This window comes from Colobus angolensis, unplaced genomic scaffold (assembly GCF_000951035.1).
Source record: "Colobus angolensis palliatus isolate OR3802 unplaced genomic scaffold, Cang.pa_1.0 Scaffold229, whole genome shotgun sequence".
NCBI lineage: Eukaryota > Metazoa > Chordata > Mammalia > Primates > Cercopithecidae > Colobus > Colobus angolensis.
This window is the reverse complement of record NW_012115477.1, coordinates 2,881,647-2,937,919: the sequence shown is the minus strand read 5'-3', so window position 1 is coordinate 2,937,919 and position 56,273 is coordinate 2,881,647. Positions and strand designations below refer to the sequence as shown.

General features: G+C 37.2%; 1 protein-coding gene and 2 long non-coding RNA genes across 4 annotated transcripts in view; 1 reads left to right on the top strand and 2 right to left on the bottom strand.

Moving 5' to 3' along the window:
• ITGB8 (integrin, beta 8) overlaps positions 1 to 2,442 on the bottom strand; it is an 85,406-nt gene extending 82,964 nt beyond the window's left edge. Inside the window, exons 1-2 of one of the 2 annotated variants that reach the window (XM_011944165.1) lie at positions 1,586 to 2,442; positions 1,121 to 1,167 (exon numbers count right to left, since the gene is read on the bottom strand). Coding sequence is in view for 1 of the 2 variants with exons in the window: in XM_011944164.1 (XP_011799554.1) it covers positions 1,211 to 1,337 (127 nt within the window). In the remaining variant the exon portion in view is untranslated. Of the gene's footprint in view, positions 1 to 1,120; positions 1,168 to 1,210 lie in introns of both variants that reach the window. The other variant, XM_011944164.1, reaches the window with a different exon arrangement.
• On the top strand, positions 1,382 to 4,845 carry LOC105513319. Its single transcript, XR_001001993.1, has 4 exons — positions 1,382 to 1,494; positions 3,364 to 3,456; positions 3,629 to 3,775; positions 4,287 to 4,845. It is a non-coding gene; the product is annotated as an uncharacterized LOC105513319 (long non-coding RNA).
• A 16,527-nt stretch (positions 4,846 to 21,372) lies between these two features.
• Positions 21,373 to 39,541, bottom strand: LOC105513317. The gene is made up of 5 exons (XR_001001992.1): positions 39,503 to 39,541; positions 37,855 to 37,970; positions 32,599 to 32,644; positions 27,701 to 27,932; positions 21,373 to 22,048 (listed from the first exon to the last, which is right to left on the bottom strand). It is a non-coding gene; the product is annotated as an uncharacterized LOC105513317 (long non-coding RNA).
• Positions 39,542 to 56,273: the final 16,732 nt, after the last annotated feature.

Genomic DNA, 56,273 nt, shown 5'->3' with positions numbered 1-56,273 from the left:
CACACACAGAGAGAGAGCCTACTTATAAGGTTATGATTTGACTGTCTTAATTAGCTTCAGGCAAAAACTTGGCACATCAAAGTATAGGAGTAAATTTTAACCTACAAAACAATTACAACTATTAATTAAACTCTCCTTGAGCCTGAGAGGTCAGAGAAAGGCTCTAATATAATTTAAGGACTTGGTGACCAAACAGAGAAAAAGTGAAATTGAAAAAAAAAAAAAGAAAGTATGACAACAGTCACTGCATTGGCAAAAGTAAATGTTGGGTCTATATTAAAAACCATTTAGAACTCATTCTAAACTCATGATTCGTCCTATTACTTAGTTGTATAATTTTCCAACAATCCAATCCGGTATACCACCTTACATTTGATTTTGTCTCATAAATCAAAAGTCCTAAAACACCTTCTCATGTACTGTTTGACTTGAACTTCCCTTTGTGATTTAGAGAAGGCAGGTATTATTAACCTCGTTTTACAGATGAGGACAATGAATTTCATACAGAGTTAACCTCTCCACATCAAGGTAGCTCTGACATAAATGGTTTGCCTGGATAGAAAGCTGTCAATCCTGGTCCAGAGTTCTTTCTGCTTCTCTGTATCAGAGATGGATCTCAGTGAGGGATCAATTAGATAGTATTTTGTTTTAAGCTGAAAGGATGGTGACTTAAAGCATGAATATCCCTCCAGTGTGGGTAATTCATTCAGATTTAGCACTAATGATAGTAGAAACTCCTATGCTGTCCTTTTCTGGACTCAAAAATTGAAGACTGCTCCCATTATAACCAACTTATCTACAGCCTCGAGTTAAAGGCAAGTTAGTCATTAGTGGACCCAAATGTTAGAAAGATGGGGAGAATATTCTGTACAGACGATGCCCTTAAGAATGGACCAGGGCCCCTAAATGACTTCTGTAAACAGGACACCCTGTCTTCCAAAATTCCTTTCTGTTAGGGCTTCCTCAACACCTAGGAGTAACACACAGTGCCTCCTCTGATAATTAGTCCTTGCTGTCGCTCCAGGGCAGAAATGCTTGACACCTGGCCTAGAGGCCATCTGTGCTGGAGGACGCTGCCACGCACCCGCCCTCTTGAAGTTCTCTGATGACCGCAACTTACCTGGCCGGGATGCTCTGGCCGGGCAGCTCTTCGTGCCAGCCCAAGACCTTTGAGGAAAAGAAGAAAACAAAACAAAACAAAACAACTTACCACCTTGGCCCAGTCCAAGAACAAGTGAAAGCACCCAGGCTGCCCAGAGGAACGAGGCGGGACCTCGCCGGTCGTTTTGCAGGCAGACAAATGCAGCGGTAAAAAAAGCCAGGGCCGAGCCACACATAATGCAAAACAGCCCGCCCCGCGCCCGCCGCCTGGCTGCTTTCCGGACGCGCGCTCGCGCCTCCCGGGCGCACCTCGGGGCCCGCGGGACGAGTGTCGCTAGGACGTTTTCCGCAGGCCTTGCAGGCTGACCCCGCGGCTCGGAGCAAGCGGTGCAGGTAAGCGGGCCTGGGCACCGCTCGGCATCTCAGGGCCCCTGCGGCCCTCCCGGCTCGGCACGGCGGGTCCCGCGGTCTCCGCGAGAAGCACCTCCTTCGACGGCCAAGGGCCCCGGCGGCGATTGGAGAGAGGGCTCTGCAAGGGTTCCGCAGCCTGCTCCGGGACAAAGAAAAGAGCTTTTGTTTCTCTCCAGCCGGTGGGGCTTCTGCTGCATAAATCAGCTTAGTGAAGAGCCAAACACAATCAAACCCAAACAAAGCCCGAAGCTGGGGGGGAAACCACCCTAATGTACATTCACTGGGTGATGCTGGATCTGTGGGAGGGGACGCCGGCGAGGTCGAGGGGAAAAAAGTCGATGGCGCATCAATCAGCGCAGTTTCTTCCACAGGTGGGCAGGGAGGTCAACTTCACTAGTTGCAGCTTTGCAGCCTTGCCTGCGGAGCAGCGGGCAAAGACAAGTCGGCAGCGTCCTGGCTGGCGAGGGAGGAAGCTCGGGATGCCAGCAACAGGGGGAGGCGACTCTGGGAGCTCCCTAGAAGCACCCGCCGACTCCCGCAGGCACAGAGAGAGGCATTGCCGCTCCCTGCCTGGCGGGTAGTGGGGCCCGCGGCTGCGAGGGCAGAAGGGGAGGTTCCGCCGGGTGCCGGAGCCCGGCTACGCGGGGCGGGGGCTGCGTGCCCTTGTCCTTTCGGCCCCAGTGCGCGGCTCAGGCGTCCCGCAGTCCAGAGCCCGAGTTGCTGGCACGCTCTGGGGTGCACACGGCGAGGATGCGAGAGAGGCGAGGGCGGCGATGGGCGGGAGAGGGGTGGTCCTGCTCTGGCCCCCCGGGGGGCTCCAGACCTGCGGGTAGCCGGGTACACTCAGGGCAGAGAGTTGCTAGGAAACCTCCCCACGCTACCGGAGCGCCTAGGCTCGGCTGCCCGCAGGCGCGGCTGCAGCCCGGGCAGGAGCAGCAGTAACAGCTCGGAGCAGCGTGGGCGGGACATTGGTGAGGCATGAAGTCACCACGGCCCACACTCGCTCTTTGTTTTGCTCACTCCAGCTCTTTTTTTCCCCCCTTGGCTCTGATAGTTGCCATTCCCATCGTTCACAAGAACTCCTGAAGCGTAGCCGCGCAACAGGAATGGCACGCCTCGTTCCCTTCTCCCTCCTCCCCTGAATCCTTGCACCCCAACGCTCGCGGGGGTGGTGGGAGACTCGCTCAGCGCCAGCAGCAGCTGCGAGCAAACCCCAATCTCTCACCCCCGCGCTGCTCGCCGCTTTGTTCGGAGATACTCACTGCCCCGCAGCTGCTGCATACAAAGTGGAGTCAAGGGACCTCCCCTGCCCCCAACGCCCTCTACTCAGCACTTTGCTTGCAGTTAGGAGCTCGTCCTCTGCCCCACCACAAGGCTGCGCCGGTCTCCCTAGCCTTTGGAGAGTTGGACCAGTCTGCAGGGGTTGTTCCCGGAGCGACCAGCCGAGATTTCTCGCTGCTCCTTCCCTACTCAAAACCTCAATCCTGGGCTGGACAGCCCTGTTTTTCCCCAGCGTCTGGTGGTGGCTCTGGGCTTTTGCAAGTTACAGTGGGTCTTTTGATCGTAAGCGTCACCTTCCCAGTAAACGGAACAAAGAAGTTACAGACAGCAGCTAAGTGGGGAGAGGGGAGCTAAGGAGAGAAGGTGGGAGGCGTTTCTGCCTGCTTGCAGCTCAGAAATTTAGGTGCAAGTAGGGTGCGGGTGTTATGCTGGGCAACTGTCCGGGAAGCAGCGCGCCTCCTCGGGTCCTGTCATTACCACGCTAAGTCGAGGGAAGGAACTCAGCCCCCCGCATTGGAAACAAGACAGTGTTTCCAGTTCAACATGGTGATGGTTCTCTTTTCCCTCTAGGGGCAGGAGTGATTCCCAGTCCAGAGGTTTGACCTCTCATTTTAATACAACACCCGTCTCTTACAGGCAACAGACCAGTCCAGCCAGGTCAAGGTGAAATATGCGGGAGTTTCCCCCCTTCTTATTTAATAGTTTCCGTCTCCTTATTTGTAGTTAAAAAAAAAAAAAAGGTAGGAGGCGTGCTCTCTCTCTCTTTCTTTCTGTTGACTGAGTGAATGGAAAGTACCTGGTTCATAAACCACAACATCGAAACTCCCCCTTTCAGGTGTGGACTGCACAGCGAGGTGCACAGAATTAGTTAAGCAAACCAGGAACCCAGCTAGAAAACTAAACGCGCCCTAGATCTACAAAGCAGGTCCCTTCAAGAGACCAAAGCCGTGATCCCAACCTTAGCAACATAATTCTACTACAGGTGATGTACTCTAAATAAATAGAAATAAATCCGGTTCCGCCTTAATTTTTCTTTTCTTTTCTTAGTTCCAAGTTCGAACAGTTATAGTTTTGTTTTTTGGTTGTCCTAAAGGAAAGACGTAAACATTAGTTAGGAAGGGTGTGAGGACTTGAAAATTTGAACACAAAGGTATCATAGTCAATATCTGATTAGTGACTGTTCCATTGGGCAGCCTGTGTATTTTCCAGGAGTTATGACACAGCCCTACTTAATGCAGCCACCCTTGAGACGTGCAGTGCTCCAGTCCAGTTAAAAAAAAAATTAAATCCCTCATTCCCGTAAGGGCATTGTCAGTACACTTTAAAGTGTCTATCACATCACCATTCCATGATATTCTAAAATACAACTCGTGATGCTGGGTTGTAAGTGGCAGTTACAGTAACAAATAACATAAATGTATGCAAACAAGAAACGATGCAACTTTATGAAATTGATGAGGTATGCACTAATTTTTGTAACTCTATATTTTTAGGTGTTGATATATTATATATACCAATCCAGAAAAACCATGTAGCAAGAGGAATAAAATGAAGTTCAGAAATCTGTTTCGGGAAATTTTGAAGCCCATTAGAAAGAAAGATTTCTACATTTTGTTACGTGAAATTCAAGCAAATATATGTCAGGTGCCAGTGCTATGGAGTTGTTGAAGAATAAGCACAATACCATTTATTACCACTTCTCAGTTGTAAAGAAGCTGTAACTCTGGTTGTTGAAATAAAATAAAATGAAATATCCTAGATGTGAGACTGACTCCTGCCAGTTATTTACAAACAAGTTATCTGCACATTTTGGGCTGTAAACAGAAAAATAAATTCTCCTGAAAGACTGTAAATCATCTTTGGGGTTTTCTTAAAGTAAATACAACTAGTGACCCAGGAACAAAAAGTTTGCTTGTTTCCAATAAATGTCACTGATCACCATAACTCATCCTTTTTCCTATAAGGAAATGTACAGCACATTTTAAAGAAATGCAGTATTGTTATCTTCGTCGTATTACCTGAAGAATTCTAATAAAGGAAAATTGTTTCAGAAGATGGTGACCTAATTAATTTCTGTTTTTCTATCATGTTTGGCTATCTTGCTTTGAAATTTCTGACAGCTAATTTTTCATCACTTGTGGTAATGAGAGGAAATGAAATTCACAGATAGTCTAAAAATAACATTTTAGTTATTCATTCCAGGCTTCCTATCATTAGAGTCTTTGAGCTGAGTTACTAAAAAGTCATAAAATGAGATGACTTAAATTTCTTCCCTACTCTTTTAACCTTAATTTCTCACAAAGTCAGTTTATGGTAAGAATGAATAAGCTATAGATAGGTAGCAGGAGTGACGGAGACATTCAGACTATTTTTTAAGAAAGGATCTTGCTATCTCACTATGTTGCCCAAACTGGCGTTGAACTCCTGGTTCAAGCTTGAACTCAAGCTATCCTCCCACCTCAACCTTGTGTGTAGCTGGGATTATAGGTGTAAGACACCACATACAGCTGTGGCTATTAACATGTTAACTAGATTTGCCCAAATTATTGATCTCACAGTGGCACGTACAGACACGTTAGAAATTTAGTGTGTTTAAAATTTTTGAAGTTGGGATCAGGGCCATTCAGTATGTTTTGGATATTCACAAATTATCTATGAGCTTTCCTGAGACATCTCAGAAGATGATTAATGGTCAGACCAGTGAGATATATTATTGTGACTATGACCTCTAGCTTCTTCTAATGATAAAGTACGTAAGTTACTTGAAGATATTTTTCACTGAATTGTTAATAAGACAGTGTTTCTCATACTGTAGACTGAAGACTGCATACAACACAATCCCCCATAGAGTAATTCTGAGTTCTAATTCCTTGTCTCTATTCCAGGAGATTCTGAATTAGTAGATCTTGTATGGTGCTCGGCAATCTGTATTATACCAAGGCCCTCAAATGGTTTTTATATGCTCTGAAGTTTAAGAACCTCCTACTTTAATGGGTTAATGCAGAGACTTCTTAAAGTCCTCATGAGTGTTTAATAACAAAGATCAGTGTCAGGTGCAAATTCAAAGAAAAATGAACTGCTGGAGCCAATGTCTTTTGCCAAGATAGTTTATGGATGACTCAATCAGTGAGATATTAATGTTTTCTGAAACAAGACTGCCATGATTAAGCTTGGAAAATGCTGAATTAAAGTCAAATTAAATCCTTTACTAGAGGAATTTCCAGAAACTCAATAGACCAGCGTGCCATTAGGTTCTCCAAAGGAAGAACCCTTTATTCAGAGAACATCTCACAGATTAATCTTCCTTGAAGCATGCTGCAGAGCTAGCCCCATTTTACAAATGTGGAAACTGAGACAAACATTGGCAAAGAAACCAATCTCACTTTTTCTTTCTTTCTTTCTTTTTTTTTTTCCAACCTCACTTTTTCAAGAGAATTCGTGAGCAGGCAGAAATCAGCGCTCTGATACTTCTCAATCATCTCATATTGTGATGACTTTTAGTTTCAAGTAAAGAGTCAGATTGTGGCTGTTCTAAGTAAAAAAGGAAATTATTGGCCAGGTGTGGTGGCTCACACCTGTAATCCCAGCACTTTGGGAGGCCGAGGCAGGAGAGTCACCTGAGGTCAGGAGTTCGAGACCAGCCTGGCCAACATGGCAAAACCCGTCTCTACTAAAAATGTAAAAATTAGCCTGGCATGGTGGTGTACGCCTGTAGTCTCAGCTATGTGGGAGGCTGAGGCATGAGAATTGCTTAAACCTCAGAGGTGGAGGTTGCGATGACCTGAAATTACACCACTGTACACCAGCCTGAGTGACAAAGTGATACTCTGTCTCAAAAAAAAAAAAAAAAAGAAAAGGAAATTATTGAAAGAAAATTGGGAGCTAACAGAATCAGCAGGAAGCTGGGAGACTAAGACTAACCAAGGCCAGAAAACATGGAGGCATAAGCAGTAGCAGGAAGTGTCTAACTCTTAAGAACAACTTTGAATCCTCTCTTTGCTTTGGATCACTTGCTCAAGATTCAAAATCCTTGTTGGGAATATCTGATTTTCAGAATTTTCATCACATGTTAGTACACCGGCTTTCTGGGTGTGGGAAAAGGAGAGGAGGGCTCCTGTCTTTGGCTTTCTTGGTAGAAAATATGGGCACTTTTGAATGAAACATTTTATCCGTGCATAGTCTAATCATATGCACAGAGCCTGTGTATGGTGTTATCCTTTTATAGCATGCAGTATACTAATGCTTGTTTAGCCTTTATCTCATCATTAGAAAGATGATGTTTGCCCTGGCTCACTACTTCATTGCACAAAACTGGAAGTCTGTGTGCTAGAAGTGGTAGGGAATGAACAAAATTCCCAGGTGCTGTCTTAACTGTGCACCAACCAGATGGGAAGTGAGGTATAAATACCCCAGCTCCCTGTTTCTTGTATGAAGTCACTTTAGGCCTTGTGTTCTACACTGTTTTTGAACTAGTTTTTAATTTTCAATCTGTCATGGATTGGTACTTAAATAACATAAAGTAAAATGAATTATTGGAAAAAATGGGTATCACTAAAATGTCAAATTTCTATAAAAGTTTCTTAGTACTTTTAATTTTTATATCTTCTTTGTCCTGGGCCAGTCTCAAACAGTAGAAGATGTACTAATGCCACACATTACATTAGGAATAATATTTAGCACCATTTTCCAAAGCTCCCCTGTATGACCAAGCTATACTTGGTCACAGTGATATTTGCATTCAAATAGATCCTTCATTGGTTGTCTTTCCTTCCTTCATTTCCCTGTGACCCCCCAATATTTCCTGGTGTCAGAGTCTTCTTCTGGAGAAAACTAAATTAAGACAAGCAATAAATGTGACTGGAAACTAACCGCTGATGTGCCACATGTATGAATTTAAATTCTTTTCTTGTCTAGCTATAAGACAACCACAGTGCAAAAAGCACATGGGCTTTGGAGTCTTAAGAAGTAAGTTTGAATCTGCTACCCAGTAGCTGTAGAATCATAGGTAACTTATTTAATTTTCTGCAGTCTCAACTCATTTATGTGATGACTATATTAAAACTATCAAAATTACAAATTAAAATGAAGTATCACTACACTCCTATTAGAACAGCCAAAATCCAAAACACTGGTAATACCAAATGCTGATAAGGACATAGGGCACTTGGAATCATCATCACTGCTGGTGGGAATGCCACTTTGGAAGACAGTTTGGCAGTTTCTCACAAAACTAAATGATCCAGCAATTGTGCTCCTTGGTATTTACCCAAAGGAGTTGAAAACTATGTCTGCAAAACCTTCACATAAATATTGTGCCAATTTTATTCATAATTTCCCAAACTTGGAAGTAACCAAGATGTCCTCAGTAGGTAAGTAGACAAATAAATTGTGGTACATCCAGACAATAGAATATTACTCAGGATTAAAAATAAATGAATTATCAAGCCATGGGATGACTTGAAGGAAGCTTAAATGCATATTACTAAGTGAAGGATGCCAACCAAAAAGTCTAAATGCAGTTTGATTCCAACCCTGAGACATTTTGGAAAAGGCAATCTGATGGAGACAGTAAAAAGATAGTGTTTGCCTGGGACTGTGAGAAGGAGAGATGAATAGGTGGAGCATAGAAGATTTCTAGGGCAATGAAACTACTCTGTATGGTACTGCAGTGGTGGAATCATGCCATTATGCATTTGTCAAAACCCATGTAATGTACAATACTGAGTGAACCTTAATGTATACTATGGACTCTGGGTGATAATCGTATGTCAATGTTGATTGATCGATTATAACAGATGTGGGATGTTGATAGTGGCTAAGCCCATGTGGGGGCAGGGAGTATATTGGAACTCTGTACTTACCCCTTAATTTTGCTGTGAACTTGAAAGTGCTCTAAAAATTAAAGTCTATAAAATGCAAACACATGCTACACAAAACTACCCAGTAAAATAATTGTAAAAAATCAAAAGAAGTCATGAGCGAAACATATTAGAATTCATCATATATTATCCCAAGGATTTTTGCAATGGTAATTAGGACTATTTTAATTTCATAATGTAAACAACATTGAAAATACATGAATACTTATTTCAAGACTTGCATATTGTCATAAAAATAACATCAAATATCTTTGGTTTTGCTGAATACATAACTTTTCCTTTTCTGGTAACTATACTATTCTTTACCCACATGAATAGATGTAGTGAGCATGTCTTTTTATAGAAGTCTGTAATCCTAGTATTCTTTATGACAATCTAGTTTTATGTCTCCTTAATCAAACAAAATTGTTCCACAATCTTTTTAGTCTGAAGTCATCTCTGTACAGTTTGATATACAACCGTATGAAAGCTTCACTTACTTGTATGTGCCAGAGACACATATATTTAATACTGCCTTTTATTTAAAATTTAACATGTTTACCCTAATATGTAGCTAGGGGGGTAAATGAATATGCAATAAGTATTAAGTATTACTTTATTGCTCAGATTTCTAAATGGACAGCAGTATAAAGGACCAGCAGCTGGTTCTCTCAAATAGAGGTATCAGCAGACATTATAAAGACAACATTTCACCATTGACATAGTTCATCTGTTGAGCCACCGTGGAATGTGGACTGATTTGCACATCATTACACAGCTAAAGGCCTTTCTGAACTTCAATAACTCAGAGGGAACCCATGACTAAAATTCTCCCTTTCAGCATTTTCTCATGATCACATAGCCTCTGGAGAGTGAAGTCACTACAAAATTTAAATTATTCTAATCAAATTCACATGGAGTTTTTATACTTGGAATACTGCCATTCTCAGCCCCCTTCTCCAATTTCAAAATTACTTCATGTTTCACCTTGAAGAATGTGACCTTTTAACATAATGAGGAAATTCTTTGCATGTTAGGCACAGGATATTCAATTTAAACATTCATCTAACAAATATGTAAATATTTATTGAACATTTACTATGTGTAAAGTGATAGGCCCTATGGAAAACACAAGCATCAACAGAACCCAATCCCTTTTTTGAAAGATACTATAATCTGATTTAGAAATAATATGTAATAATAAAAAAGATGACTAATTTGGTAAATTGTTAAAAGTAAGATAGCTCAGAAATAGAATCCAATATTAAAAGCAATTTAATATAATATAAAACTTGCTTCAAAAATCAATGAAGATGGGATAAATAATAAATGAAGTTGGGACAATTATTAGCTACTTGGACAAAAACTTAAATCTAGAAACTTACTTTATATCAAAATACATTCATCATAAACTAAAGAACTTAGTGTAAAACTAGGAGACAATATAGGTCAGTACTTTCTGGCATTGGCAATGAAAGTTCTTTCTACATGTAAAAATAATTTATCCAATTTAAAGAAAACAAATGGACACATTTGATGATACTTTTTTTAAATCTTAGGTATTTATAAATATTGCAGAAATGGCTGAAAACACATACCATAGAATATGATCATACAAATGTATAAGAAAACATTTAGTCTACAATAGATAAATGTGTAAAGAGGATAGAGAATACAGATGTTTAAAGACATGGAAAAAGTTCAGCTTTACTGGTTATCAAAGAAATACTAATTTAAGAAATGAGATACTATTGTTACCCATCAAATGCTCAAAGACTTTAAAAAAATGACAGTATGTAGTGCTAGCTAGGTTAAAACAGGAACTCATTGATGGTGAAATTGCAAATTGGCTCTAACATTTTTTGCAATCAGTTGGCACTATGTAATAAAATCTTGAAAATATTTGAAATACTAATCCCATATCTGGGAATTCAGTCCTGTAAAGGTTCAGAAATATAAGAAATGTATTTATAAAGATCTGCTCTTCAGTATGATGTACAATTGCAACAAAAAAAAAATGAAAACAGTATTTTTGGCCATTTGAACCCTTTTCAAGCTAAAGTAGCAGGGAAGTTTACCAAGATTTTAAGTGTATCCCAGGTATCACTGTTCCCTCTTACAGATGTATGCTAGACAACCCCTGTCTTTCATTAGTTTACAAATTATATTAATCCCGTCTTAGTCAAGCATCTAAATCTGTTCTATTCTCTTTACCCTCTTTACTCCTTAGTAAAACTTCTTAATTCAGGCTTTTTAAATTTTTTTCTGGGAACTCTTAGCCTCCTTTCTCCACAGTGGTAGGAGAGTTTTCCTTTGGAGACACAAATATGAATTGTTTGTCCTCTTCTTAAACCCTTCTATGGTTCATTTAATGCCACTCTCCAACCTTTCTCCTAGGCCATGAAGAGACCTTTAACATCAGCTATGAAACTTTGGACACTCTGGCCCCAAATCACATTGCCAGTACCCTTTTCTGTGAAATCCTCTGCCCTTTCTCAACTCTGTTTACCCTAGGCTCTTCAGAAGAGAATCCTGGTTTTCTACAAGTACTTTCACTTGCTTTTTCATAGGTGTCATTCTCAGCCAGACATGTTTTTTTCCCCACTTTTTTTTTTTTTTTTTCTCATTTGTCCTACTTGATTGTCAAGCATCATTTCTATTGCCATTTCTGCAAGGTCTTTTCAAATTCTTCTGGGCATGATTTACAATGTCTTTCCTTTTAAGTCATTAAACATTTTCTCATTTAAAAAGTAATATGTTTTAATTATAGAAAACTTATTACATTTTCATGATGAATCTTATTTGCTTTATTTTTATGTACCTGATAAATCATACTAAATTTATCTTTTTTTGTTGTACTTTTTATGATTATCTTTCTATGTTACGTATTATTCCATAGTGGCTGTGGTGCCTAGTATACTTAAATATGCTGTGTGATTGCGCCAGATTCTTGGCAGTGAAATATATTTGGTGTACTTAAATTGGGCAATTTGAGGAGAATTTTCTAATGGGATAGGGTGTTAGTGACAGCACAGTATCCCTGAGTTAGAAACAGTGTGCATGGGTGCAGGGCGCAGAACAGAATGCATCACTATCCCTAGGCTTCAAAAGACAAGAGAAGCATATATTACTGAACCTAAGGGAGATTGAGTTATGTGAAGAGGGCCATGTGAAAGGCTGTTTTACCGTTTTACCTTTGTTCAAGAATTGTGGCCAGCCTGAGGCTATCTGTGGAAAGGGGACAGGGAAAATAACTACTCCTACTTCATTCTTCTTCTCATCTTCAATTTCTATCAAGACATACCATTAGTAAAGTTCATTCCAAAGCCAGAAGTTAGTGGAGCCACAGTCAGAGTGTTAGGAAGGATAGCCTCTCATGACGGAGGACAATTGGAGAGAGAAGCTGGTGGGGTAAACAGAAGACAACTGGCAAACATCAGTGTTGGAGTGTGTTCTGTTTATAGTTTTTGGCCATTTTATTAATAAACATATTTGCATGCCTCTTTATCCAAATTTTTTAATATTTAGGATTCTTTTCTTAGGAAAAGTTCCTAAGGTAAAATTACTGGGTCAAAGGTTAGATACATTCTCAAGACTCCTAACACTTACTGCCAAACAGCTTTGCTTTTCCAAAAGATTGTACAAATTCATCCTCCAACCAGAAAACTATGAAAGTACTTTTTCATTATATTTTAAACCCTGGGGAATGTAACCCTCAGGAAAAACTTTCTGACAACGAGTAAGAAGGAAAGGGTGGGTGTGGTTGGTTTGGTTGGGAGGATAGTTGCTAGTCTGTAGGTAGAAGAAGACAGGGCCAGCCAAAAGACCCAAAGAAATAAGAACTAAAGGACTTGATGAGATGCTTTGTCCAGTTAAGATCGCAATGCTGGGGATGGATTGTGTACTTTGAAATGGCTTTCTAAGTCAGGCTTCCAGCAGGAAACAGAAAGCAGACAAACTGAGTAGTTGAGGTCTGTAGGGAAGGTTTTAAGAAAAGGAACAACCGGTGGTGTACTCCTCTGAGACTTATAATAGGGGAACCTTAGCATCCCTGGCTTGGAGGAACAGTAAAGGACAATATTTCAAGGGACACATACATACACTCGCACATGGGGAATGGGGGGCTGTGTAAGGAGGACCTCCAAGTGGGAAGAAGGGATTAAATCAATGGACCAGCAGGGGGAAAGCAAGGGCAAATAAATGCCCTGACTTTCATTTCTCTCCACCCTCCAAACTCCTGCCAGTGCTCCCAGATGGGCCAAACTCAATGGAAGTTAGAGGTAAAGTAGTCCTTTAATGCAATCTCTACCAGCCAGCTTCCTGGGGGCACAGAGTGGATAGAGAAGGAAACTGGAGGGACAAATGGAAAATATCCAACAGATTTAAGTTTAAAGGGTATCGGATGGCCAAGGGAAAAGAGATTGGCTTTATTAAGGTAGCCATAATCTATCTTGGGAAGGTTAGCAAAAGAAATACAAAAATTGCTACTTAGTCTAAATTTTACATATTTGATTAATCACTAAGTGTTTGTATTTTTGCTAACTAAGGTCTCTTTGCTTCCATATATACTCCTAATTTTTCACTTGGACTCTTTGGATCTTCTTGATTGACTGGAAAACGCAAGTCCCAGAATCAAATATAAAGAATGAAAGTGAAGGAAGAGAAACAAAGTCCACTGCATAGTTCTAAAACCCTGTCGTGGAGACTAGCAAACTGGCAGCCAATGGACCGAATGTGACCAGTAGATCTTTATTTGGCCCTCATAGCATCATTCCACAGAGTGGTTTAAAAATTGATACATACTGGCTGGGCGCGGTGGCTCACGCCTGTAATTCCAGCACTTTGGGAGGCCAAGGTGGGTAGATCACGAGGTCAGGAGATCAAGACCATCCTGGCTAACACGGTGAAACCCTGTCTCTACTAAAAATACAAAAAAATTAGCAGGGCCTGGTGGCGGGCTCCTGTAGTCCCAGCTACTCAGGAGGCTAAGGCAGGAGAATGGCGTGAACTTGGGAGGTGGAGCTTGCAGTGAGCCGAGATTGCACCACTGCACTCCAGCCTGGGCGACAGAGTGAGACTCCGTCTCAAAAAAAAAAAAAAAAAAAATTAAAAGATTTTGTGTAAAACTTAAAAATCAGGATGTTTCATAAAATCCTACTTTCAGCATCTCTTAATCAGGATATTGGGCACAACTGGGTCTGCATTTCTTCAAGGCAATGAGCTGGAGCTGTTTATCTTCCACCCACTTAAGAAGGGGTCCGAGCTCTCCAGTTTGCTACAACCCTTACCACTCTGTTGTCTCCTTAAGAGTCAGTTACCGTTTTTCTTTTTTTTTTTTTTTTGAACATGTTCCTGCTTTTCATGTACCCAGGCTGAGTTCACTGATGTATGTTGCGTGCCCAAGTCCTACAGGCATTTAAGTTTGTGATCCCTGCACAGTGGCTCATGGACAAAGGGAGCAGTGCCCAGCCTCTGATTCTTTATTTCCTTAGATCAACTCAGCATTTAGCATCAATTCAGCAGGAATTACATTATTGTCAATGAAATGTGGCATAACGAAAATTTCTAACAACCTCTCTGTAATTCCTTTGGCCAAATAATGATTGCCTGTTTTCTGATCTGTGTCCTAGCTCTTACTAGTTTCCATCATACCTCTTAACTCTGTATTTTATTCAGCCTACAGGAAGAAGTTTCAGGTTATAATAGCTTCTCTCCTGTTACATTAGATTGACTTTCATAAAACTGAAAGTTTCCTATCTTTTGAGAATTCTCTTTTCCTTGATGTTCAATTGATTTTGAATCCTCCAAATATACTCTCTTGTAGCTCTATAAGACTGACAGTTTCCGATTTTCAGGTGTTATTTATTGAATTACTGGTTTGACTGAGAGAAAAACTTGCATTTCTTCTAGTTACTGAGTTTTACTGAATCCTGTTATGACACCTGTTTTTAACTTACCCACTTGGACCAAGCCTAGCAATATCTTCCTGATGCTCATTATTGCCTCAACTTTTTTGTTTCTTTCTTTTTGAGAAGGAATTTTGCTCTTGTTGCCCAAGCTGGAATGCAATGGCGCAATCTCAGCTCACTGCAACCTCTGCCTCCCGGGTTCAAGCGATTCTCCTGCCTCAGCCTCCTGAGTAGCTGGGAATACAGGCACGCACCACCACACCCGGCTAATTTTGTGTCTTTAGTAGAGACGGGGTTTCACCATGTTGGCCAGGCTGGTCTAGAATTCCTGACCTCAGGTGATCCACCCGCCTAGGCCTCCCAAAGTGCTGGGATCACAGGTATGAGCCAGCATGCCCAGCCTATTGCCTCAACTTTTATCAAAAAAAGTCCTACAGTCCTAGATCTTGTCCAGTTGGTTTTTGGTCTCAAAACTAAGTAAGAATATGACTTTTCATCACGGACACTGAGGACTGTGTTAGAGAGGTGCTCAAGAAATGATGTACACACAACTGGGCAAAATCAAGTTCTGTTGTTTATAGAAAGTGTTAAGTAAGACATTAAGCCTAGTACCTTTAAAAAACCATGAAAAATGCTCTTTAGAATATTAGAAAGGTTATAAAATAACAGTATTTTGAAGAGCTTAAGGCATCAGTTAAAATTATTTTAGATACTCTGTTTGACAGCAAACAATGTGTCTCTAGAAAAGGGAGATAAATAACAACTAGAAGCATAATTGCCATATAGCCATCCTTTAGAAGGATACCTGAGCTCAAAACCCATTCCAAACACCTTACTCTGTCTTGGTAAAATGGTTTTAGTGATAAGTCAAGGAGTAATGGAGAAAAACTAATATATACTGGAAAAGATAATTTAGAAGTGGTCTGAGGAAATTCAGATGGAGACATCCAGAAGGCAGTTGGAAATATAGTTCTGAAACTTAAAAAGGGAAGTATGAGCTGTTATTATAGATTTGAGAGTGAAAATATGCTCATTCTTTAAATACATCTTATGTACCACGGACTAGGCAAAGCATTTTCTATTCATCGTATCTTTTAGTCCCCAAAGATAATTATGATCCCAGTACTATTATTATCACTGTTTTTCAGAGGAAGAAACTGAGTTACAAGGGTAAAATAATATGCACAAGATCACATTGAAAATGGTGGGCTTAGGATTTAAACCCAGGCAATGCTAGTCAAGAACCTATGCTCACAATTATGACTGCCTTCCAGCACAGATGGGCACTTACTCCGTACACTTAGCACTCAAAACTATTACAGATATTCAGCTTTCTCTGTTGTAGATAATGAGCATAAATATGACATTAAGGATTCTTTCTGCCTTTGGCTTTAATGGGAAAGAGTTATAAAGTTATGATTTGATAATTATTGAGAAATTTATTAAATTGGTGTTTTCCTTAAATGACTGAATTTTGAAAACAAAAACATAGTTTTGATTTTTTTCTTTTTACCACAAATGTACTAACATGTTCAGAAAATCTCATTGTCATGATAAAATAACACATTTTACTGAGGTAATTATTATAATAACAGGCTATTTCACATTTTTTTCTCTCCACCCAAGTCATTTTTGTTTTTAGTGAGCCGACTTTTATCTGCTTCGCATCTGAGGCAGATGGCAGGACAGTTGCCTAACCGCTGTTTTTTTTTTTTTTTTGGTTGGGGAGCGAGGTTAAGCCCTGTGCAGAGAGAGAGAGATAAACCTCAGCAAAATAACTTACTATTAGTAAACTATTGTCATCATCTTGAACTATGTAAATATATAAATTATATTTATATAATTGACACTCCAGTAGTAAAATTCTAAGAATATTGAATAATGTTTTTATGTCCATCTTAGATAATTAATGGAAAATCTAGTAAACCGAGCTTATTTCATAGGTGAAGAGGTGCAAGCAGACTGAACTTATTATGACAGAATTGTTTAGCATTTACTAAAAAATGGTACTACTTAGTGGCTTGACAAGAATCAATTAATTCTTAAGGTTTGCTTCCATCCCAAATAAGTGCACTAGAATGAAGGAGGATTCCGTCTCAGGTCTTTTTCTTGCCAGAATATGGCAGACTAAGAGAAGAGGACTATGTAAGGCAGAGGGTTTCAGCAGGGGAACGAAGCCAACAGAATTACCCACTGGGATTTTTGAATTTTGTTTTCTAGATTTCCCCAATCTCCCCTTTGTGACCTAACCTGGAACAGGTTAGGAGTCACAGTCTCCAGGTGAGAAGTGGCCAGTGCCTCAGTTCTCATGCTTAGCTCCTCATTAAAATAACCTAAGAAGCTTTTAAAAAATACTAGCATCCAGTATTTTTAAAATCAGAATCTCCAGAGTTGGGAATTGAGCAGTGATATTTGAAAAAAAAAAAAAAAACCAAGCACACTAACAAAAAAAACCTTGCCAACTTATTCTAATTTGTAGCCATGGTTGAACACCACAAGCTCACTTGTTTTAGTCCATTTTGGCTGCTATAACAAAAATCCTTAGCCTGGATAATTTACAAACAACAGGTTTTATTTCCCATAGTTCTGAAGCCTGAAAAATTCAAGATGAACATGCCAGCTGATTCAAAGTCTGGTGACGGCCCGCTTCTCATAGATGGTGCCCTTTCACTCTATCCTTGCATGGTGGAAGAGGAAAAAAAAAAGGCTCCTTCAAGCCTCTTTTAAAAGAGTACTAATCCCACTCATGGGAGCCCTCATGATCTAATCTCATCTCAGAGGCCCCATGTCCTAATACCATCACATTGTGGATTAGATTTCAACATATGAATTCTGGAGGGACACAAACATCTAGGCTGTAGCAATAGTATAGGTTGAAAATCCTGATATTCTAACCTCCCCTTCCCCCAGCACACACTATTTCTTTAATTCCTGGTTGAGAACCTTCAACCTACATGATGATGAAGACACTCGTGAAAACTGAGTACCTCACTGCTGGGGACCAGAGCTAGGTCAGAGTCTCTCAACCTTGGCACCATTTAGGCTTGACAGCTCTTTGTTGCAGGGGAGGGGTCATGTGTGGATTGTGGGATGTTTAGCCACACCTCTAGCTTCTACCCATTTAGATACAAGTTGTACCCTTTCCCCTAGTTGTGACAACCATTAAATGTCTCCAGACATTGCCAAGCAAAATCTCTCCTGATTCAGAACTGCAGACTTAGCCAATTAGCTAAAGCAGGACCCAGTAAGTCAGTCTGGGCTGGGGGTGGATCTGGCTGGATAGAATATGAAATCCTTAAATGCAAACTGGAATGCATGAAGGTTTACATGGGGCTTTACATTTTATCTGAAGAAGATGTGGAAGCATTTGGAATTTGTTCTGTTATTTATTGCTATGTAACAAACCACTATAACATTTAGTGGCTTAGAACAGTGACAACATAAATTTCATTCACAAATCTGAAATTTGACCAAGGTTGGGTGAAAGAGCTTGTCTTTTGTCTACTGGGGTGGCCCAAAAGCTGGGGGCTAGAATTATCTAAAGTCTCACTCACGTAGTGGTTAAAGGCTGGCTGTCAATGCAGAGTTCAACTGGATCTATGACTGAAAGACCTACATGTGGCCTTTTCATGTGGCTGCTTGGCTTTCTCACAGCATGGTGTCTGGTTTCCTAGGGCCAGCATCCCAAGGGAGCCAGGAGGAAGCTGTATTGCATTTTATGAATTGGTCTTAGAAGTCACATAGCGTCACTTCTACTGCAGTCAAAAGTTCACCCAGGTCCAAGAAGAGGTAACATAAATCCCATCGTTTGGTGGAGAGATGTCAGTGTCACTTTGGAAAATACAATCTACTACAAAGTTGAAAAAGCAGATCCCACAGGATTGCTTACCTGGGGTCTACCACAGTGCTATCCAGGATTGCTCAAAGGAACACCTGTGTCAATCAGCTGGGGTATATTCATTTGAAATGCCCATTTCTGAACCTTTCTTTCAAGGATTTTCATTTGGCAAGTCAGCCATGGACATCTGGTGTTTGATTTTTCAACAAATCCTCAAAATAATTTTTATTCATGTTCAGAATGTTTTTTCTTTATACTGATGCTTTAATCATTTACACATTTTCAGTACACATTTCCACATTTTCTTCCATGAAACAAGGTGGTGATACAGAGATAGCTTTGAGTAATACAGCTGTTTGGAAGAGCTACTTCAAATATTGCCTTTGGATTTGTAAAATGCACACGTTACTTGTCAAAAGACACTTTGAAAGCAGTGTTGCTGATTGAGTTTCTGTGGACATTTGATCTGTTTTTGTTTCCATGTCATGTCAAAATGAAAAAAGAAAAGAGGTAACATTTTAGTCTGAGTCAAGACACTTGAAATTATTTTTTGGGTCAAATTTTGTACGCTTTTATGAGACACATAAATTCTACTTTTGGGGTCAAATTTTACATGCTTTTATGTTACATTTGAAAACTATAGGCATCAAATGAAAAGTCAACATTTATGATGATGTAGCTGAAGTTGTATCACAAGGAAGGATTCTTTGTAGAAACTTAAAAATGATAATGTATATGGTAACGCGGATTCAGTTTTCAAGGGGAATTATGAAACTGTGGGAAATAACATGCTAGTGTAGGGAGATTTCCCTGACTTACATGTTGCTGATTTAGCAGCTGCAATGGCCTAAACTATACTTGAGAAAGCAGAGTGTAAAAAGGCCTCCGTGCAATCAAAATAGAATGCAAAATTTCATAGCCTTTATTTGGAGTCTTTTTCTATAAACTTGCATGGATTTCTGACAGCAGGGTTCCCAGCTTACAGCCAAGGTAAAGCAGTGTGTTGGAATGAGTCAGAAGTTGAGAACTACAGTCAGGCACAATAAGAACTATGGGAAACTGAGGCAACAAAATAAAAATGTAGTGATTTCAAAACAAGGTAGTTTTCAGTTTTTCAGAGTAGGGGAAACTCAGTTTTACATCTCACTGTTTTTAGCCATACTACATACTGTAGAGGTATGTTTCATATATGTTTCTTCACAATAAGTCTGAGTTTTTGAAAAGCTTAACTATTTTGAATATATTCTGTTTGAAAGATCAAGGAAATATTGAGCAATTTTAGAAAATAATTATTTCAAGGTGGTTAAAGTAAAATAAGCTTTGATGTTTTTAATAGACACACTTCCATTATTTATAAAATTAGTTTTGTGGACGATTTCATTTGCAGAAGATACTAGATAATAAGTGTTTCTTGATGTGCAAATTGGTCATTCTATTAAGATATTTTCTTTAAAATTTAAAAAACTAAATTAAAAGCTTAAGTGTGATATAAAATCTTATATGGAAAACTATATCAGCTTTTCAAAGTTATGTCAGCAAATGCTAACAAGCTGGGAAAGAGCAGCAGAACCACAGGGTCATCTGATCTACCACCAAGGCCTCACTCCAAAATTCATCACAAATGTGATCACTTGTTTTTGCCTCCACTGCTACCACTTTGTCCATGTCACCATCACCATCATCGCTCCCATCTGTACTTCTGTGATAGACTTCTATCTCCCTTTTCTCTTGGCTGCCTCTAATTCCTTCTTCAGGCAGCCAACAGATCAATTTACTTCGTTTTTTAACTACTATCATGGCTTTCCATCTCTTTCAAATAAAACCCCAAGTCCTTACCATAGCTTTCAAGGCCTTGCATGATTTGGTTCCTGCTTACTTCTCTAATCCCATCCATGACACTCCCCTTGGCTCACTCTGCTTTAGTTTCCTTGGCCCTCTGTTAGTATTTGTCCTTTGCACACACAATTTCCTCCACCTCTTCCTCTCTATTCTTGGCAGAGCTGGCTATTTATTCTTCAGGTCCCAGTTTAAAAAGTGTCTCCTATGAGAGGCCTTTCTTGACTTAACTACCTATTGTTGGTCTGTGTCTCCACAGAATTATTCTCTATTATGATATGGTATTCAGTTCCTTTGTAGTCAGTATCTTTATGTGTTTTACCTATTTTTTTTGTTCATTTTCTGTTTCCTTCACAAGATCTATGATGGAAAAGACCAGTCCACTTTATTGAACTCTGATAATGATGGGTGCCTGGCACATAGTAGGTGCCTACTAAATATTTTTTGAATTAATAAAATCATGAATGGTGTTCTATAAATAAATCAAGGGTAAGTACATGGAATATATATTGGAAAGTGCATGTGCTAATGCAACTCGTCTATATGTTTAACAAGAATTCGGGTGATTCATAGATGCTCTATCCATATGAGCTTTGAAATGAGAAGTTTGTAGAGTTCGTAACTGATTTTCCCTATGATATCGTGAATCCATTCTCCAAAGTTGACTTTGTCAGAGTCCAAGTAAGGTGTTGAAGATATTTAGCTTGATTCAATCAAGTGCTTTTTAGGAGGAGAATAAAGGGAGTGATAACAGGATATGGAGCAAGAATCATTAATTACAGTATCTCATTTACTTTCAAGCATAATGAAGAAGTTATATCTGTTAATGTTCTTGTCGGAATTTGAGGAGGTTTCTGTTACATTACACTCAACAGTGGTTCAGTAAACATGAGTTTAATTAAATTTCTTTCATTATGGGCCTAGGCGTGGGGGTGACACATAATAAGAACACACTATTTCTTAAATGCATGAAAAATTTTCTGACCGTTTAAAAGAACCTTGTTTAAATTTTTTTGTGTGCGTGTTGAATGAATTGAAAAGTAGACATAATTATATATGCTGTCAATTTAAATACATAAAGGTGAAAAAACATACTTGAAAAAGTCTTTTTACCCTGTACTTACGTAGAAACGTGTGATGACAAGACAATTTTATTCTAAAAGGAATGCATAGTAGGTCTCATGTAAAATAAAACAAGAAAGAAACCTTTAGGTGGCGGCCAAGAGCTATGATTATGAATTCCTTAGCCTGTTTTTATGAGAATTTATGATCTTGTTTGAAAGTGGTCATGTAAAACGGGCTATTTAAACCACAATAATTCAGTTCAAAGCAAACACAAGGACAAAATTAGGCCTGGGAAGGAACTAGATTTGAATGTTAATATCATCAAATAATTAATCAAATTTTAATTTTGATTTGATTTGACAGTTGGTATCTTGATTATGATTAGTAGTTAGAGACCCAGTTCTGGGAAGACAATGGTATTTGATATTGAGTTACAGGATTAATTATTCTTAGCACTTAAGTAATTGTTTTAATCTTCACATAAATCTTCTTTAAACAAAATGGTAGCTTTTTAAGAACTCAAAGAGTGTTATAAAGATGTCAAAACTGTCCAGATGCTTATTGTGCAATTGAAAGCTCCATTCAAAGTTGACACAGGCCCCAGAAGAAAGGTCAATTATCTAACTCACTTTTGCAACATCTGGCAGAAACTATGACTTGTTGGAGTACCAGTGTGTTCTTCTTCTCCTTTTTTATTGCTCTCTGAAATGAAAGTTTATGATTATATCTGCCATGTGCCCCTTTCAGTTCTAGAAAAAAAGAAAAGGATAAAATGTTTTTTAAAAGGCATTATGATTTTGTGATGACATGCACTCGTTTCAACTCGTTTGTTCTTTTCGTCAGTATGCATTAATCTACTCAAAAAGTTTTAGGCATCACTATTAGATATTGTTTTAGAGTAATGTTTATGTAAAAATTTTCTCATTAACCATTAATTCTGTTAGCATTTAGATTCATGATACACTTTTTGATAAGGCTTTTGGGCAACACAGACTAAATTTGGTAGTTGCTTCTAATTAGTCAGGCCTTTTTTTGAAGTGTTTCTAGTTCAATTCTTGTCACCTTAAGTAGTACACATTTAGCAATGGCTGTATACACACCCAGCGTCATAGAGGATCGAAAACAAAGTAAACGACAAACTCGCTACACAAGGAGTTGACAAGCTCTCTACATGCAGCAAGAGAACAGAAACAAATTAAAATAATATATTAAAAACCACACATTGGTGTTGAGTAATAAAAAAGAAGAAAAGAGAAAGTGTGGGTTGATAGTAATAAAGAAAACCTCCATAGAGAAGATGAATAAACTAGTGAAGTTTCCCAATACATTAATGGGAAAATAAAGATTTTAATTCTTAAGAAACTCTAGTTCCGTTATTTAACGTCAATATTCCAAAATTGTACTTTCACAATATAGATGCCAGAGTAGCATGGAACAGCTCCTTTTCTAAATATTTTCCACCACATTAATCAATGAAGATGGTGACATCCTTTCTCAAAAAAACCTACTGAGTATGTTGCTGGATTACACAGCTAGTTGCTCACAGAATTATCTAGAAATTATTTCTGTCCTCTAGTATTTACAATACAAAATTGTCTAGGAAGAAAATTAGGCTGAAAACTTAGAAGGTTGTATCTATGAAATTACATGATAGAAATGTAATATTTTCTATGTCGCCATGAATGGTTTTAAAACGATATTCCCAAGGCCAGGGATCAGGACAGCCATCTCTAATCCTGAATATTAGGGTATATATATATATATATATATATATATAGTGATAAAATTGTGGTAAGGGGTCATTATTTCTGTGGAGGCTTTTTCCTTCTCTATGAAACCAAAGAGGAGAACCAGAAGATCTCTAAATGTCCCCTCAACCCCAAAATGTTACATTTTATACTTTTACAGAGTAAAGCAAGACTTCATTCAACATTGTCAAAGCAGAAATTTTTTTCCCATCTGGTGAGTAAATTCATGGCATAGTTGCAGTGGGAATTGCAAAATGAATCCCATGAAGCCCGACACATAGGTGAGAATGGCTCCCTAGCAATGCTCAACCTACATGATTGTGTGTGTTGGCTCTATAATCACAGCAATAAAAAAAGAAGATACAGAGTTTCTCTCAACTAAAATTTTGCATTATAGTGGTTAGTTTTTAAGTCAACTACACTGTCCCCCAGAAAACCTGGAGTCTTTAATCAAGGTCAAAACTGTTAAATGCAAAAACAGTAAACTAAGAAAAACACAAAGAACTGATTTTCTTGTAGGTAAAATTTACCAAGTTGGTAAGTGCTATGAAACCAGTATATATTATGGTGTATCAATATTTTTTTCATAAACTACAAGACTGAAAATTTATAAAAAATTCTAAAATAGTAGATGAGTGTGTCTTCTGAGCACTTAATAAATGTAACATGAATTAAAATTTAACTTCAAATATGCCAAAAGCATGAAGAATCTGCCACTATGCAAAAGGACTTAGTAAACATGTATATAGCCATGAAGAATTCAGATATTAGAATTTATATCTCTTTAGTTCAAAGCAATGCATTTAAATCTCAGTGGACCATTTACCTTCACATGCAATCTACTATTGCACACTTTTGAAAATTAGATGAAAGTCAATAAAAGAAAGATGAACATCCAATTCCCAAAACTTAAAAAAAAAAATCAATTCAAAATGTATGCCTAGGCCGGGCGCGGTGGCTCAAGCCTGTAATCCCAGCACTTTGGGAGGCCGAGGCGGATCACGAGGTCAGGAGATCGAGACCATCCTGGCTAACACGGTGAAACCTCGTCTCTACTAAAAATACAAAAAAACTAGCCGGGCGAGGTGGCGGCGCCTGTAGTCCCAGCTACTCCGGAGGCTGAGGCAGGAGAATGGCGTAAACCCGGGAGGTGGAGCTTGCAGCGAGCTGAGATCCGGCCACTGCACTCCAGCCCAGTCGACAGAGCAAGACTCCGTCTCAAAAAAAAAAAAAAAAAAAAAAAAAAATATGCCTATTTGATGATAGGAGATTAGAGAAAACCTCCGTATTGTGAAAGCTTTCATTATTCTATTTTTCATATGTAATAAGTAGTATAAAATGATGAACATGCCTCCTCTCTCCAATATCACACAAAAATAAGTAAGAGAAAAAACTTTTCTGTTCCATCTCCCTGCAATAATCACTTCAGAAACCACAACTAATCTTGGGATATACCATTATTCTGCTGCTTGCTAGTGGACCATACAATGTAAGAAAGTTATTTTTATCTTGAGTGGCAGCAATTCAGCAGGGTAGACTTGCCGATTTGAGTCTCACTCTTCACTACTTGATTGGGGTGAATGATGTCTGATGTAGACAAGTATATGAGATGGCAGATCTCATTGATATTACTACCCGGAGAACCTACAAATGGGACAGATATTTATTTATTTATTTGTTTATTTTTAAAGGCAGTCTATTTAGAATGCTGTTTTCTAAGGTAACTTTTTCTTCATCTTTCACTATATTAAAGAAATACTTAAAATCACTTTAATCATATCGTTTGCACGAAGTCAGTGGGACTGGGATTTAAACAACTAGGGAAAAATAATACACGGAAGGACTGAGAAAAGAATGTCATCCAGAAACTACATATATATATATATATATTTGTTTTAAAGTTGGAGCAAAATGCCGAACTTCTAACAGAGAGGCTGCAAAGAGAAGAAGAAAAGGTGGTCAGAATGAATATAAACTAAAGGTAAATAAGAAGAATGAAAGTCAGGACAATACAAAAATGGCTAAAGATTGACGTGGGAAGAGCGTAATGTACAAATGCACAAAAGTGAAGCTGGAGAAAAAAATGATGAAATGTAGAACAGGAACAGCGGCAGAGAATGGAAAAAAGGAGGTCAGAAAAGCACAAAGAAGGCTGAAGAACAGCAAACAAAGAAGTAGTATCAAATGGAAAGGGAGCAAGTGTCTAGATTATAAAGTGGGGGAAGAAAACATCAACAGCCGGGAGGGAGGGCGGCCGGCAGCAGAGTGAAGAGCCAGAGCCGCGGGAGGAGCCCAGTCATTTTGCTTTGTCTTCTACAAGTGGAGTTTATGCCACTTGACTGGAGCTTGCAAATGGATGTGAATTAGTTTACTGGCATTCAAAATCCTGCTGTAAAGTTGTTAGGAATTTGGCATGGTAGTGTTAGCCTTAAGAAAGGCTATCAACTTTCCTCACGTTAAACCAAAGCAGCTGAATTTACATCCTTTTGCAGCTTTCAAGCTTTTTTCAAATGGCATAATCTGGCAATAGCTAGGCTTGAAAAATTCTGGGCATTAAAAAAAGCAAAAGAATCTGTTTTCATTAAAGATAATCTTATACTCATTTGCTCACATTCTTATTGCTTTAGTTTATAGTTATTTTTAAAAAATCAAGTTTACTTAAATTTAGATGGTTTTATGAAAATTCCAAAAATTCTTGAAATATGGAAATACAGATTGCAACTACAAGGACCAAACTGCTAAGATAAACCAGCAAATCACCATTAAAAAGGGCCCTTTGTCTAAATAGTTACTTTTTTTTTTTTTTTTTTTTTTTGTGTCAGAGTCTCGCTCTGTAGCGCGGGCTGGAGTGCAGTGTCACGATCTCAGTTCACTGCAAGCTCCGCCTCCCGGGTTCACGCCGTTCTCTTGCCTCAGTCTCCCAAGTAGCTGGGATTACAGGCACCCACCACCACGTCCGGCTAATTTTTGTATTTTTAGTAGAGACAGGGTTTCACCGTGTTAGCCAGGATTGTCTCAATCTCCTGACCTCGTGATCTGCCCGCCTCAGCCTCCCAAAGAGCTGGGATTACAGGCCTGAGCCACTGCGCCTGGCAATAGTTACTTTTAAAATTGCTTTTGAGAAAAAAAAAAAAAGGTCTCCTTAAAATTGCAAATAATGACACCAACACCAAGAATGATTTGTTATACAGCAGGTCAAAGTAAATCAGTAGTCTCTTAATTTTGAACTGGAACTAGAAACCTAGGTATATTTTCTGTTCTTCTGTTTTCTCCTCCTCCTTAATAGCCTCTGAGTGAACTATCTACTGAGTGAAGTTTTATGTCTTCAAGTTCAACCTTGGTGAGGTGTTCACTTTTGTTTCTCCATGGGAACAAACACGTTACCATGGGAACTGGGCAGCACAAAATATAAACAGTACTGAAAGCTTTTAGGAAGAACCATGCTTATAGCACAATGTTAACTATACAATGCAAGTGCTAGCTGGGCATTCCAATACCTGGCATATTATGGCATCTCAAAAAGAATAACTTGATCCTGTGCCTTGTCAAATGTTGGAAAAGTAAATAAAAGGAAACTATACTGTTTTCTCATTAGAGAAAATGCAAAAGTTTGTTTTCATTAAAAAAGTTAAAACCCACAAAACATATTGTGGTGATTATTTGCATTGACTTAAAAGATACACTTAAGTTTCTTTATATGATGAGCGCTTTTTGCACACTGACATTATCTTACATACCATATCTGCTTTGACATATGCTGGGTCTTAAGTCAGGGAAAAAGAAGTAAGAAAGAACAAAGAGGTTAGGACTAAGGGTCTAAAAGTCGGGTGAGTCACCAGCATTCCAAATCATTATATCCAGGGTAGTGGAACTGCGTTTCTGGGCCAGGAATGATTTATCAGGGGTTGGAATGTGGTGGGGAGGATATAACAATAGGAATTGCAGGCAATGTTATGGCTTTAGTGCTAGGCAAGAGAAGGATAGGGCCCATTCAGTTGGAAGCAAAGATCCAGCCAGTGTCTAGGGAATGGAGTGTGAAGTTAAAGGCCAAATACTAGCCATGAGGCAGGGCCTCTGTTCAACAAGTGATGGTTTAGCTTAGGGTGTGGAGTGGAGGATGTCTACAAGGACAGACAACCAAAAGTGAAGTTTAGGTAACAGCATTGTTGGATAGCGGAGTGGCTGCAGCTTGCTGACACCCTACAGGTGATCTGCATACTGGGCCCTGGAATATATGGTTTACTCCAGACTCCAGTTAATGATTGTGGCTAAAGCTTTTAATATATTGTCTGGTTTCATTATCATTATTAACATTGACTCTGCGCATAGGTGGTAGTGGCAGCAACTGAAAACAGAAAGGAGACCTGATTTGCTAAAGATCAACCCACAGTAAGACCTCCACATTTAATGTTTAATGTTGTACACTTGTAGATAGAAGCATTTGCAATTCATTAGCAAAAGAAGAATGCCCATGCAGGCTACACATTTGGTTCCACGTTCCAAATAGTATGCTATCTTGGCAATTATTGCATGTTACCTTTAGGTGAGAAAATGTCTGATGTGACATCAGTCTCTCTAATAAATGCAATGAAATAAACTTCAATAAAAGAGTTAACATTTTTTAAAAAATGTTCTTAGGTGCCATCTCCTTACCTTGTATTTTTCGGAGTCCTTCAGTGGCTGTTTGGCAGAGGCTCAAAGCTATTGCAGGGAAACAATTTGAACTGAACGATGTGGTTCATGAAGTCTGAGATCAGCAGACTGGCAACTCTTCAGCTTTCAAAAATAATGTGGTCATGATGTGTGTATCTCATTGCACTTCTGGGTTATGGTTCATTTAATTTTATGGAACAAAATAAGTTTCCATGTAAAATAGCATTTTCACCTATGAATTAGGAGCAAATAAAACAAAATTAATTTTGATGTAAAAATCTAGTCTCCACTGTAACCCACATGTAAATTCCCCATGTTATAATTAGAGAAATGCTCTTACTAATATAAGACAAAAGATATGAAAAAAATGGCAATTGCCATTTTAAAAGGAAGTAGAAATTCAAAAGAGGAAGATGTGAGGTTTAACAAAACGTTGGAATTAAAAATGACAGCCACAAACTAAGAAAGAAGGAGTGTAAGCTGATATTTTTATTTTATTTTTACACTATAGAATATGATGCAATGTGTAATGTCCCTCTTATGATTCTGAAGTTGAAATAAAACTAAACCAATGTGTTGGAGTCTCTCCTCATGATCCTGTTCATAGCAGTCAGGTAACTTAGTTCCCCCTTTCTAAGCACATTTAAATGTAAGTTACTTAAACATAAAGATTGCTCTTAAGAGTTATTTAAATGTAAAGGTTGCTCTTAAGAAAATACCACCTCAGTGGTAGATGGGTACTTATCTGACAAAATACATTGTGTTATTATTTCACTTTATTAACTTATGAGTAAAGAGAATGTTTGCCATTTCTAATATGGGAGGCACAATACGGGGGCTGATCTCAGCACTTGGAGTACAGAACAGAGCACAGCATAGCGGATGAGAGTGGTAGTTCAATGAATAATGACTATATAGTACATTAGAAGTAGATATGAAATGCTGCGAAAGATAAACAACGCTGAACACTAAATAAAATGGTAAGAATTGATGTATATTATTACAATAGGGAAAAGAGTGCAATGTGAACTAAGCTCAACTTTGACCTGTACAGAGGTGATTAGGTATTTTCACGGGAAAATGAAGGATCAGGGAGAAGGGTGCATGGGGACTCCATAGAGTTTTTCAGGAAAATGAAAAATCATAAAAATCCGGAAAAGAGGTTAGTCCACGTGAAACCCATGTAGTTTTGTTCACTGCTGTTTACTGAAATTCGGCCCCTCCCCTCCCGCAGAGACTGGAAACCGGGATCCTGGTCTTCAGGTGTTGGTTGGAACAACAGGAAGCTCTTTTGGCAGCCTTGAGTGTTATCAGGCTTGCACTTTAAGTTGGGGGTAGGCTCATCCTAAGTAAACAATGTTGAGCTGTTAGAAACTGTCTTAGTGTTTGTTCAACCTAGAAAGATAAGCTTGAGGCCTAGTCAACAAGAGAACTCAGAGGAGCCTGACTAGTGCCTTTGCTCATACTAAGGAGAAAGGTGCGTGGGTGGGGTCTCTGAAAACTTCACATCTAGAACCTCTTCAGAGGCCTAATATGTTTCTCAGTAGACACAATGGAGAATTCCTAGGGCCAAATGATACGTCCTTTAGCAGGAATAGAGTTGTAAATATGACTTGTGGAGTGGCAGGAAATCAGATCAAAAGGGAATTGGGAGTAAGATCACAGCAGGCTACTGAGTTTGAATTGTATACCATAGTCCAGTGCTTCCCAAAGTGTGGGACTCATTTACAGAAAACATTTTGGTTGTATGAGGATGAAGCATGAAATCATATTGTCACATGATTTTAAAATTTTTTCAATTATCTCTTACCCCTTCTCATTAACTTAAGGAGAAAGGCTTAGGTTGATGCTAATCTGTGTCTTAAATAGTATTTTTTTTTCTTTTTTTGAGATGGAGTTTCACTCTTGTCACCCAGGCTGGAGTGTAGTGGTGCAATCTCAGCTCACAGCAACCTCCGCACCCCTGGGTTCAGGCGATTCTCCTGCCTCAGACTCCTGAGCAGCTGGGATTACAGGCACCTGCCACCACGCCTGGCTAAGTTTTTGTATTTTTAGTAGAGACGGGGTTTTGCCATGTTGGGCAGGCTGGTCTCGAGCTCCTGACCTCAGGTGATCCATTTGCCTCGGCTTCCCAAAGTGCTGGGATTATAGGTGTGAGCCACTGTGCCTGGCCTTAAATGGTATTTTCTAATCAGTCTTTCTAACAAAGACAGAGTGAATTTCTGCCAACATTTAATGATGTAGTTTCATTTTCATTAATTAAAAAATAGATTTCTTTTATAGAACTAATAGTCATTTTTCCTTTTAGTAAGTAATATGAAGTTTTCTTTCCAAATATATTTACTTAAGTGAAACACACTGAGTCTGTTTAAAGACAAAGATTACATGTGGTGGCAGGGGGAAGAGTTGGGATGACTGCCTTCTTTCTGGGTTGCTCAAAGAGGGGAGTGGTGGTGTCACTAACTAAGGCAGGAATTACAGAAAAAAGGCCAGAACAAAGGAAAAGAAAATAAAAACCAAGAATAAGAAATGCCTTGCCTATTATTACTGGATGTACAACAAAGTTTATTTAAACCAAGGTCCTGTAACTTCAAGGACATGCCCAACACGCCCTCACATTCTCTCTGATGCAGCCAATAAAAGCATGCCATAAAACAACCTTATCATTTCTACAACCTGCCTTCTCACAGCCTGCCATCACCCTGAAAATGCTGGGTGACTTTTTGTTCCACCAGGCATTAACCCTAGGTTACATCCTTGGTTCTTATGTAATTTGGCCTTGACCATAAACTTAGAGCTTCCTTTGGTCTTTATTTTACTGCTTTCACTTTGGGGAACAACTGAAATGCTGTATTCAGCCAAGCTTTTGGATCCTTAGGTCAAAGATCTGGCGCCCATGCTCCTCCAGTAACAGGCAGGCTTGTGTATGTACTTACTCTCTCTCTCTCTCTCTTTTTCTCTCTCTTTCCCCCTATTCCCCCTCTCTCTCTTAGAGGATAATCCTCCATTTGCATGGGGGATTATTAGTGTGTCCTTGAAATATATTGCTTTTTGTGTATCATGCATTAAGATATCAGATGTCAGGAATGCAAAGGCTTTTTTTCTTCTTTGGATATCAGCCAGTCATTCTTTTTGGAGTAATTTAAAGCAAATTCCTCTGTTGGAGCAAGACCTTCAACTTTTTTTTTTCTTCTTCTTTTTGAAGCAGATCTCTGTACCTTTTGAACTTCTTTCTGAGGTTCATATCTGAAGCTATTCTCTCTGTCTTCTGAGATGTTGTACCTTATAATATAAAAATGCGTGCTGTGGGCTGGGCATGGTGCCTCACGCCTATAATTCTAATACTTTGGGAGGTCAAGGCAGGTGGATCACCTGAGGTCAGGAGTTTGAGACCAGCCTGACCAACATGGTGAAACCCCGTTTCTACTAAAAGTACAAAAAACTAATCAGGTGTGGTGGCAGGTGCCTGTAATCCCAGCTACTTGGGAGGGTGAGGCAGGAGAACCACTTGAACCCAGGGGTCAGAGGTTTCAGTGAGCCCAGATCGTGCCACTTCACTCCAGCCTGGGTGAAAGAGCAAAACACCGTCATATATATATGACGAGAGAGGGCTTAGGAACAGAGAGAGAGAGAAAGAGTATTGGACATTAGCTCCTCAAAAATGGCTTTTTCCTGCTGAATGTTTATGGTGAGGTCAGTCTGACTTTTAATAATTTCAATTGACCCCTCCAAACTGAGTCTTAAATTGTCTAAATGTTTAAGTACAAAATTAGTATAGTCGTATTTTTATTAATCATACCTTATCTGTAATCAAAGAAAGTGCATCATTATTTCTTTTCAACAATTTTAAAAATTTTGTGGAATTCGGAGGTATGGTGTTGTAATAGATGCACATTTTTAAATACGTAAAGTTTAAAATTTTTATATAAAACTTATATGTGTAATTAAACCCAATAATAGATGTTCCTTTCTGTTAATAGTCTATTTTTCTATTATGGGTTTACTTTTATTGAAATTTTGACAGAGATACTTGAGACTTAAAGATCTGAAAATGAATTACATTTATTAAAATACACAAGTTCATACTTCCTATATTACATATAAAAAGATATTTTTGTCATGGGATATTTTATGTTAACTTTAAGACTTCCATTTTTTAAAAAAGATGAGTCATTTCCTCTGTCTGGGAGATGACTGTGAGTGGTAAAAGTCTGGGTACATATGTTAAGGTCACAGAACTTGGTTAGAGCACAGAATCCATGTTCACTTTCAAATTTCATCTTGACTTTGAAATAAAGCAATGATGTTAGATAAAGAAATGAAGGAATGATTTGACTAAGGTAGACCTTTGACTGTATCACCAGTTACTGTCTCCTGTAGAAATAGATGATATCCTAAGCCCTGGAATTTGAAATTTTCATTCTTAGGTCTATAGTGAACCTAAATGCTTACCAAGACAAACACTTCTTGCTTAACTTTTGATTAACTTGCACATAAAAGGACATGAATTTATATTGAAGAGTGATGTCATAGCTGTAACAAAAGGGATTAAAAAAGAAAAATCTTTTTTTTTTTTGAAACGTACTCTCACTTGTCGCCCAGGCTGGAGTGCAGTGGTGCGATCTTGGCTCACTGTAACCTCCACCTCCTGGGTTCAAGCGATTCTCCTGCCTCAGCCTCCTGAGCAGCTGGGACTACAGGTGTGTGCCACCACACCTGGCTATTTTTTTATTTTTAGTAGAGATGGGGTTTCACCATGTTGGCCAGGTTGATCTCGAACTCCTGATATGCCAGCCTCGGCTTCCCAAAGTGCTAGGATTACAAGCGTGAGCCACCACGCCCAGCCTATGCTAGTCTTTAGCTCAGAATTTTAGCAGAATAAAAGTGGACTCTACTACCTTACTTAATAGCTGTTACTCAGTCTCTTTCAGCCTTGGGATTCACCTGTGTAAAAGAGAGGTGATAAAACTTTATGTATTTGCTGTGAAAACTAAATTAAAAAGCATATTAAATGTGGTAGTATTTGTAAAATGCCTAGGGGGTCATCTAGCATGTAGTTATTGTTTGTTCTTAAACCCTCAACTCGTTCCTTCATTTTTTCTTCCTTGGAAGACAAAAAGCATATTCTTCGCCTCAATGTAATCCATTTCCTGATGAAAGATGATGTATTTGCTCTATGAAGATGAGTGATAGGTAATAACGGATGGTGATGGATAATGGCAAATACCAGAGAGATTATGATCTGGGCAAAATATCGTACCTTAGTAAGCAAGGTTGCTTTCTGCATTCACATTTATTACACGCATAATAAGATACAGCGGTTTTATTTGCATAGTAGATGGAGAACAGAATTTATTTAGAAAGCTTTTGATAAACCTCTTAGGTGAAGTAAGTGCTTGCAGGTATAGTGTTGGCCTCACCAGGGGTTCAGTAATTGTTTTGTGTGTGTGTGTGTGTGTATGTGCGTGTGCCATTCAGATGAGATTGTTCGTACACATGGGAGCAGAGGAGGACAGAGTTAAGAGATGAGAGGGCTGAGAATGGGTACAAAGAAGAGGCCACAGGACTCGGAAGAAAGCTATTGATATGGTTTGGATGTTTTTTCCTCTCCAAGTCTCATGTTAAATGTAATCTCCAGTGTCGGAGGTGGGGCTTGGGGTGTGTGGGTCATAGGGTTGGATCTCTCATAAATAGCTTGGTGCCCTCCTCACAATAATGAGTGAGTTCTCACTGAGTTCCCATGAGATTCCGTTATTTAAAAGAGCCTGGCACCTCCTCCCTTTCTCTCTTGCTCCCTCTCCTCCCACATGGCACACTGGCTCCCCTTTGCCTTCTCTCATGACTAGAAGTTTCCTGGGCCTCTCACCAGAATCAGATCCTGGTACTATACTTCATGTACACCCTGCAGAACTGTGAGCCAAATACATGTCTCTTCTTTATAACACCCTACCTCAGGTATTCCTTTACAGCAATGCAAATGAACTAACACAGCTGTTCTATGGATAACGTTAATTTCCCATGATCACTGAAGTTACTAGACTGACAGAATGTTTGTTGTAAGTTTTTGTGGATACCAGCAAAGCTATAGTTTCATGTCTAGATGCATGCCAGGCTAACAGATGGCACAGATCTAAGAAAGGAAGCAATGGGGGACCCCACAAGCAAACCCTCAGACATTTACAGACTTCATAGAGAGGATCTGGAGCATCAAACTCAAACTGATGGTTTGAGTGACACTCATGTATATCTCTGAGGGTGAAGGTCTCTGGTGACATTTGCTTTACATATACGACCACATGGCATCATTATGTAGTTTATGTTCTTCCGTGTATGACAGTTATCAGTGTAACATCCTCACTAGAATAATTTTGAAATCGAAATGTTTAGTATTTAAATTTTTCATAGTAAATAACTTTCTCATACATTAAATAAATAAAGCAAAATCATTTAATAAAGTTCTAACTCTGAGTTATGTTATAGGTCAAATTGTATTTACCTATTGTGACAACAGTGGAGATTCCACCCTGGTCCCTTGTTACCCACATTTTAGCAATATTTATTCTTTGGTGTAATCATAAAAAGTCAGTTCTATATACTGACATATCTTGACTCACAAAAGATTTTTCAAGATTCACATATATACCTGTAAAAACAAAGATATTCAAATGACTAACAAACCTGTTAAATGCCAAAAATAAATAAGGGGGTGGAAGGAGAAAACACTGTGGCAGGAGGTGACTTTTGGAAAAAAACAATGAAATGGTTGACTTTTGATGTTGTGGCTGATGGTAATTGATTTGATATGTTGTTAAAGATATTTGACTATTTTTTAAATAAATGTGCATTTTATATAATATTTAAATCAATCAAAAGAACCTTAGAGGTGTTGAATTCTTACTCTGAATCTTAACTGTTCCATGCGGCAACAGCATAATTTTTAACCTTAAGGAAAATGCAGAAAATGGTACCTTTTCATTCTCACTGCCACCAACCCAGTTCAGGCTGGGAACATTTGCATTTCTCTGAGCGCCTACAACTGTTCTCTCTGTTTTTGGTATTTCTCTCCTCCAACATATTTTCTACAACTCTGTGAATGATGTTTGTAAAATTGTGCACTCCACTGCTATCAGGTTTAAGACAAAATTCCTCATGAGGTTTACAAGGCCCCTTGTTCATCAATCTCCTTCGTTTACCCTTACAGATATATTATATTTGCAGTGCATCACACTTGTGCTATGGATGCTTCTCACCTTTGGGCTTTTATGTTAGCTGTTTGAACCTTTCTTCTCCATCTTGCCATCCCTTCCCTCCCTTTTTTTTAGTCCCAGTTTATAAATCTCTTCCTTCAAGAAACTGCTCTTTGTCCTCAAGAGAGTTATTAATGGTTTACCTTTATTTAGCAGTATAGAGGGACTAGAGAAGTCTTTATTGAGGAGGGAACATGTAAGTCTTGAAAGCCTGAAAGGACAGGCTGCTGAAGCACAGAAGAGGGGATTCAGGCAGGAGAAATGACCGTAAGGAGGAAGTGTGAAGGGAAAGTGGAGTCAAAAGAACAGATAACAGTTGGTAGAGTGTATGACATTAGAAAGGGATTGAGGGTGAGAATTGTTGAGAATAATGAACGTCAGACTGTGATGAATGCAGAGGTTTTAGTGTCTAGTCAGGAAGTTACAACTTATATGGGCCGTAGAGCATCATCAACAAAAAGGTGAAATTTGCATCATATGGGACAATATGGTCAGCCCTGTTTTAGAAAGAGGGGTGGATATGTGTGTGTGTGTGTGTATAAATATATATATGTGTGTCTGCTTGTGTATATTACCTGTGTGTTTGTGTATATATACATACGTGTGTATATATGCATATGTGTATATGTACATATGTGTATATGTATATGTGTACACATATATACATGTATGTATATACACATATATACATGTGTATATGTAAACTATATATGTGTGTGTTTATATATATGTGTGTATATATATATAAAAGAAGCTAAGAACAGTGGCTGAGAGACAAGGTTTTGAGTTGGGCCATGAGCTGGAACATTTGGAGAGAATGGGAGAGAGAGAAAAAAAATCAGTCACAGTCTTAAAAGTGAGATAACAAAATAACAATATGTAGCAGTATAGAAAATACTCATATGAAAAGTACTGGTGACAAGTGCTTATAGGATTTTAAGCAAATGTATATATTTTCGATGATAGTATATTTGTTCAGGTTCTGGCTGAAACAACATTCATCTGAAATTGTTCAAATGAAGAGACATTGATGCAGTGGTTCTTAGTCTTGGCTGTACATTGGAAATGCTTGGGGGAGCTTTGAAAAATATACATCCCTGTGTTCTACCCTCAGAGGTTCTGCATTAGTTGGTCTGGTTTGTGACCTGGCTGTTGGGATTTCTTAAAAGCTTCCCAGCTATTTCTAATATGCAGCTTGAGTAGAGAACCCAGGTTCAACCTCTGAGGTGAGAATGAAAGGACTGCTTTCGGAAGCATGGGCAGTGCTAGGAATTAAAGGATGGTAAGACACAAGAGACTAGCTACAGGGGGAAATAACACTATCCTTATGATCAAAGAATGAGAGACACTAGACTGACCTAGTGAAAGCTGGACCAGAGGAGAAGGGGCTATTCTACCTGAGCTATAGTATGGGAGTGGGGTATACTTCTATTTCCTGCTTTCAGAGCTGAAGCAGGATGTATGAGGGTTCTCCAGAGAAATAGACCTAATCGAATATGTGTGTGCATGTGCATGTGTGTGTGTGTGTGTGTGTGTATGTGTGAATTTTTAAGAAATTTGCTCATGCGATGGTGGAGGCTGGCAAGTTCAAAATCTGCAGAGTGGCCCGCAGGCTGGAGACCTAGGAAGGGCTGATGCTGTAGTTCATGTCTGAAATGTGAAGGCAATTTGTTGCCAGTACTCCCTCCTGTTCTGGGGCAAGTTAGTCGTTTATTTTAACTTAATAATTTAAAGCCTATTCTCAGGCTTTAAATTGATTGCATGAAACCCACTCATATTATGGAGGACAATCTGTTTTACTCAAAGTTCAGCAATGTAAATGTTAAATCTCATCTGAAAACATTGCCATAGGAACATCCAGAATAATCTTTGACCACATATCTGGGCAGTGCGGCCCAGCAAAGTTGACATATAAAGTTAATTGTCACATAAGGAGGGAGAGGAGAAGAAATAGTCCATCTCCCTTTTCTTCTTTCTCCCCTTCCTTTGGCCAACTGCCCAGGACAGAACTGAATGAAGAATGAGTACAGAATCTGAGGGGCAAATTGAAGATGTCCCGCACATACTTCTAACTCATTCGTCATAGGCATGATTATTATTTTGAAAATATGTTTTCTATTGTTAAAATTCTCATTTGGTTAAGTTGAGCAATATTATGACAGACTCTTGAATTTATTTTTTAAAATTATGGTTATGACCTAGTAGTTTCTAAAATGATTTTCTAATGATCTTTGCTGAGATGGTTTCTCTTTAGACTAGAATAACAACAATGTTTGTGTCATCAATGCAAATGCAGTTTTTGCTAACCAATAAGAACACTGCTAAAATTTATTTTTAGCTTAAAAGATAATACTGTTCTATTTAATTTTGTGTTAGATGGTCACCAGGAAGCCATGGTGACCATGAAGACTTCCTGCTGTTTCTTAACTTTTAGTCCATGCCAGTTGGCTCCAGGCTTCAGGGGAGTGAACAGTTGTTACAGTTAGCAACAGGCAGTATAGTGAGTATGACTAAATGTGGAGATTCTATTTTGATCACTTATCCCTCAGTGGGACCTGTGGGAATCCTATAGATGCTCATAAGAAACCCGTGGTTGATTAGTGGGATTGTGAGGAATGCTTGCTTCCATCTCTTTCCCCACAGGAGTTAGCTGAAATTCCCCAGTAGCCTCATAACACAAAGGTAGCCCCTTTCAATTCTAAGAGGGAAGAAATAGGGATTTTCCAGGGGAAAGAAGAATCCCCTGTCTCTTCTACACCATTGTTCAAAATCATAAACAGAGGGACAAAATTACTCAGGTTAGGACATGTATTTTGTACTTTACACCAGAACACATACCCTGCCATTTCAGAAACTACATCCAGGTGGTCCATTTTTATCAGTTTTGTGCATTAATTTCATTCTTACCAAACAGATTATAGTGCTTTAAAAATGTTCTTCAGAAAGATTTCTTTTTCATAGGTGTCTCTGGTAATATTTGTTTCTTCCTTTTCACGTCTTGCCACTTCTCCCAACTTCAAAATCTAAGTTGGGAGAGCAAATACTTTGGTTAGCACAGACAATATTGCCAGACAAGGAAAATCATTTCTGCCAATGGAAGTTTATAAAACCCATAGGGGAAGCATACTTCTATTATGTTTGAGATGGAGAGTCATCAAATAGCATAATCTATAGGAAAGAATATAGAAAATGAAAATTGTTAGCAATCTTCAATATCAATTCATCAACGTATATATTAGGGCATATTTTGGTACCACTGAAAAAAAGACTTAAAGTTGTATAAATGTATGGAGCAAACAGTAGGACAATGGTCTTACATAATACTTTATCTCCACTTTAAAAAAGTATTTTATGAAAATCTTATTCTCATTCTAGAGTCTTTGTATTTATTACAGGTATAAGAAGCTATTAAAGACCCTTACAAAGGCTTATTTGGGCATGAGAGGATTCGGGAAAGATGGCAGAATAGAAAGCACCAGGCATCCATCTCCCCAGCCAGGCATCTACAGTGGCAGAATCTGTTCAATGTAACGATTTTGGAAATCTGGAGTCTACTGAAGGTTTGCAACTTCCAGCGGAAGACATGGATGGTAAATTATGGTTAACTTCAGTCAATGTCAGCTTTTAGCTTGACAGCAGCCGTCCACCCCATACCCCAAGATTTGTGGCAGACAACTGTGCATGTGTTCTTGGAACAGCTTACACAGAACTTGCAGGAACCAAGGTGGGCAATAAAGATCCTATCCTCCAGTACTGGAGATCTGTGTTCTAATCACTGACAGCTGCCTCTGATTATGGAAGTACAAACACTGGAGATGGGCATCTGTTACTGTTGCACTTCCCTGAATTGTTGGAAGCCCTTTTCCCTTCAGATGAAGTGACCTCCAGGAGATTTAAAGGGTCAGTATCCTGTTCCCCATTCATTTTTCTTTTTTTTCCCTTTTGAGAGCCAGAAATTAAAAAAGTAAAAACTAGGATATTCAAAGGCAATTGCATATATGTGGAAAATTAGAGAGTCACCATAATGCCAGGGACAGGTGGAGGCTCAGAAAAGACCTTGTTTACACATGAGGCTTATCCTCAGCACAGTAACAGCCTACAACAATCAAATCAAATCAAAACAAAACAAAAATCCCTAAGAAACTCTGAGGAAAGGAAATAATCTGATTTCCAGAATTACCACACTACTAGACTTAAATGTCCAGTTTAAAAAAATCATAAGACAAACTAAGAAACAGGAAAGTATGTTTCATTCGGAGAAAAACAGAACTGATGGCAGATCTACCATACAAAACCTTTTTAAAAACAGTTGTCTTAAAGATGCTCAAATAACTAAAGAAAAACCTGGAAAAGCCAAGAAAGTTGATGTATGAACAAAGTGGAAATATAAAGAGAAAGAAAATCTAAAAAGAAACTAAAGAGAAAGTCTGAAGCAAAAAAGTACAATACAGTAGTCCCCTAGTTATTTGTAGCTTTCTTTTCCACAGTTTCAATTACTTCCATCAACCATGGTCCAAAAATATTAAATGAAAAATTCCAAAAATAAAAAGCTTACAAGTTTTAAATTGCATTCTGTTCTCAGTATGTTGGTGAACTCCATTCTGCCCAGGATATAAATCATCCCTTTTTCTAGTGTATCCACAATATACTCTACCTGTGGTGAGTCACTTAGTAGCCATCTCTGTTATCAGATTGACCATTGTTGTATCACAATGCTTGTGTTCAAGTAACCCTTATCTTACTTAATAATGGACCCAAAGTGCAAGAGTAGTGAAACTGGCAATCCAGATATACCAGAGAGAAACTGTAAAGTGCTTTCTTTAAGTGAAAAGGTGAAAGAAAGTTCTTGGCTTAATTAAGAAAGAAAAAAAGATTGTATGCTGAGGTTGCTAAGATCTGTTATAAGAATGGATCTTCTAACTGTGAGGAAGGAAAAAAAATTGTACTGGGTTTGCTGTTGCACCTCAAATTGCAAAAGTTGTGGTCACAATGCATTACAAGCTTTTAGTTATGATGAAAAATGCATGAAATTTGTGGATGAAAGATGTGAACAGAAATGTGTTCTGATTGATGACAATGGGGTTTGGAACTATCTTCAGTTCCAGGCATCCACTGCCTGAAACATCTCCAGTGTAAAATGTAGGACCACTGCAACTCAGATGAAAAGTTTTCTAGAGAGATTCCAAGGAAGATTTGAGAAGTCAAAAGAAGTAATTGGTAAATATGAAGATGGGACCACTGAAATGATTGCATCTAAAAAACAGAAATTTAAAAAGTAAACAAAGTACTAAGGAACCTGTGCTATACTATCAACTGGATCAGCATACACATCTTGGATATTCCAGAAGGAAAAGAGAGAGATAAAAAGTCACAGAATATTTGAAAATTTCCTGAATTTGATGAAGGACATAAACACAAACATCTAAGAAGCTCCACTTGTATAAGGTACTTATCATAGTCAAAATCATAGAATAGAAAGTAAAAAGGTGGCTGCCAGGGGCTGCAGGAAGGGAGAATGGGGAGTTACTGTTTAATGGGTACAGAGTTTCAGTTTTACAAGATGAAAATAATTTTGGAGATGAATGGTGGTGATGGTTGCATGACAATATCAATGTACAATTGACTCTTGAACAATATGGAGATTAGGAGTGCTGACCCAAAATATACCCCCCAACACAGACAAAAATCCACATGTAACTTTTGACTCTGCCAAACTTAACTACTAACATCCTACTTTTGACCAGAAACCTAAACAATAACATAAACAGTTGATTAACACATATGTTGTATAGTATATGTATTACATACTATACTTTTACAATAAAGTAAGCTAAAGAAAAGAAAACATTTTTAAGAAAATTATAAGGAAGAGGAAATATATTTACTATTCATTAAGTGGAAGTGGATTATCATAAAGGACTTCATCATCAATGTCTTCATGTTGTGTAGGCTGAGGAAGAGGGGGGTGAGGAGGGGTTGGTCTTTCTGTCTCAGGAGTGGCAGAGGTGGAAGAGAATACACGTATAAGTGGACTCACACAGTTCAAACCTATGTTCTTCAAGGGTTATCCGTGCTAGCAAACTGAATTCAAGAGCCCCTTAAAAGGATCATTCACCATGATTAAGTGGAATTTATCCCTAGAATAATACAAGGATGGTTCAACATACCCAAATCAATAAATTCAATGCACCATATTAACAAAATGAAAGACCTGAAGACATTCACACTAGATGATTATGAAATGAAGACGTAGGTATTTGCTGAAGATGAGAGTGAGAGTAATGATCTAGAGGACAATGCAGAGATTTAGGACAGTCCCTGAGGGCATATGAAAGGGAGTTTACCAGGAACAAACCAAATGAAAATGAAAGAATTGAATGAAATGACAAAAAACCATTATGCATCTAAGTTAGAGTCTGCTGTCAGGAGCCAATTAGGAAATGCAAGCACTTTGGCTACACCAACAAAACCTGGAAGTTAAAAAAAGTAGTAAATATAATAACACTTTTATTTAATTTACATTAAAGTTTCTATCTATAACTCTGATGCACATATGAAAAAGTCAGTAGCATATTAACTCACCATGAAAAGAATATGTCAGAAATGGAAAAAATGATCTTGATAATATATTGGAAACTTTCTATATTCCTGAAAAAAGTGAAATTATCAAACAATTTAGGAGCAAGTGCTATAATTGGACTGAATTTGAATCCAGGCCTCACAACATGCTAGGCAAACTACTGTATCTCTCTTCCTTTCTCTTTTGTCTGTAAGATTAGAGAGAAAATAGTACCATTCTCAAAGGAGTTTTGTGAGTTCTAGGCAATAATGCAAAGTGGTTAGTTTTTAGAACAATACTTGACATATTAAATACTGAACAAACATTTAAGCTATTTTTTATTTCTGATACCAGTTGTAAAAAAAACAGTGAAGACAGAAATGTTTCTTTCCTCATGGGAGGGTCATACACATATTTCTCTTATCCCTGCTGTGCTAACTTTTGTTAGCTTATGTAAATACTCCTTTGACTATGCAACACTGAGTGTGGCCAACAATAAAAAGGGGTGTTTCCCTTTGGGCTAAGTGCAGGGACTAGTTCTAGTAAGGAAAAAAGAAGAAGAAAAAGCTTTTATTAGTCCACATTCTTCAAGATAAATCACAGTACTTGCCTGAATTTCCAAGGGAAAAGGAGATTATGATTAACATATAGTTTTATTCTACTAGAAATCAGTACTTCAATGAGTAAAGCTATAGCTTTCTAAAAAAGTAGAAGAACTGAGAGTAAAAGTCATTTTTCTAACTTCCCAAACAGTGAATGAAGGTAGAAGCAAGGAAATAATGAATCAAAAGACACAACAGTGAGGTTTTGTACCCTGGGAGGAAGTACACACAACATGGCATGATTTAAGCCACATTTGGAAAATTCTTCAAAAATTATTTTTTCTTTGATCTGATACTCAAGAAGTTAGATTTGACTATGCTTTTTCTATGCCTTAGAAGGTTCCTTAGAAGTTTTTCTACATTGTGAGCATTGTCATTTATTTAGATTTTTTTTTTTTTTTTTTTTACAATGAGCTAGTGGCACACTCATGTTAATAGGGCTCTGTGGCTGGCATCTCTGGAGATATATCAAAAGAGAAGGTGTAATACAAGATACTCTACTTGAATTATTGCATAGCTTCCTCTCCATCATGGAATGGAGGAACCGATACAAGGTAAGAAAGCAGTATGGCAGACCAGCAGATTTATTAAATAATTAGAAGATTTGGCTTAGATCCAACTCTGTGACTTCACTCAAAAGTCACCCAACCTCTCAAGGCTTCAGTTTTCTCACAGTTAAAAGGTCATAGCAATACCTATTCCTGGAGTTGTGAGGGTCAGATGGAGTAATAATGTATTGTGAAAGCACTTTGTATCTGAAAGGCTATAAAGTATTTATGATAATGTTTATTAGCATCCAGTTTTAAAAGAAGCTTCCACTTTAAGATCTGATTCTATGAAGAAAATTTCCTTCTTGTAAAAATATCAATATCAAAAATACATTTTTAAAAACACATAGGAAATACTTTCCATCACTTTTTAAACAAACAAACAAACCCTGAAAACATATATGTTCACAAGTTCCTGGTGATTCTTCAATTCTTCATAGCTAACATCTTATGGATGTAAGTTTTCAAAAATAATCAAAAGTTTCAGTAAAAATAGCAACCTGAGTATATGTGCTTACCTCTCCTGTTTCCGCAAAGGCCATTGAAATGACAAAAACAATACAAACAAAAGAATAAAATCCCCAAACACTCTAGGACATAATACAGACAGCAATAAGGATATCTGCAAATTAGGAAGAATTTGCATTTAATCTCAAGGAGACACAAGAACAAACACATGGATTAAATGATCCTTCGATAGACACAGGAAAGTACTGGTAAAGGAAAGTAAAGGTGATTGATTTTTCCCCAATGCATTCTAGAGAAAGTTGAATCTCATAGACACCAAGCACAAGATGGTGTTGACTTTCAGGATATTCTCAACTTTCTGAGAGAACAGCTTTATAAAAATAACAAGAATCTTCTGGGAGTAGAGAAAAGAAGAAGGGCTTCTACAGCAGGTGCCAGGGAGGCAGGAAGTATTTTCACAATGCAGTTAAGGTCTCAGGGGTAGGGGGAGAATTCAATCAGCACCGTTTTTCAGCTTCTATGCTATTAAACTTTTGGGCAGGACAACTCTTGATTGCAGATGGTTGTCCTGTGCACTGTAGGATGTTTAGCAACATTTCTGGCCTGGACCCACCAGAAGCCAGAAGTTCCCCTCCCACCTCCTATCAACTGTGATAATGAAAAATGTCTCTGGACATTGCCTGGGGTAAATATCCACCTGCCCTAACCCCACGTCATCCTACCCCAAGTTGAGAACAGTCAGCTTAGCAGAGTAGGTTGATAGAGTCTTCATCTTAGAATTGGAACACCCTTTGTTCTTTCTTGAGTACTCTTGGTTGGGGGGGAGTCCCTATTTGTCTGATTGATTCTGTTTATGTTCCCCAAAGAAAAACCCACTGACACAAACCTCAATTCAGTTAATATTTTTCCGTTATTTCTTCTTTATTTTCTTCATCACATTTTTCCTGTTGTCTCCATCTGGAACTCCAGTTGAATGTCAAAGGAGCGTATATACATTAGCCACATGGCTGACTTTCCCATATAATCTACTTTTTTATAATTTTGCTTTAGTCTTTGGAGAATTTTTTATAGTCTATTTTCTGGGTTATTTGTGCAGTCTTTATTCAGGTCCATTCTATTAGTCAACTTTTATATTAAATATTTTATTCTAGTATATAGGTATTCTAATTTCTCCTTTTCTGAGGCAGCCAGCTCTTGTTTGTGGATGTAATACCCTTTTGAATCATAGTATGGACATTGATTTTTAAAAGTTTTGAGGTTCTTTGTTTCTTGTGTTATGTGTTTCCTCCAAATCTAGATGTTTAGATGTTTGCTTTATTTGTCTTGATCTTTGTCTTGCATGCTTTTGGTTTTCGTCAAATATTTTGTAATCCTTGGTGATCTCTTCCTAATTTTTCTCCATTACTAGGATGACTAGTAGTCAGAGGCTATGAGTTTCCTCTACAGTTCTACAAGTGTGTTTTTACAGTGGGCCTTGCACCTGATGGAAGGGCTATTGTGGGTACTGTGTCAGTGAGGGAAAGCTATTGCCTTACACACTTTCTCTCAGGATTGATAGGCACAAAGTAGACAAGCAGTCTAAGGGTTCTCACATTTGGTAAAAGAAGAAAGAAATGCCATTGAGTGTAGAGAGCTTTAGTATATCTTACTGTCAAACAAAGTTGTCTTTCTTTTTAAAAATAACTTCCTCCTCATCCATTGTGGACTTTCTCAAAGTTTTTCAGAATTGCCCTCTCTGACATTGATCCTTTACACGAGTCCACTCACAAAAGATCCCACATTTTGTTTTCAGAATGCATTATAAACTTTATCCTAGAGGCAAACTACTATAGCTAACAGCTACAGTTGTATAATGGGGATGGCGAAAGATATTTCTGTTCCAGTTACCTTATAAGAATATTTTAAATTAAATAATTAGTTAATATATAAATATATAGTAGGGTAATTAGTTGTAAAGTAGTGTCATAAATTGGATCATAACCCCTCAATTCATTTTTCATCTCTGTGCTCATTCAATCTGAGCTTGGAGTTTTTCTGCACTCCACCAGGAAAAGTTCTCACCACAATAGATTTTTTCTGTAGACTGTGAATTTCTCTCTTTTGGTTTCTATGTCAATCTTATCCTGTCTACTTTCTATTTATGGAAATCCCTCAACATTTTTGGTCTACTGCTGATACCCTTTTCCCTGTGGTTTTAATTTTGTAACTTCTTTTTTTCATCATTTCAAAATGACTTTGTGAGAAAGGGTGTGTAATAATTGAGATCCACTACATGCAAAACAGCCCCAAGCAGGTCTCTCACTGTTCCTGAAACAATTCTCCCATTTCAACCTGTGGGACTTTATCTCTCCATCTTTCTAAGCAGCTACCCTTAGCTGAAATCCTGTATTGTTTTGCCAATAACTTTCCATCCTTTAAAGCCCAAGTTAAATTTAACATCCTTTAAGAAATCAGCTCTTATAGCCACTTTTCCCCTAATTAATTGTTATTTTCTCAACTGAACTGGCAAAACACTCATTATTTCTTACTTATTTGGCATTTATCATGCTTATGTTGTCTCTGAAGCTTAGTTACCTTTCCAGGTCTACATACCTATCTTCCTGAAAGAATTTCTGCCTTTTGGAAGCAAGTACCCACAAAGAATTTTAAAACCATTATTGTTAAATAGCCAATACCTTATTCAAGATAGGTGCTCAAGAATTATCCTAAAAATAATCTAGTTTAAAAATCATATAATTATATTGTGTCATGTATCATAAGAATTTTACTGTTACTAAGTATTTCACTTGGGGACAATGTGTTTAACATTTCCACAGGGGTGGGAAAAAAAGGCTGGATTTCCAGTTTGGTTGATTTAGTTTTGCAACAAACTTACTTTTAATTTATTTATTTTTATTTATTCAGCTCTATTTTTCAATATTGCTATATTGCATTTATAGATAAAATGATTGAAGCAAAATAAAACTGTTAGATAAATTAGTGGAATTAAATATTACCAAAGAGGAAATTCACAAGTTTTCTAGTCAGTGGGACTTACCAAGACTCATGACTTATGTCTGAATTTAAATTTATATAATTAAGACAAAACTCAACTTTCTTGAAAATATGTAAGATTGTATTTTGGGGTGGATTAAATCCTGTGAGATATCACATAGAAAACATTTTGATCAGTATCCTACAAAACAATTATTAAACATTTCTGAATAACATGAACCTTATTCTTTTTCGGTCAGAAATTAAATTGCTCCAATGTAATTAGCTAGATTTTAAGCAGGGTTTTATTTTTCTGCTAAGAAAGCATTTGGTGTATATATCCTTGCTACTCAAGCTATTGTTTCATATTCATGTCTCAGAAGCTTCAGTGTGCACAGGAATCACAGGGGAATCATGTTAAAATGAAGCTTCTTATTTGGTAGTTAGAAAAGGAACTTGAAATTCTGAAATTTTAATAAGCTGCCAAGCTGCGCCAATATTGCTTGTGTCCAGGCCACACAATTGAGTAGCAAAGCTCTAGATGATACACCTATTATATCTATTCAAATATGCCATGCAATTGTAACATTTTCAATTTCACAGTAAGAGACTTATTTTTTAATAGAGAATACATTCATTAAATAGAATTGAGTTAAAAATATATTCATAAACAGCTCTATATTGAAAGAAATAGAAATTTATATCTGTATTTTTAAGATGCTAAAATAAAAATGTTTCAGGTTTGAATTTTTGAAAAATTAATTTTACCAGTGGTTCTTGAAACACATAACACATCTATGTATCATTGTCATAGATACACTAGTTCTGTTTAGTTTGAAACTTTTATTTTGGATTCTAGGGTACATGTACAGGTTTGTTGTATAGGAAAGTTGTGTGTCACTGGGGTTTGGTGTACAAATTCTTTCACCACCCAGGTAGTAAGCATAGTATTTGATAGGTAGATTATTTTTTTATCTTTACTCTCCTCTCTCCCTCTACCCTTAAGTAGGCACCCTGGTGTCTGTTATTCTCTTCTTTGTGTTCGCATGTATTCAATGTTTGGCTTCCTCTTATAAGTGAGAACGTGTGGCATTTTATATTCTGTTTCTGTGTTAGTTCACTTAGGATAAAGGCCTCCAGCTCCATCCATGTTGCTGCAAAGGACGTGATCTCATTGTTTTTTATGGTTGCATAGTATTCCATGGTGTATATGTCCCACAGTTTCTTTACTCATTCTACTGTTGATGGGCATTTAGATTGATTCCATGTCTTTGCTATTGTCAAGAGTGCTGAAATTTGATTTTCAAAACCCTAGCTAGTTCTATACTCTGTGTCGTGATTGGTTACAACAAATATTTTCCATGGGCAATTATAATTAAATTTGGAGAATGATGGTGATATATAAATATAAACTGCTGAAAACATAAATAGATTTTTATTTTATATATTTATTTTTTATGAGATGGAGTTTCACTCTTGTTGCCCAGGCTGGAGTGCAATGGCACGATCTTGGCTCACTGAAACCTCCGCCTCCCAGATTCAAGCGATTCTCCTACCTGAGTCTCTCTAGTAGCTGGGATTACAGGCAGATTCCATGATGCCCAGCTAAGTTTTGTATTTTTAGTAGAGACAGAGTTTCACCATTTTGGTCAGGCTGGTTTTGAACTCCTGACCTCAGGTGATCTGCCTGCCTCGGCCTCCCAAAGTGCTAGGATTATAGCATAAGCCACTGTGCCTGGCCATAATACATTATTAAAATTGGTGAATAAAAGATCTGTCTTAATGACACAGGGTTAATCATGCCCTTTCTAGGTCTTACCACATACTTAGGATTCTGAGGATATTTTGAATCTACAAAGAATATAGCATTCATTCCAAAATGAGTAATAAGAAGAAATAAATGTAGACTTCAAGCATCTATAACTTATTTTCCAACAGATCTCCTTTTGTTTTTGCAAACTTTTGGATGAGTCCCATTATTATTAGGGCTTGAACTCTTTACTCCTTTCCTTCTTCTCTGGTCTGTGTTGTTTTTAAGCCCTCACCAGTGATAGATTTCTAGAAAATAGAATGTACAAAATAAACAAACCACCAGAACCAGCAGCAGCTAAAGAAAAATCAAATATGAATAAGGAAACAATGAAAAGTCAAACCAAGCATCTAAATTCCAAGCCAAATTCAATCTGCAATAAGAGACACATTTAAACAAAAGGTAAAAATCAATGTATATCCCTCAAACTTTGTCTATCAGGGTGAGAGATTCAGCTCTTCACTTGTTCTAGAAGAGGCACCATAACTCGAATGACCAGGAAAGGAAGAAAAATACTTAATAATTATGTCAGATATTTGATTTCATCTAAGTTACACTGGAAAATCATCTATATGAAGTCACCCAACATCGTGAGAGACTATGATTCTTACCTACGTGTAACTTGTCTTTTTATCAACAGTTTGGTTGATAGTAGATGTATTGTTATTAATTGTATTCCAACACTTTATGGTTGCTCATGTGTTTTCCTTTGTATTAAACACATTTATTCCTAGAGATACAACTTAAGTTTAGGAAAAGCAAATATTAAGTAAACATTGGTTTTAACACAGGAGGAAACAGATTCTTATCTATTACCAGTCTGAGGTTTATATTTAACCAGTTTCATGAGACGTGTTAACTATTATCTGCCCACTTACTGCTCTAGTTGATCACATGACTCTCCCCTACTATAGTCACAGCTAAATGAATCCACAGGTTGACTAGTTGTCTATGACAGTCAATTGTCACAGACTCCAAGCAGACATTAAAGAAAAGAACAATCACATTTCTTTTTCAGAAATTTGGACTCAAGGTTTTGAGGAACACAGATAATTCAGAATTTAGAGTTAGAACTGATAGGTGGTAATATACAGTGGGCTTGTTGCCATAAAGAAAGGTGATAAAAAACTACATATTGAACGCATTCATAGAGTAAAATAGAAAATAAGAAGAAACTATAAAGGCAGTTCTTGAAAGACCTCGGTTTTTGTACTTCTAGTCCCAGGTCACAAAAAGCCAAACTATGCTTCATTTTGTGTCTTAGGATTCCTGGATATTTTGATATTCTTCAATAAACCTCTCTTTTAGTTTTTCTAGTTAGTTTGAGTAGAGTTTTGCTCCTTGCAAACAAAAGAGCCTTCTTAAGAGCAATGACTTAAATTATTCACTGCCAGTTACAGCATCACTTGCTAAAGGCCCAAAGTGACAAAAACACCAATATTACTTATTCAAGGAAGCAAGCAATGTTATATAAGCCTATACCTTGATAAATACTGAAGTCAAGTTTTTTTGTATAGTTAATGTTGGAGAACTAGGCACTGTTTTATTAAAAAAATTAAAAAAACAATATTTAACTACAGCCAACAATAAAATCAAGCCCAGCTATTACATAATCCACAGATGAGGTCATGCCCTTTCTTACTCTTTTATTTTCCTCCAATTCTGTCTATAATGAAAAACTGGGTCAATTAATGGGCTATGAGAATTATTCATCTTTCAATTATATACTCTGTATAATCAATTATGCTTTAGAAAATTTTACATACTGAGACATACAAAATACGATGGGGATTTTCTAAAATCTGGAAAAGAAGAATTTCCCCCTCTCAAAACAAATACACTGTAATAAGACCAGGTAGACAATTTTAGCATAAACATTTAGAAAACATGCCTATATCACCAGTGAGGAAACCGTGGACAAAACCAACAGCACTTCAAATATATAAATAGTGAATTTGTTTAGTAATTTAATTTCCTGTCCCTTTCTTGGAATAAATTGGATTAAATCTCTGGATTTTCCCTAAGATTCCTCCACCATGTGTTTAAACATCTTTTGCTAAAAAATTGTTGGCTATTTTTAAAAGGAGATGTTTATTTATAAGAGTAAGAATGAACATATGCATATTAATAAGTACAAAAACAGAAACATTTGTTCCTGTTTTTTTGGAAAAAAGAAAAGACCGTATCTGTGTTTTAGCCCTAAATATACCAACCTGAGTCCTCTTGAGGACTTTGTGACAAGAATGACTCTAGTTTGGGTTTTGACACTTTAGGTGAGCACCCCCCTCTGTTTCCTGATGTTTGTGTTGGCTTTGGGTGAGAAGAAACTTTGGGTGAGATATTTTCCTTTTTACATCTCTGGTTTTCTCATCTGTGAAATAATAATCTTATTGTCTATCAGTCTTGTGTTCTCTTTTTAGATAGTAACACAATGCTGATTACTTAAAGTATATCTATTTCTTACTTTCTGAAAAAATTAAATGGCTTACAGTTAAAGCAAAGACGTATGGGGAAAAAATCCCCAAGCACAGTAATCTAGAATAAAGGAATCAGTCAAGTAATAAAATAAAAGAATAATTATATTTTAAAATGTTCTTACTGATGAAATCACAAAGTACTTCTTCAGAGTCAAGGCAGAGACTGAGCTATAGTGGGCTACACATAGTTCTCACTAATATTAGAAAATTAGCCAACTACTTTATCAGGACATATAATCCACATTTAGCTCCTTCCAGAAGCTCCAAAATTTTTTTCAAGAAGATCTTTATTTGGGGAACATAAATTTTTTTTATTATTTTTACAATTTTAGCCATTTAACAATTTGGCTATACACACACACACACACACACACACACACACACATATATATATTCTAACTTGTTATTATATTAATACTTCCTTATTATAAATGGGTAGAATTAATAAAGTACCAATTTGTGAAGGTGTACCTAAGGAACAGAAGATACAAAGGAATAACCATTAATTATCAGATATTCAGTAAAATCTCATGGTAATATTACCTGGGTCTCTTCAACACAGCAAAGATTAAATATTTTCATTTCTATGAGTTAAAAGGTAGAAGCCATAAAAGGAAGTGTGCTTGGGATTCCTTGATCTCTAATTTGCCCCATATCTTATTAAGGAATAAAGAGCTTTCTAGGTTTCCCCAACATGGTGGCATTCTCAATTCTGTTCCCATCCCTGAAGGAAGCAATTAAGAAACCCATGGGGCTACCCAAGCAGGGAATGTGAGTCAAGATCCCCAACACAAATGGGGAGATCCAGTGGGAATTCACCCACTTCCAAGGGGGTATCCCTTCCCACCTGGGGAATACCTAGGGTGTTATTAGTGTTGCTATTTCTAAGCCAGTGGGGTATTTGTGAATATACAGTTACATGGAGTTTTCTTGATTTTGCAATGATGACTAACTGCTTAGGGTTATTTAGGTCTGGTTATGACTTCAGATGACAAAACACCTGACTGTAGAATTGACTATGGTACTTATTCTCTTGTTCTACCATATGTTTCTATAAAATACCAACATCCTGGTTTCCACTTCTTCAAACTGAGGGAGAAAGAAAGAAAGAGGTGAGGGAGGGAGGGAGGGAAGGAGAGAGGGAGAGAGAAAGAGAGAAAGAAAGGAGAAAAAAGAGAAGAAAAGAAAGAAGGATATTAAAAAAGAAGAAAGGAAGGAGAGACAGAAGGAAGTAGAAAGAGAAGGATACAAGGAAAGAGAAAAGGAGAAAAGAAAAGGTAAGAAAAAGAGAGAAAAGAAAGAAACAAGGAAGGAAGAAAGAAGGAAAGACAAAGAAAAAGTTGAGAAATCAGTGAGTAGGAAGATGGATAAGTCATTTGAATTTACATATAGTTTTTAGATTTTGTCTTCTAGGCTGCTTCTGGCTTGTCTAATTATTATAGATTCTTTTGCCAAATCTACTAAATATGAATGCAAAACAGCATGTTTCTTTAATGTGTATTACTGCTGAGTTGTTCTGTGGCTTCATCATGAAAGTCTCATTTTAAAAACAACAAGAAAGCAAGGGTTCTCAGCATAATTGTGAGGCTTCAGCTAAAGCCAGAAATGGAAGCAAGAATGAAAAACTCATGATGGAAGCAAAATGAAACCACTACATACAATATGACATAGCCAAAAAATATGGAAATATATTTCATAATTTGTCAGAAGTTTAAGGGACATTTAGCAAGTGTATTTTTCACCCCCAAATTAGCTAAATGTCTTTTTATTTCAGGTTTCAAAATGAAACACTTTTTCACAATTCTGGTGTAGAGTTCTTGTTACTGATAAATACTGTGTGTTTTATATTTATTTGGCAGATAAATAGACATATCCCTATGTATTCAGATAAACATAATTATTCTAACTCTAAAAATTCCCGATACTTAACTATAGTATCTTTTAAAAAGTGCTGTTTTTTTTTATTTTTGGACTAAAATGTTGGAAAGAAAATGCCATTGATATAAATACCATCATAAATAACTAATTGTTGCATATTTGTAAGTTTAAAATTTCTGACATTATTACTTCCTGCTTTATGTACATTTATTTAATTACCAAAAAATGAGTATGGCATAATAAGTCCTTGATATAACAACATTTGACTTTTCTTTTTGACAATATTTTGAGTCTTTTTCTCCCTCTGTCTCTCTCTCTTTCTGAATGCAAATTGATGACTCTACTCCTAGTCCAATACCACAGGCCGACATTCTATTCTTGTACTTTCCACATATGGAACTCTCACCTCCAACTGTGAGAAACTCACTCTTATTACACTCAATATATTTACTTTTCTGCTTAAGTACAGACTATATATAAGATAGTTTCAAAATTGCTAATTCATACAACTTAGAGAAACAAACTTGTTAAGCAGAGTTCAATATTTCTTTGCAATTTTAAATGTAGAATCTATGTATATTGAAATACTTAAAATTTTAGGGGTGTCATTCAAAGGATTTTAACAAATGCATGCCTTTAACCCAAACCTCTATAAAGATGTGGATAATGTTTTTAATTCTAGAAAATTATCTTACTTATATTTAAAAAACTATCCTCCATGTTTCATTAGTGCATAGAATAGCTATAAGGAAAGCATTATTTATTTACAACTTTGCTATTGTGAGATAATCTGCTAAGCAGAGAGTATGTGTATATGTATGTGTATGTGTGATATGTTTGTGAATAGAGAAAAAAGCTAGGCTGAAGGAAGAACATAAGAATTAAGTTCTCATTATATATAATTGTAAGATAAATTATAATGAGAAGATCATTATATGGAAAGATTAACTTATTTTTATAATTATAAGATAATTAATACATTAATAGATAATTATAAAATTGTTATATGGAAATACTAAACCTGTTTTCTGATGTTTGCATCTGAAAATAGACTAAATAAATCTACCCCTGTTTTATGAATGTATTTACATTTATATAGGCTATTTTTTTCTCTGAGGCCGTTTAAATATTTCTTCTGTACCGTATAGTGTTGGGACAATATCATTTCCTTCTAGGAAAATTGATTAACCAGCACTGCTTTTTTAGTTGTTTCTTGTTTGTTTTTTTATTGCCTTTTATGAATTATTGAATCTCAAAAGGACATTAGTTGTCATTGAGAAGAAGTCATCCTTATTGTCTTATTTTGTTGAAATCATCATAAAAAGTAAAGAAACAGAAGAAAAATCTTAAGCCTTAATTTTTTTGATATTGCAAATGGCGTGTTTGTTACTGTGAAATTAGGATAGTCAAAGTTGGCTCCATTGTTACTGAGTCCAACAAAAATGCCATGAGAGATGAAGAGATATTTAAATGAAGAAGAAAATAAAGTAGAAGAGAAGGATTGAATAGCATCAGAGAGGAGGACATAATTTTGAAATGGTGGAGAATATATGTTCATTCATTATCTACAAAAACTTTATTGAAACAAATCTAAAAATATGTTGAAACTGACAAAGACATGAAATGTCTATACCTGGATGATGACGCAGAGCATTCTGAGTAACAGAATGTCTACTGACAAGGATAAAGGTAACAAATAAGTGTTTGGTGAAAAGGATATGAAACAAGTGCATCTGAATTATTTTCCATATATCACATCTGAAGAGGAATAGTGAAACACACACACACACACACACACACACACACACACACACACATGCTCGGAAGGAAGTAAAATGACCAGAAAGTATTTCAGGTGGTATTGGTTGAAGAGGCCAGGGCTGTTTGTTCCTGGGGAAGGTAGGCTGAAGGAGAAATGTAAGAATTATGCTTTTGTTTATTTATAATTATAAGATTGTTACATGGAAAATTAAACTTATCTTTATAATTCTAAGATACTACATTAATAAGTAATTATAAGATTGTTATATGGAAAGATTAAACCTATTTTCTGATGTTTGCAGTAATCAGATAAATATATTGTGTGCATATTTGAGGCAGGTTTTGGTTCAATATAACAGATAATTTTCCAGCATCTCAACTGTCCATAAGGATGACAAGTTATCTTGTTGACAAATAGTAAATACCCCTTTACCGAATGCTGAGGAGGAATTAAGGATATGGTAGAAACGAGCTAGATAGCATCTGAGATTTTATAGTAGTAGAAAAAAATGATTAAAATTTACAAAAGAGCTTCTCAGCTTCGACATAAAAGTCTAATTTATGGAAGGAAGGATACTCATCTATTGCCCTCTGTATTCTAAATTTATATAAAAGAGGCACATATAATGGAAGTAAGTAAATGTCAGTAATATCAATACTTTCCAAGACACCTTCAGATCATGATATATGGAGTATGTCCTCAGCATAAACTCCTACATCTTCTACACTTCTGAAGAGAAGACATTTACAACCATTAGGAAGAATGGTAGTTCCTAAAATTTCACCAAAAATCCATACTTAGAATATAGCTAAGAAAATAGCAAGAGATTTATAAATAATTGCTGAAATAAAATGAGTTAATCATTTTAGTAAGTTTTAGTGTTTAATGTATTTTGTTGTATTTTTAGATGTTTTGAAATTGATAAATGATGTTTGCTTTTATGTGCTAACACTCTATTAATTATAACATTTGATTACCGTATTCTTCAAACATGCCAGATAAAGTTTACTTAACTCCTCTTTTTTTAATCTGCCAGAAAAATTATCAAACAGACTAACATCTGCTTTGCATTATTGAATGACTCACACTCTCTTTCAGCCCCTCTTCTGGTGCCAATACATACACACTCAAGCACTCACAGTCATACCTGCCATTGGTATGTTTTATCTGAGCTGCATTTATAGATACATAGACACATGTCCATCTATATATAACTGCTTATATGATATGTATATGCATCTGTATGTAATACAGAGAAAGACAGAGGCAGACACCAAGAAAAAAAAAAAACTGTTAGCAGGATCTCTTAAAATAATAAGACCTGACAGTTGCTGAGTACTTACTCAGTACTAAGCAATATGCCAAGCACTTTAAGTGCATTATATCATTAAGTGGTCATAATAATCTTTGAAATCTTATTGTTACCTTCACTTAAAATATCTCATAGCTAGTATTTGGTAGGATTGAAATTTACTAACCTAATACAGTTGATCAGTGTGAATGCAACTATTCTTAACCATTGTACCACAGGGTCCATAATGACACACAGAAACACTATCTTCTTCCTTTCCATACCTATATATAAATTAATATCTCAATATCACAATATGCCCCTAAACCTGTCTCCTCCTATATCTATCAAGAGCGGTGGTTCTTAAACGAAGACCATTTTGCCCCTGTGGGATACTTGGCAGTGTCTAGAGACATTTTTAGTTGCCATAACTAAAGGGTATTATTAGCAGAGGTCACAGATGCTTCCAACATCCTTGCAATGTACAGAACAACCACCTCCCCAACACACACGAACAAAATGTACACAGCTAATGTATCTTCCCCAATATATTCATAGTGACAAGTTTGAGAAATTCTGATCTAGAGAGACATATATTTAATGAGAAATGTAAATATTCATATACATATACTCACATAATTGTCTCTCTTCAGGGGCCTCTTTTAGGTTGTTAGAAGGCCATGGTTCTTTCAACTAGGTTGTTTTAGGATTTTCCAGTAGGTTACTCTGACTCATCAAACACATTACTGTATTTCTAGTTCAGATAATAGTATTGTCACATTGTTCTTGGTATCTAAATATGTTATGTGTCCACGATATCTTGTCATGGCTCAGTATTCTTTAGCATATGTATATATATACACACACACAGACAAACACACACACACGTACACACACACACAGTTTCTTTATATATATAAAGCTTTAGCTATATATATATAAAATATACAAAAATTAT